The following is a 72,089-nucleotide window of genomic DNA, read 5'->3' on the forward strand; positions in this document are numbered from 1 at the left end:
AGGAGGAGCGCCTCCAAGGGCCGAGCTAGGTTGACGCGGCTCGGATGAGGGGCCAATGAGCCCCAAGCTTGTCCGAGCCGGTACCTGCTCTCGCTAAGTCAATCTGGGACTTAGGAGACTTACTCAACCAAGGAGGAGTGCCTCCAAGGGCCGAGCTAGGTGGACGCGGCTCGGATGAGGGGCAATGAGCCCAAGCTTGTCCGGTGCCTGCTCTCGCTAAGTCAATCTGGGACTTAGGAGACTTACTCAACCAAGGAGGAGTGCCTCCAAGGGCCGAGCTAGGTGGACGCGGCTCGGATGAGGGGCCAATGAGCCCCAAGCTTGTCCGAGCCGGTGCCTGCTCTCGCTAAGTCAATCTGGGACTTAGGAGACTTACTCAACCAAGGAGGAGTGCCTCCAAGGGCCGAGCTAGGTGGACGCGGCTCGGATGAGGGGCCAATGAGCCCAATGCTTGTCCGAGCCGGTGCCTGCTCTCGCTAAGTCAATCTGGGACTTAGGAGACTTACTCAACCAAGGAGGAGTGCCTCCAAGGGCCGAGCTAGGTGGACGCGGCTCGGATGAGGGCCAATGAGCCCCAAGCTTGTCCGAGCCGGTGCCTGCTCTCGCTAAGTCAATCTGGGACTTAGGAGACTTACTCAACCAAGGAGGAGTGCCTCCAAGGGCCGAGCTAGGTGGACGCGGCTCGGATGAGGGGCCAATGAGCCCCAAGCTTGTCCGAGCCGGTGCCTGCTCTCGCTAAGTCAATCTGGGACTTAGGAGACTTACTCAACCAAGGAGGAGTGCCTCCAAGGGCCGAGCTAGGTGGACGCGGCTCGGATGAGGGGCCAATGAGCCCCAAGCTTGTCCGAGCCGGTGCCTGCTCTCGCTAAGTCAATCTGGGACTTAGGAGACTTACTCAACCAAGGAGGAGTGCCTCCAAGGGCCGAGCTAGGTGGACGCGGCTCGGATGAGGGGCCAATGAGCCCCAAGCTTGTCCGAGCCGGTGCCTGCTCTCGCTAAGTCAATCTGGGACTTAGGAGACTTACTCAACCAAGGAGGAGTGCCTCCAAGGGCCGAGCTAGGTGGACGCGGCTCGGATGAGGGGCCAATGAGCCCCAAGCTTGTCCGAGCCGGTGCCTGCTCTCGCTAAGTCAATCTGGGACTTAGGAGATTTACTCAACCAAGGAGGAGTGCCTCCAAGGGCCGAGCCGGGGCCTAAGGTTTTGGACCACTGGCTGAGGTGACCGAGTGGGTAACCTTGAGCTGATGAACTGGCAATATTGAGCTGGTGAACTTAATAGTTTCTTGGGAACCCAAATGCCACGTGGCAACGGTGGATTATTGGGGTGCTTGAAAACATGGTGGCGATTCAACTTCTGGTTATTCATGGCTCTTGTGACGATTGATATTCCGAGGGGTCGTGCCTTTTGAACAGTTTTGGGCAGTTGGGAGGCCCATTAAGGTGCTATAGACACAAGGCCCGGTCCAAGATGTGACGTGGCGCGCGGAGATCGAGGATCCTGCCTATAAGTAGGAGAGAGGGGAGAGATTTTTGTCACTTTTACAATCCTCTCTCTCTCTCTAAATTTGAGTTTTCTGCTCTCTCTCTCTCTACTTTAGAGCATTTTCTTCTCTAAGTCCGAGCCCCATCTTCTTCGTCCGACCAGGTACGCCTTTGTTTTGCTTTTTCACTAAGTTTTTCTTCTCTTTCTTTTAATAAAATCGGCCGACCCCCTTCTGTTGATAAATAATGGGGAGCTCGTCCGAGTCAGTGACACCCCCTCCCTCACCTCCTTATAATTTAGCCGAGGAAGTGAGGGGTATGGGAATGGTTTTGGTGTCAACTTTAATAAGTTGCCCGGATCCCTCGGCGTGCCTGAGGCGCTTTCCCTCCCAAGTACTCCTTCGCAAGCCGAGGAGGAGGAGGCCGAGGGTACCATCCCCCTACCCTGGGAGGTGTCCCTGGCCTATCCTTCTTCGAGGAGTTACTTAGACAAATATTTGTCTGATGGTGTAGTTAGGATAGCTATGCCAGGAGAGGAAGGCGAAGCTTCTACATCGGGTCGGCTGCGTATCCGAGATCGACCCCAAAGGCGGTCCGGGCGCCAAATTTCCCCTTCCATCTTTAATAAAGGCCCTGTTGGAGGATGCCCGAGGCCAAGCAGCGAAGTTCCAAATAAAGGACCCCTACATACTGGTCCGACCCGATGCTAGTCATACTATTCTGAGCCCACCCCCTGGATGTACCGCCTTTTATTACAAGGCCATGGAGATGGGTTTAAGATTCCCGCTGACCCCGTTTGAGAAGGAGATCTTGAACGCCTATAACCTATGCCTGGGTCAGCTTTCTCCAAATTCATGGGGGGAATCTTGGCGGTTCAGGTAATATGTGACATCATCGGCGTTGGCCGACCCTTACGCTCTGGCGCCATTTGTACAAGCTTTTGAAATGCCAGCGGGGGATCACGGACCTGGGTGGTGGTGTTTCCAAGCTCGGCGAGGCTACCGAACCGTTCTTGACTTACCCACTTCTCAAAAGGGGTTTCGCCGGTGCTTTGCCTTTGTCTACTATGGGGGAGAATGGGGCATCCCGATCGTACCCCCATCTGACGACCCAAATCACTGCCTCAATTTCAAAGTGCCCGAGTTGTCAGAGGATGAAGCCGTGGCCGCTATTTACTTTCAGTTGGAGGCTAAGATAGTGGATGGCGGTGAAGTTTTTGTGGCGGGGAACTGGCTCCCGAGCTGCAAATCTTTAAAAGATGACACTTCCTGCGCGTTCGGTCTGAGCCCGGCTTTTCCCAAGGGTAATTCGGCAAAAGGGGGTCCGGTTGACTTGTTTTTGCTTTTATTGTTATATTTTGCTAACTGTTTTTGTCTTTTTGCAGAGCTTCCTTAGCTTACATAAAGGAAACGGACCAAGAGATGGCCGAACGACTGACCTCCGCTGCACTGAAGGCGGCTCGGATTAGGGCCGAGATGAAGGCGAATAAAATTAACAAGCCTTCTAAGCCAAAGGTAAGATACTTCTCTATCCGACCCGGTTTAATCCTTCTTTCCTTGTTATTACCAACTTTTCATACGTTTTACAGGATCCCTCCAATCCCAAGCCGAGAAAGCGCAAGGAGCGCACGAAGAGAGGGTGGAAATGACAGAGAAGGCTTTGGCGAAGGCCCGAGCCGAGAAGGAGGCCTCGGCCAAGAAGGCAAGGCAAGAGCCTTCGTTGAGGTGAACAGCCCCCGTCCGGCTTCTGGGGACGAGGGGACACACATTTCCCTTCACCCAGAGGATTTCGAGCCGGTGCGAAGTCCAAGCCACGTACAGGGGACCTCGCACACCGAGCAGACCTTATCCGAGGCGCCGGTCCCCTTTACCAAATGTCCAAGACGGACAAGAAAGAACGGATTGCCAGTGCCCTGGAAATACTGTTACCCAAACCGACCGAGATCATATCAACTGAGGTAATGAGGATGAGTCGAGGACTCTTTCGCTCCTGGATGGAGTAAGTACCTTAGCCTTACTCCTCTTTTACTTTTTCATTTTTATTTTCTAACTTGTCTTTGTTTTGCAGTTTTCCATCCGGATGACCAAGGTAGCCGAGGACCGGCTCACACTGGTGCAGGAGGTTCAGAGCCTGAAGGAGGCGGCTCGGAAGCACTTCGATGAGGTCTACCAGGCCAAGGAAGCTAAGCGCTGGCCGAGCTCCGCTTGGAGGAGGCCAACAAAAATTGATGATAGGCGATGGAAGCAAGAGAGGGAGGACTGGCAGGTTAAAGGACCAACCTTTCCTTGCCAAGGACAACGCTGAGTCCGCAAAAGCCACGGCCGAGGCCAAGCAAGCTCAGGCCGAGAAGGACTTGGAAGAGGTTCGGCTCAAACTTTCTTCGACCGAGGCTCAACTGAAGGAAGCCCAAGCGGCCGTTTCTCGTTTCAGGAGGAATGGTTCAACGCCTGGAAAAGTCGGACGACTGTACCGATTTCTGCGCCGACGTGGGCCAATCTTCCCATAAGATGGGCGAGGACGAGGCGCTTGCTAGGCTTAAGGTAGCCTTTGCTGATTCCTGTCCCGAGGCCGACTGGAATTCAGTCTGGTCTCGCTACCAGGAGTTGGCCGAAGCCGAGCAGCGAGATTAAGGCCAAGATGGCTGAAGAGATGAGCTCGGACAGCGACTCTGATTGATGATGAAGAGGAAGATGCTGGTAGCACCGAGCCACCTCCACCAGAGCAACCTGCCGCGAGCAACCTGCCTGGTCCTTCTACTTAGCTTCTTAGGATTTTATTTTCTTAGCTTTGGCCTTGTCGGCCCTTTTAGCTTTTCTGCTTTCGACCCCTGTTTTGTAAACTTTTGGTTGTATTTTACAACTTTTGATCAATTGGAATACAACTACTATTTTGCAACTCGTCATTTGTCGCATATTTTTCGTTATTTGCAATATTACAACATTCATTAATAGACAATAAACTGGTTAAGTTTTGCTTGCCTTTTTGTTCAAAATAATAGACTGGTTAAGTCTCTTTCATTTCTGGGGTATAAAACCGACTTGATACATGGACTGGTTAAGTCCGAGTTACAATTTGATTTGCTTGCTAACCCGACCAGGTACTGCTGGCCTTACATCATGCCCCTAGTGCAAGTAACGAAAAAAAGTTACACATAGAATCTTTTGAGATTGTCTAGGTTCCAAGGCCGAGCCAGGGGGACCCCTTCGGGAGATTCGAGTCGGAATGTCCCTGGCTTGATGATTTCTGTAACCTTGTAAGGGCCGTCCCAATTTGCCCCCAACTTCCCTTTGAGATGGGAAAGTCCAGTGGCTTCGACCTTTCGGACGACCCAGTCGCCTAGACTGATTGGCCGAGGCTTTACTCGCCGTTAAATGCCTTGTGATTCTTTGCTTGTACCGGATGGCTTGTAGCAAAGCATTGCCTCGGGTTTCTGGCAATAGGTCTAAGTTGATGGGCTTTTCTTCTTCATTTTGGTCGAACTCATAGAATGTCATCCGAGGGGAAGGAATTCCCACCTCGACCGGAAGGACAGCCTCGCTTCCATAGACCAAGCCGAAAGGGGATGCCCCGTGGCTTCTTTACCGTTGTTCGAGCCGACCAGAGTACTCCAGGTAGGTCGTCTACCCATGCCCCTTTAGCTGCATCAAGGGATTTTTGATACCTTTAGGACAATTTTATTAGCCGACTCGGCTTGCCCGTTGGTCTGAGGGCGGGAGACTGCCGAGAACCTTGTTTGAATGCCGAACCGGGCAATACTTCGAGTCGGCCCGCTGTTGAACTGTCGGCCATTGTCTGATACCAAGGCTCTTGGAATTCCGAACCGGGTAATGATTTCCTCCATATGAACAACTGAACCTGCTTGTCAGTAATTGACGCCAGTGGCTCGGCTTCGGTCCACTTGGTGAAATAATCAATGCCACAATTAGGAACTTCCTTTGCCCAGAAGCCGGGGGAAAAGGTCCGAGCAGGTCCATGCCCCACTTGTCGAAGGCAGGACTGCTTGAATGGTGGTGAGGGGAGTGGCGGCGCCCTTGGTAGTCCGAGTGAATCTGGCAGGAGGGACACCGTCGGACTAAGTCCGAGGCATCAGCTTTAAGTAGGCCAATAGTACCCTGCTCTTAGCGCCTTTCCGGCTATAGTTCGCCCCCTTGATGGCTTCCGCAGGCTCCTTGGTGTATTTCCGGAGGACATAATTTCCTTCCTCGGGAGTTATACATTTGAGGAGGGGATGAGTGAAAGACTTTTTATAGAGCTGCCTTTCATGCCAAAGGAACCAACCGACTTATGCTTAATCCGGTCGGCTTCTTTAGGATCACTGGGTAAGGTCCCGTCTCGCAAGTACTCCACAATTTCACCCATCCAGTTTGAGGATCGATTGAGTACGAGCTGCTCTTTCATTTATGCTAGGTCCTTCAACACTTCCCAAGTTATGGTTCTGGGGGCCGACCCTCAGCAGAACTAGCCATCCGAGCCAGTGCATCAGCTGCTGATTTTCCGAGCGAGGAATGTGGGTAATCCGGAATCCGGACAACCTTGCAATGACAGCTCGGGCTTTGGCCAAGTACATCCTCATGTTTCCTCCTTGGCCTCATAGTCTCCGGAAATCTGACCCACTATGAGTTGTGAGTCGGACTTGGCTATGATTGAGTTGCCCCAGCTAGGATGCATAGCTGATTCCGAGGATGAGAGCCTCATACTCGGCTTCATTGTTAGATCCGAGAAACTCGAACTTAACAGCATACTCAATTTTTTCTCCGACCGGAGGTTTGATGACCAACCGGCTCCACAACCACTCTTTGTGGATGACCATCAACAAGCAATTCCCACTCCTCTTGCGAACCGACCGGGGGTCGAGTTGCGCATTCAGTGATGAAGTCAGCGAGTGCTTGGGCCTTGATGGCTCTTCGGGGCTCGAACTCGAGCCCAAAATCTGCTAACTGGTCTGCCCAATCACTCATCCGACTCGAGTGATTTCTATTCTCAATAAGCTTCCGGAGCGGTTGTCCGGTTAGGACTTTGATGGGGTGTGCTTGAAAATAGGGCTTGAGCTTCCGGCTCGCCATCACCAAGGCAAAGACCATTTTCTCAACATCGCTGATTCGCCTCGGCCCCCTATAGGCGTGGCTGATGAAGTACACGGATGTTGCTTTCCTTCTCGCTCGGCTATTAGGACGGCGCTTAGAGCATAGTCCGAGACAGCCAAGTAGATAAACAGGGGTTCCCCGGCAAGGGGGAGATCAGTTTGGGCAAAGATGCCAAGTGATTCTTGAGGTCAGCGAAGGCTTGCTCGGCTTCGTCATCCCATGCGAACTCTTTTCGCTTCAGGGCCTTGAAGAACAACAAGCTTTTATCGGCCGACCGGGAGAGGAACCGACCGAGTGCCGCTAAGCAGCCGGTTAGGCGCTGTACTTCCCGAACATTCCGAGGCGATTTCATTTCTAAGACCGCTTTGATTTTGTCCGGGTTGGCCTCTATACCTCTCTCATCTACTAGAAATCCGAGGCACTTTCCCCCTTTAACTCCGAAGACGCATTTTTTAGGGTTGAGCATCATTCGGTATTTCCTTAGGGTGCTCAGCGTTTCTTTCAGATCTGCAGGGTGATCCGACTGGGCCTTGCTTTTGACTATCATATCGTCAACGTATACCTCAATGTTCCGACCCAATTGGTCGCTGAAGATTTTGTTAAGGTACGCTGATATGTCGCCCCGGCATTTTTGAGGCCGAATGGCATCATTTTGTAGCAGTAGACACCCTGAGGAGTGATGAACGCGTATGAACCCTATCCTTCTCGGCCATGGGAATTTGATGATAGCCGGCATTTGCATCCATGAAGCTGAGAAGGGCGTGCCCTGCCGTTGAATCGACCAGCCTATCGATCTTTGGCAAGGGTGATTGTCTTTTGGGCAGGCTTTGTTTAAGTCGGTGAAGTCGACACACATTCGCCATGCCCCACTCGGCTTTTTGACCAAACCACATTGGCCAGCCATTCCGAGTATTGACATCTTCTATGAAACCCGCTTCGAGCAGCTTCTTGACTTCTGCTGCTGCCGCGGCATTTCTTTCGGGACCTTGGTGCCTGAGCTTCTGCTTGATAGGTCTGAACCCCTCTTTGATGTTAAGCTCATGGCACATGATTTTCGGGTCGAGCCCCGGCATTTCTGTGGCCTCATAGGCAAAGACATCTTGGTACTCCGTGAGCACTTGGATGATATCTTGCCTTGTTTGCGGTCCATGGCCTTGCCTACCCTGACAGTCCGACCGGGGTCCTGGCCGATCGCGACTTCTTCGTCCTCTCGGCTGGTGAGGACGTTCATATTGCTTGGGGTTTTCAGTTATGTACACCCCGAGGCTCGTTGAGGGCTGACCCCCTTCATATTTCTTTTTTTCGAGTCCTTTTGGACGTCGTTGTCCGAGTCCTTTTGGACGTCGGTATTTTTAGGCTATTCACATAGCACTCTCTTGCGGCCTGTTGGTCGCCTTGAATTTTTCCTACCTTCCCGTCATCAGTCTCAAACTGCAAGAGGAGCTGGTAGGTGGAGATGGCGGCCTTGGCCTTGTTTAGCATGGGCCTCCCCATTATTATGTTGTAAGGCAAAGGGATGTCTACCACCAAGAAGTCGATCGGTAGGCTTCTCCCCTTACCCTTTTCACCCATCCGAGTGGGTAATTTTATTGATCCGACCGGGTGGACAGAGTTGCCCCCGAAGCCTATGAGCGGCTGAGCCATGGGGTAACATCCCGTTCGGTGTACTTCAGCTTTTTGAGGCAGTCAAGGGTGATTATATCAGCGGATGAGCCTATCCACCAATACCCTCTTCACCTTTGTATTGCTACCTTGAGCTCGATGACAAGGGGGTCGTCGTGCGGAACGCGCAACGTCCGACTAGGTTCCCCAAATGTCATGACGGGGCAGCTGCTCGGGGAGCTGAACATCAAGCACCTGATGTTTAAGGTTCTGGAGGTGAGCCTTGCGGCTCGGCCGGTTAGGCCTCCCGACGCAAATCCTCCTGCGATGACACCAATGAAGCCTTCGGTGTCCCCGCTGTTCGACTGACCCACCTTTTGCTTTCCCTTTTCCTCGCTCGAAGCTTGAGGTAGTGGTTGAGCTTGCCCTGGTCGGCCAGACCGTTCAAGGATTTCTTGAGCTCCCGACAGTCATTGGTGGTGTGACCACATTCCTTGTGGTAGTCACACCCAAATTTTGTCCCTCCGAGACGATGACGTCCGGATGGGCGTTGGCCTGGGAAGCCAATTTTTGTCCCGGATGCCAAAGTAGATTTCCTTCCGGTTTTTATTGAATCGGGGGTCGTTGCCATTATCAGTGAGCCGATCCCCTCGGCCCCCTGTTCTTTGATGCTTAGGCTGACCCGCGTGATCCCTTCATCCTTCCTTTTCTTGCCAACCTCGTCCGAGTAACGGCAGATATCCGTTGCTTGGATGAATCTTTGAGCCCGAGCCATGGCTTCCGAGTAAGTTTTGACTTCATTCTCGGTAATGACCATCTGAGCCGACCCGGTTGGAGGCCGGACATGAGGGCAGCGAAGGCTACAGCGTCCTGTAGGTCGGTTATTTTGAGAGACTCTTCGTTGAACCTCTTGATGTAGTCCGACAAGGATTCATTCTTGTCTTGCTTCACCCCCATGAGGTGAAGGCTGGTTTTTCTTTGCCTCTTTCCCGCTACGAACTGATGGATGAAGAGGTGCTCCAATATGGCGAAGTCAGTGATGACCCCGCCGGCAGTTCTTGGAACCAATTCAGAGCCAACCCTCTAGAGGTGGTAGGGAAGAAGCGGCACCAAGTGGCCTCGCAGCTTGTCTGACGCTCATTTGAGCCTTGTAACTAGCCATATGATCTCTGGGTCGGTTAGGCCCGCAAATGGCTCGATCAGGGGGGTTTTAATTTTACCCGGAGGTTGTTCCTAGGATTTCCTGACTGAAGGGGATCAGGAACTTGAGCCCTCCTCCAGCTAGCCTAGGGGGCTGAGAATGAGCCGAGTCCCCTTGGCCCTCTCGGTCATTTGCTTTCTTCCTGAGGAACTCCCGAGCGTCATAGCCTTGGCTGAGGCGCTTCTTGTTGTTAAGGAATCTCGGGCATCTTGGGGTTTCCGACCCGCACCCCCCTTGGGGATTTAGATACATGGGTCTCCATGCTGACGGGCCGACCCTGTCGCGCTGACTTTTCTCTTTCCCGGTGGCTGGGTCTCTCGCATCGGACCGTGGCCGGTAGGCTGCGGGTCCGATTAGAACGAGAGTTGTCCCTCTGAGAGCGGACGACCGTGCGCTCCCTGGGCTCATGCTGATTGAGCGGGACGACTTGTTGGGCTGCCTCTGCTGAAGCATGGCCATCATGTCCATCATCTCCTTTTGGAATGTCTCCTGGAGCTGAGCCGTGATAAGGGCCAGGTCAGACGCGAAGAGCGGCTGAGGCTCCACATGCTGGATATGCTGGGATACTGACCGAGGGTCCAAAGTTTGGACGGTAGGTGACCTCCGAGCCGGTGAGGGAGTCCGCTCGGCCTCTCGGTTATGCGCAGGCGAATGGCCTCGCTCCGGTCGAGGGATTGGGGGATCCCGATTATGCGCGGGCGAGTGGCCTCTCTCTGGCCGAGAGACCTGCTCGGAGGCTGGCTTGCCGCGTATGTTTTTGGTTGGTGCCATGGTCAATTGGCGTTCTGAGCTGAGTAGCTGAAAATCTGAGTGAGTGGTGGCGAAGTAACTTTTTGTACTTCCCCACAGACGGCGCCAAACTGTTTCTGTCTAGAAATTAAGGGTTCTGATTCCTTTGCTTAGGGAGTACCGGGTCAGATTCGAATGTCCTGAGTCCAAAGTCCGTACGCCGGAATCCTGCAAAAGTAACGGTTAGACTGCCCCGGGGGTTGTTCCGGGATCGCCTCTCCGACGCTCAAGTCAGTGATCAAGCTTAGAGAGATAAAGTCTAGAGAGAGATGCTCTGGTTTGTTAGGTAAGAATTCAATACCTTCTCATTGATGAGGGGGTTGAGTATTTATAGTGCTTGGGATATCCCAACTGTAGGCCAGCTGGGGGGCACTGACAGCTGGAATGCACCATCGCAGGTGGGGCCCACTGGAGGCTCTAAGGCATTTAATGGGCTGGATTATCCTTGGTAAGCTTGTACCAGGAAATAAGCCCAAACATAATTTAATTAAGATTAAATCCCTGAAGAGACGTCTCACGTTAAGGCACGCACATTTGATTATGGTCTAGCAATGCAATTTAACTAAACTATAAGAAATATTTACTAACTGCAAAAAATGTGGAACTAGATTTACAGAATAACGATGTTATTATTATGTTAAATAAATCAAAACTCATAATATTAACCATTAAACCATAATTATTAACCCAAAAACCATACATCAACCAAGCAACCATAATCGTTTCCTTTAGTACTACGTACATTCAATAGTTTTATTCAGCCAAGACCATATTCGATCTCAAAAACTGTAACTGATAACATGAAAATTATAACTAATTAATAACGTGTGAACAATTACTAATAGCTAAAAATCATAACTATTAATCTTAAAAATATAACTATTTATTACCTAGAACCATGAATATAACTAATTAATAACATGACCTCTATAACCAATAATGTGTAAACAATTACAAATAATTAGAAACCATAACTATTAATCTTATAAATATCACTATTTACCTAGAATCATAACTAGTTACCTGAAAGCAATAATTAATTACTAAAAAACCATAACTACTTACCTAAAACATATATTATGACGAAAACTGTAACTAACTACCTGAAAACCATAACTTATAATCACATATACATTACAATTTGGACCCATTAATAGAGGGAAATAACAAGCTTTGGTAATTAAGAATTTACTTGCTTAACTTTGATGCAACAATGTCGTTGTTTAAGCGGGATAAACTAAACTAAATATCATCAAATTCTCATCATCAAGATTGAATAAGACGCGAAAAGGACTTTAAAAGCTTCAAATGTTCGAAAAAGACTGCATTGAAAATCTGATTTGTCCTACTTTAGCACAATTTCGCACAAAATTAGCAACCATTGAGCTAAAACTCTAACAAATATATAGGATAATTTTGGTGTTTTAGCTCAAAGAAAAAGTGAAAAAAAAAGAGAAGTAGGCTTTAGCTTATGTGTCTGATTATATACAACAACAAGATAGAGGTATGGAAGTTGGTGGAGAAAAGAAGGAAATGGCAGTGTGGAGGAGAGAAAAACGAGATGCACTAACAGAATAATTGTATATTATTGCAGTTCTCAAATTGCCTATTATGACGAATTTCGCACCGTCGTCGCAAATCAAGGCGCAACGATAGATAAAATTGCAGCAATAGGTTTGACTTATTATTGTGGTTGTGGCCTAAAATTGCAGCAATAGGTACGTACTGATACAAGTAAAAGATTTTATTTTTTGCACTTTTTCATCAAATTTCAAAGAAAATAATGTAAATTGAAAGTAATGACAATTGACAAAGAATGCTTATACAAAATTCTAAAAGAAAAAAATTCACATAAATAATCCCAACTTTAATTTCACCCATCTTCTCAGTTTAATCCCAACTTTTGATTATTCCAAAATAATTCCAACATTTGAGGGGGCCTTCTCAAAGTAAGCTAAACTATCTTTTTCCTTGTGTGTACTAATCCATTAGGTTTATAATATGTTGAAAATTAATAGTTCGGATTATTTTGAGAAGGTACCCCCTAAAGTTGAATTATTCTAAAATAATTCAAAGTTGAGATTATTTTGAGAAGAGTAGTGAAAGTTGGGATTATTCATGTCAATTACATAAAATATACAAAAAAATCCAACAGATATAAGAAAAGAGATTCAAAAGAAAAATATAAAAAATAACCAAAAACCGGAATCCCTAACTTCATACTGAATCTTAAAAAATAAAATGAAGAAAAAAAAAAATGAGAACAAGAACAATCAGGGCCATGTGTTCGTGTTGGCGTTGAATTTAGGAGTCCGATTTCCCTTCTTACTTTGCCAACAAATACTGGAGATTTGCGACGATGATAAGGCTGACCTTCTGTGTTTGAATAACGAGCGACGAGCGCGGAGCTTCTTGCGGTCGAGGCTGGACGACAAATGCTTGGCTACGAACCGAGATTTTTGCGGTCGAGGCTGGGCCGATAAGCGACGGGTTGCTTGCATTCAAGGCTAATTAATGGATCTTGATTAATATATAGTTCCAGGATCCAATGACACATAACCACAACATACCATATGGGCGATGGGCTTCTCCTTTATGTGTTGGAGGATATGGATTAGAAGGAACCAATGAGGCTTTAATGGTAAGGATCTTAAACTGGAACATTTTTTAAAACAATCCATTTTCCTTACAGTTGAATTCTCTTGCTTAAGACCTGACTCCACCATAAACCACAAACAAACATCTTTGAACCATCCCAGGAACATTGTTCTACTATAGTGGTGGATGCCTCTTTCAACTCTTCCTCTCTCTCAGCAGGTGTGGAGGCAGTTTGTAGAACAAAATCAGGTCTATGGATTGAAGGAGTATGTGGCAAGGTTGCAACCAATGACTTAAATATTATAGAACTCACTGCCATCAAAATGGCCTTGGACTGGGCGAAGGAGAGGAAGTGTGTGGCCTGACTGTATAATGCTATCTAACTCCGCTATTGCTTGGATAATGTTATGGGGGTCACCAAAATTCGTGATAGATATATACTAACATTACAAGTTTATGCAGGGAGTCGTTGAAGAAAGGATGGGTGCTGTGGGTTCAAAAAGTGGAGAGGGATCAAGTCGGCGAGGCTGATGCACTTGCCAAGGCAGTAATAACAAAGGAGGATTCTCAACATCATGACTTCCTCCAATTTTCTACATCTCCTTGAAAGGACCTAAATCTAACAAACCTAAATATTTCTTTTGAACAATTGTCAGTAGTTTGTAATATTAGGGCCCAAAGGCTGCTAATCTTTGGTACTTAGCTTGTAAACTCTTTATTTTTATGGGTCATGCATGCTATATGCAACAAATGATCAATTAATACAACTTATTTTCATTTTTAATTTCTTACATGCAATCCTAAAAACTACATGTAGCTTTTTCACTTAACTAAAAAAAAGTATTTGGCCAGTTGGCAAGCAAATACTGGACAAAGAAACCAAAATGATCTAATCAAGGTGTGAAAAGTCTTAACACAAAATTTATTCACCTTTATCTGAAATAACCCTCCTGGCCTCCTCACATTATGTGGACTGTGTGAGTCACATAGTTTATAAACATAAGACGCAGTTCAATTCAAGGCCCCATACATGTCTCTAATAATAGCTCCACATCTTCCATCTCTCTTTTTTGAAAGATAAATCTAGTTCTCTCTCTTCTAATAGGCTGCCTTTCTTGTCTAGTAAGTGAAGTAGTAAGGTTGTGTTTTTGATGATGATGATGATAAGTTTCTTCAGATAACTTCCATAAACACACACAAAAAAAAGCAGTTTCTTCAGGTTACCGTAGCTTCTGCCCAGCTAATATTAATTCAGATGACTAAAGTCTGCTCTCTATTTCTCTGATCTGCAAAGGGTAAGTCATATAATAACTGATATAGTGATGATAAAAGGAAACCAAATCTCGAGAAAAATAAAACTTACTGTTTATAGTTAATTTTCTCTTCTCTCTTACCTAACATGTTCATGAACTATGATTGGTTGATGCTTTTTTTCTTGGATTTTGATCTAGGGTTTCCATTTATTTTTTACTAATTATAGTATTCTTTACTTCTTTCCATGAATAGTAGTATAGATTATGTACTATCCCTGCTTTTCTCTCTCTTCACCCTCATGTGTTATTCTTTGATTTTAACTAATTTTAATTTTTATTCCCCTCAAAAAAAAAAAAAAACTAATTTTAATTTGAAGAAAATTATAACAGACACATAATTTTGTCATAAAGTTATATAGATTGATATCATTTCAATAAAAAAATATAACCACTTATTATTAATTTCTCATGTTTTTAACCCATTTGGGGTGATATATCTAGATCTACAATATTTTATTATAAAGCGAAGTATTTTCTCATGAATGTAGAAACATTTTTTTTTATCCATATGAGTTATGAAGGCAGTACAAAGTACAAAGAAGGGAAGGGGGGATTCGAACCTATTGTTCACAGTACTTCAATCTTAACCACTAGGTCAAGACATCGTTGATTGTGAATGTAGAAGCATTAGTTTCATAACAAATAGTATATTGGAAGAAGTTCCAAGTTGTTTTTTGTTTTATTTTCTCTCTCCTAAGTCCTAGCTAGCTAATTGTTGAGAGGGGTAAAAATGTCAGGAAGAGGAAGTTTAACATCAAAAATGGCAAGAGAGAAGATAAAGATAAGGAAGATAGACAACATAACAGCAAGACAAGTGACTTTCTCAAAGAGAAGAAGAGGGATCTTCAAGAAAGCTGAAGAACTCTCAGTTCTTTGTGATGCCGATATTGCCCTTATCATCTTTTCTGCTACTGGCAAACTCTTTGACTTCTCCAACTGCAGGTATTTTCTTATGTAAATTTATTTTTGTTGCAAACTATCCATTTTTATTTAGGAAATCCATCCTTTTTTTTAATAGGAAATCCATCTTTTTATTCTTTGATATAGAAGTAGTTTATATTATCAAAATAAAATCAATGATCCGTAAGGATGTTCTAGACTGGTCGTATACTAGGGACAAGGACTAGGTGTTTTTCCGTACCAAAAAAAAGTATTATCAAAATAAAGATAAGATATTATCATTGTTATTAATCTTGTTCTTTCTTACAAGCAATGAGAATTTTTTTCTCTTCTTTTCTTGTGGTCTAAATTATTTACAATAGAGTTTTATTTATGATATTGTATATACTATAGGGTTAATTATACTCCCCTCAAAAGGGAAAAAATTATCTTCTCTATGATTTTTGCGCAAAAAATGAAAACGGAAAAATTGCTATTTGTTTGATTTTGTATTTTTGTTTTAGAAATTTTTTTTTTTACTGATGTTGAAGATCTTAATTTTAGTGGACTGTGATCAAGTATTCTTTTTACGGTCCTTTTTTTTGTCTAATAGTAATTCTTATGACAAAGTTTTGTGTTTACCATGCTTGTTTGAAAGATTTTTGGGGATTAAGCGAAAGATTACATACATAGTGAGACTACTGTTGGCAAGTACATAATCACAGCTCCCTAGGATTATATATATTTTATATCTAATTAGTTATTACCGTTTTACAAGATTAACTCGAACCAAGAGTGGGATAATGAGTTGACTAGAATTAGATTAGAAGATTGTTCTTCCCTTGTGTAATTGATAAGAGTATTTATAGTTGTTTTACCATTATTAGAATTCCGATCCGAATCTTATGATCCTACAATTCTACAATTTGGAAGTACCTCACCGATTCCAATTATAAGTAGGATTTTAATTTTGTAGAATCTTTCGATCCTACCCAACCACAAAAAATCACATGGTAAGATCTTATACTAATACGATTCCACGATCCACGACTCTACGATCCGATCCTATTGTAAAATAATCATAAAATAATTTCACAAATTATATTTCTCGTATTAGATTTTGTCTTATAGTATTGAAAAAGACTATTATCATTTGCCAATAAAATAAATCATTATTAATATGCTTAAATTTTTAACATGATGTTTTTACCATATTCTAGCATAATTATCTCTATTTTACCGAATTGTAGGATTTTACCTATCGAATTGTACGATCCTACGATCCGATCCCACCAATTCGATATCCTTCCTACCTACCCGTGCTATTCAAAGTAGAATCCCGATCCTAATGACATTGTTTATTACAATAATTACCTTCATTTTAATAACTTATACTTCCTCTGATTGTTTTTATTTGCAATAATTTGACTTTCATATGTTTGCCGATGCATAGCCTCAACTATTACTATCTTTAATTAACGAATAATTAAATATTATAATATATATATATATATATATATATATATATATATATATATATATATAGAATTGCGTTCATATGAGAATGCATACTTATACTTCCTCCGTTTTTTATTAGTTGTTACACTTTTCAAATCACGGGCTCCTAGGTAATTTTTGGAGAGGAGAGAGATAGAGAGAATGAAAAACAAAAAGGTCCCATGTGAACATGTGATATGAGAGAGATAGAGAGAAGTTATTACCCAAAATAAAAGTGTAACATCTAATTTAAAACTTTCTAAAATAGAAAGTGTAACATCTAAAAAAAATGGAGGAAGTATGAGAAATGAGAATGAATTTTACACACTATAACTCTTGTGAATAAGTGATATAATCCTAATGAAAAAGTGATGTACTCCAAAAACAAAATATTTGAAAAAAAAATTCAAAAAAAACAATTTTGAATTCAAAATTTTTTTTAGAGGGATATAACTCTAATGAATTAAGTGTTGTAACTCTAAACCAATCGTGTGGTTGAGATTCATTCTCATTTCTCATATAAGGAGCATTCTCATGTGATCTTTCCTATATATATATATATATATATATATATATATATATATATATATATATATATATATATATATATATATATATATAGACAAATCCAATAAAATCATTTTCCTTCACTATAAATCATTAAAAATATGCTAAGTAAAATTAGTGAGTAATGTAAAAGTCAAACTGTTGCAAGTAAAAAGAATAAGAGAAAGCATTTGGTGAATGTATGTTATGGTGTGTTGTATTCAACTTATTTTGAATCATTCAAATCTCTATTATATGAACCAAGGGCAAAGTAATGGTGTCCCCCTATGAATTTATTACATATTCACTCCTCCACAACATAAATATTATATACAACGAACTACACCCTCCAACTGTAAATCAAAAACATTTACAAGCATAAACTTGCCAAAAGATATCAATCAAATCTCTATCAAACTCAATCAACACATATAATAATGGTCAATCACATAAACTTGTCAATAAATAAAAAATTCAATCAATTTCAATTCACTTCAAATCAATTGAAAAAAATTCATAATCCAGAACTTACCAAAAATTAATATAACAGACAATAATAAAAAAAATATATGACATTTTCATTAAAGAAACAACTCATATTTAAAATCAAATAAATATTTTCATAATATGAATTACGATAAGCTATGAGTTTAATCTCATATATGAGTTGCATGATCATTTGTTAGTTTCAAGTAAAGTGACCATGGTTGAGAAGACATATCTAATTTCTTAAAAAGAAAGTAAGCATTGATAAGAAGTCATACCTCCAAAATTTACAATTGCACACTCGGAAGGATATGAATTATGATAAGCTATGAGTTTTATCTCAGACATGAGTTTGCATGATCATTTGTTAGGGTTTAAGTAAAATGAGCATGGTTGAGAAGGAATAAGATCTCTAAAATATAATTATTGATAAGAAGTCAAATGACAATGATTCTAAGGTATAGTAAACCAAAAGTATATATAAAAATGATCAAGCAAGATAGAATTTGATTTACATTAACACATAAGATTATTGAAATAACATGAATAGGAGGATTAAGTATATGTATGCACTATGACAAAGTAACTTTCGAATTTAAGGAATAGTAATTAGTAAACATTATGGTAAAGGTGCTCTGATTCTAAATGTAAATACCAATAATACTTCCTGTTACGTTATCCCCAAAATAACCTTTGGCAGAGTGATATGTGAGTTCTAACAATTGGTTGATTGCGATTCGTGGAGAAATCTGGTCCTTAATTGCGTAAGTTGGAGCCAAAAGATCGACAATATGTTAATTATAATGTGGCCACATGCACATTATTTCAATCGTTTAGACATTTTAAATTTGTTGTCCCACTTTTTTCTACTCCAATCTCTCCTTCTCTTATTCATGTTTTTGTTGAAATTTATACTATTTGGTAAAATATGACTAGTAAAAAACTCTAAAAAAGGTGTTCGGTAAAATAGAGTAGAGTTTTTGGAATAAAAACTCTCAAAATAAAAAAGCTCCTAATAGGAGCTTGTTCTTTGGAGGATTATGTAAAAATATATTTAATGACTTTTTTGCCTTTCATAATAATACTATATATATGTATTAAAATATCTATAAATGCCATTTTACATAAACAAATATCAATAAATTTTTAACAATCAGTTAGTTATTACCAAACACATTTACAAAAGAAAGTTGTCAAATCAACAGTCAAATTTGCTGAACAAAAAATTAAAACTCTAACAACAAACTTTAAACTCTAACAGCTAAACTCTAAACTTTATATGCCAAACAGGGCCAAGTGTTGGGTGTAATATGCGTAATGACATACAATTCAACAATAATGAAATGGACTAATAATGGCATAAATATCATGTCATTTGTCCTTTATATATATCATGTCATTTGTTATTTATCATTTATGTAAGCAATGAAAATTTTCATGATTTTTTCATTTGAAAAGTTCTTTGGTTGACAGGAAGTTGAGAAAATGGGTGCAATGGAAATTTATTGGAAAATTCAAATTCCCACAAAATATGGGAATTTAATTACCCACCCACCCTTGGTCAATTAGAATTCATGAAAATTGCAAATTTCTTAATGTCAATCAAACAAATTTAGGTCATTTCCTAATCTCTATTATATAAGCCAAGAGGGGAGCAATGATGGTCCTCTTAAAATTTACTTAAATGCCCCCCTGTGACCACAAAATCACCCCCAATTCAATACATAAATTTGCCAAAATAAAAATATCAATCAAATTAAATTTAAACCCAATCAATACATATAAGATTCAATTATATAAACTTGTCAATAAAAAAGATTGAATCATATAAACTTGCGAATGAAAAAGATTCAATAAAAAAGATTCATAATCAAGAACTTAACAAACATTAATACTACAGACAAAAAAAAAAATTTAAACGGCATAACATTTTCTCAAATCAATTTTTCATAACACAAACTCAATTACCAACACAAACTCCAAACAAAAAAAAAATCAGTTCTATTCATAGCTTGGAGTTTCACGACATTCTCTAATACGAAATTCTGAAATTTGCCGATTCTTTACCATTAATCAGGTACGCAGTTCGTATTAGGTTAAGGAAATCTTAAAAATATGTGTTATGTTCGAATAAAATGAAACTCAAATTACAGTCACTCTTACGAATATGTGCTGTATTATATTTTCTGCAAAAAAAAAAAAAATTAATTACGATTTATTTAAAATTTAATTCGAAGATAGTTAAAATTCAAATTAAAATTACATCATAAATGGTCAAAAAAATGAAATTTCGCCGAAAATGACTTTAGTATTCGTGTCCTAGATATAAAAAAAATTTAGACAAAATATGGGAACTCGAATTGTTTTTGTGCCCATATATTAAAAAGAATTTGAGTAAAAAATACTTAAATTCATATATTAAAATAAAAAAAATCAAATTTCGTTAATATAAATTTAATATTCGTGTCTAAAAAAAATTGAGACATAATACGAGAACTCGAATTTGGGGGAAGCAGGAGGAGGCCTTCTATACTGCCATATATACCCATCGAGTTATGTCACACAAAGTCAATCTTTGTGTGACTTAGGCTATGTTTAGTTCACCTGAAATTTTCTGATCTGAACTTATCTGATCTGAACTTATTTTTTCTGATCTGATCTGATCTGAACTTATTTTTTTTGAACTGATCTGATTACAAGATCTTATCTTTTAGATTTTTCTCAATATATAAGAAAAAATATAGTCATGTGGGGTCTTGTTTGATTCGTCTCAATGAGTATTTTATTAATATTCAGTTATTATAATTTTTACTAATATGTAATGAAAGATATTTAATAGTAAAAATGAGTTTTTAAAACTGACTGATCTAATCTGATCTGAACTTATTTTTTCTGATCTGATTTGATCTGATTAGATCTGAAATAAGCAAAAATAAGGTGAACTGAACATAGTCTTATATTCACGTGACTTTGCACACACAAAGTCACGCAATTATTCGTACTTTAATTGTAGATATTTTTTTAGTAGTTTATTTTATTTGTAATTTATTCTAATTAGTAATTTTTAGTATTTAGCAATATTTTAAAAATTATTCCTTTATGTAATGAAAGTAACCAATACTCGAAACTATGATGTCCTATCATTAACAGAAGGCTGAAAATTCGATTGTTATTTCATACTTTTGTCTTTCTAAGAAAAGATAAAAAAAAATGAAAGAATAAGAAAGAGGATATTTCTGTGGGCTTGCGATAGACTAATCAAATGTCATTTCATAGTTGCTCACTTGCTTGCCCATATTTCATAGTTGTTAGAGTGACGAAATAAATGATGATGATAGGACAAGAAACATCCACATACCGTACTGTCAAAAAAAAAAAAACATCCACATACCGTCATACCGACAACAATAATCTTGCATGTAATTGTATTGGCGAAAATGAAATAAATCCTCAATCGTCTAATTATTTTCATAGCAGATTCTTCTCTATTGTTAAATGTGGTCCATATTCTACTTTTTTGATACATCGCATATTTCTTTTTTCGGTGTTCTCTTGGCATATATGGATTAGTTGATGTAGGTCTTATTCATCTCCTAGTCTAAAATTTTATTGCGCAATGCTAAAACCGTGTGCTTGACGTGCTTTCTCTTGCCATGTGCAAGAAAAGCACAGGTAAATGCAAGTAAATTTGCTCACGCATCTATGTATTATACTATGATCTCACGTGTGTTTTTGAGATGTCGATTGTCGAGATATAATTATCCGTATATGACATCTAAAAAGCAAATAGCGCCTAACAAATAGGGGAAGCACCGTGCTAGATGCTCTCATGTCCATGGAATGATTAGCAATTTGGCATGCCTTTGAGGAGTTACTTTAGTTAGATTGACTCATTTATCATAATACTCCTTTTTGTTGTTCTCACTTACGATCTTAACACTACTAGAATTTTTTTGCACGCGATGCGTGCTTGAATTTTTTTCGAAACAGAAACTTGATTTTCTTCGGCATAAGAGTCAAAATTTGGACATTAGACATACGAAGTATAATTGTTTTTAGTTGCAAAGTTTGATTGGTTTAGTTTCTGTTACTTAAGTCTCTCACCAATCTTTTTGTTTTTTTTTTTACTTTTCAAAGTTAAATTTTATTGAATTTATTTATGATTTCTAGTATTATAATTTTTTAGTTGATTTTTGAATTAAGTATAGTACTTCATAAATTGTAAAGAAAGTGGACACTTTGATTTCAAGTCAATTTTTTCATAAGTTGTAGTTTGTAAGTGAATTTTTAAGTTTTTGTAAAGTTTTCTCATTTTTAGTGATTTGCATAACGTAAATTATGCAATTTTTTTAGTTGACTTGTGAGTATCGCGATTGTTATAATTATATTTTTTGTATTTTTGTTTGAAGCCCCCTTTGATTTGTAAGTAAATTTGTAATTTAGAATGGGAAGGGGGTAACATAGTCTCTTCATTCGGGGACACCATAGCTCCCCCTTCCCTTATATAATAGAGATATGTTGTACTTTAATTCTTGAATGATATTTTACATAAATCTTTTTACCTTGATAATTAATCACTATTATATAATAGAAAAAGATAGGTCCAAATTTATGTAAAAGTTTCATTATATATATGCAACACTATAAAAAAGTAAATATTTTTTTTCCTTGTCTAACTACTAAATTTCAATTTCACTACAAATATACCTCTATTTTTTTATCATGACCCACCATTAATTGTGAATGGTTCTTGAGAGTAGTGATTTGTAAGTAAATTTTTGTAAATGTTTTTGTATGTATTGACGTTCTAGGTTATTAGTTTTAGTTTGTATGCTAATTTTAAGTTTTAATATAGTTTTCTGATTAGTTGAGTGATTTGCGTGATTTTTGTAACGTGATTCTCTCAATTGTGTGAGTGATTTGTAATCTTTTTTCTTTTAAGTGATTTGTGAGTGAGTGTTGTAAATTACTTTTCGGTAGTTTTTTTTTAGTGTAGATTATGATTTTGACACTCTTTTTGTAATTTAGAAAGAGAAGGGGGGCAAAATATGCATTTCAAAAGAGGACACCATTGCTCCTCCCTTCCCTTATATAATAAAGATTTATAGTTAGAAAAAATACTCTTAATTTTTTTTTAATTTATAAGAAAAATATAGTCATGTGTAGTCTTAATTTTTTTTTTTAAAAGTATGTAGTCTTAATTAATTCATCTCAATTAATACTTTATTAATATTTAATCATTATAATTTTTATCACTATATATAATGGAAGATATTTAAAAATACACACAGTATAGTGGAAAAGATAAAAAAAAATAGAGTAAATATTTGTAAACAAAAGTAGTGGACTTTATTCTATAATGATATATTAAAGACCTATTCATACAAGTAATGACTAAAGATTCTTTTTAGACATCGAAAAAAATTACATTGAATAGTAAAGGATTTTTTTAATCAAATAGAACCTCATAAAATACCTTATAAAAGTTTCCCGTTGTGAAATGACACCTTTTACCGAATTTTGGGATTTGACCAAAGTCTGCGGCATTAATTTAGTCACATGACTTACTTATGATCATTAAACCCATCCCAAATCCCTAATTTTGATATTCATTTTCAAATTTTCCCAAATCCTCCACTCCCAAAAAAAAATCCACATTATCTCTCTTCTCCCTCTACTGCTCCTTAAATTTCTATTTTCCTTTCTTCACATGGACAACAACGACCTCAAGAATATGATTTACTGCAACCATCTGGGAATCATCAATTCTTGGGAGCTCCACGACCCATGTTCATGCATACACAATATTATCATGATAGTTCCCCAAATTTAGTGAACCAACAATATATACATGCAATACAAATGACAACGACTCCTCTTTCTTGTTGAGCATGAATCCTAATTAATATCACCACTATTAATACAACCGTCAAAGAAGATGGTTGTGGTTCTCGGTGATCCTAGCTATAGGCTATAGCAATGTAAACCAAATTGGAGATAAAAAGAAGGAGCAGAGGGTGAAGAAGAGAAGGGTGACAATGAAAAGTGGGGAGTTATGAAGTAGAAGAGGAAGAAGAAAGAGAAGCGGGCCAATGGGGGAGTAATTGGCGAAAATTCGGGGACCTGTTTCAAATTAGGCTATGTTTGGCAACACTGGCTGAAATGGAGCTGAAACTGATAAGGTGACTGAAACTGATTAGGTAGCAGCTGAAACTGTTAAGGTGCTGAAACTGATAAGCTAGCTGATTGCATAGCCTGTTTGGTAAAATTATTTATGACTGTAGCTGAAATTTTAAATCAACATATCATTATATTTTGCAGAAATAAAATTATTATTAATATAAAACATATATTGTACTTTATTTTAAAATACAATCATTGTGCTTTCCAAATCAAAGAAGCAATGTCATCACGAACTTTTTCCATTTCTTTAGAAGTCTCTCTTGACGTTTCATTGTTTCTAGCATGGATAACGTCGGGAAGTTCTTCACAAGGCATGTAATCAGGATTCTCATCAGCCAGTTTCTCCTGTTTTCAAGAACTTCCAAAGCCGCCAATCTCTCTTCATTGAATCATACTTATTCTTTAAAGATTTTACTGGGCATTTTCGACTTAGTTCATTCTCCAACTGTTTCTGAACTAAGGACCACTTAACTCCTTGTCCTCGCCCATTTTTCACAAAAGATGCGATTAAAATTTCACAGAAGAGTACCATCTCATCATCTGACCATATATAGTTTCCTTCTTTTGCATCATTTGTTGTTGCCATCTACCACACATTTTCATAAACCGAGAATATATTTCTTAATGACACTTACATAAAATATTATACACACAAATACAAAGTAGATTGAACTAGTACACAATGATTTGCAAGAAGAGAATTATCATTATATAAATGACTAAAATAATTTACCCCCATATATGCTATATGGACCAATATATATGCAAGCTGACTACCGACATGATAGAGTAACATAACATGCATGCATATGATGATTTACCTTAAATCTGATTTTATTTTATTTTTCCTTTTCGGCAATTGTGATGTATCGAAGATTATCCATTATGTTAGCTTCCTCAGTTTTCCAACTCAAATTATTGCTCAAAGATGAACCGTTGACTAGTAATATCTCATACCTCCCAGTACATGATGGACCATAAGTCCATACTTATTAGACATGCATGCCATAGAAACACAAAACAAAGAAAAAGCCATTGTTCAGCGGCACGCTTTGAAGCAAGCATCCCAACAATAATCTGGTTATCACTTTCCTGAATTTTTGTTATCTATATTTCCTAGGTTATTGGAAATTATGCGGCAACACTACTCAATAAAAACCAAAACATTAAACATCTATGTGATATATATGTAGGCTGCAGCAACACAGATTAAAATCATTCAACTGATGAGAAGCATCAAAATTACAAGCTTTCACCATATAAGCAAAAATGACGGCATAATTGAGAAGAAAGGGAAAAAAAATAATTTTATCAATAATAACAAATATCACAACTCTATTCATAATAAATCAATGATACATACCTGCAAAACTGAAAGTTTGAATTTTTTTTAGATCTCTAACCTCTGTAGAATGACGGTAGAATTGAGGAGAAAAGCAAAAAATAATATTTAAGCATGTATTAGGGTTATTAAATATTTAAGAAAATATCTTTTAGATTTAAAAAGATAAAAAGAAAATAAAAAAAATTTCAGCACCTGATCTCAGACGCTATATTTTACTCCAACTCAATTTCAGTCCATTTTTGGACTTAAATTTTATTTAAGTTCCTCCACCAAACACCACTAATCATATAAGAGGACTTAACATTGTAGCACCTTATCATTTAAGTCACCTGAAATGCGTCCCCAAACAGAGCCTTAGTGATTTTGGAAGGTTTAATGATCAAGTGCAAGGCACGTGACCCAGTCAACGAAGCTCTAACTCTCAAAATTCGGCAAAAGGTGTCATTTCCTAACCAAAAAATAATTTATAAGGTATTTTTTCACAACATTTTTTTTTTTTTATAAGATACTTTTTTAGAGATAACATATTCTATAAAGTACTTTCTAGCAAAAAAAAAAACTCACTCGTATCACACTCTAGAGAACAAACTAACATTATACAACTAAATTATTGGGAAGGGTTTATTAGCACCGAGGGGGTTAGGGTTTGGGAGAGAGGAAGAGTTTTACTAGAGAGAGAATCTAAGAGTATTGCCTGATTTGGACTATTTGCACTAAAGATTTACAGCTAACTTAATGCATGTGATTTGATGTTATAAATTTTGTTCAAAAATTTAGATACGATTGCTTAGATTGATTGATAGGTCATATGTTTGCTTTTGTGAACATGGTATATATCTTGGTAGTTCATCAATATTTGAGGTAGTGAGTGGCCTGGTGACTTAATTAGAGTATCATCTTTGGCTTTACATTGTAAAATTATAACTGTTGGTAGCTTGTAAAATTCATATGCCTATTCTAAGAAAAAAAAAATCCAAGTTTATCTCAGGAAGATCATTAAGAGTCTCAAATCAAATTGGGACTATGGCCAAGCCAAATGCGGCTCAACTATATAGACAAGACGACTCTTAAGAAAGTGAATTTTAAGGAGCAATCCCCCTCCCAAAATTCCACTCATAGGATTTGATGTCACGACTTCATAATCATTTCATTAGCTAATAAGTAGGCATACAACTTGTAGTCTTAAAATACCACCAAAATTTTGGTATCTTTTTGTTTTATTCAGATTACTTCTAACATACTTCCTCCGTTTCTTAATAGATGCATCATATTGACTTATGACACTATTTGAATATCAATTTTGACCATCTTTAACTAAATTTATAAAAATAAGTGTCATAAATTAATTGTTGATGGGTTAATCTCAATGTATATTTTCAAAATATTATTTTCTTATAATTTTTTTGATATAAAATTGAACATGTTGATGGTCAAAAATATGCATGACAGGTGTGCTAACTCAATATGATACATCTACTAGAAATAAAAGAAGTATATAGAAATAATAATTATAATTTGAAGTCAATATGTTAGAAACCTACCCTTATGGTGGAAATTTTCCATTCTTACCCCCCTCCCCCCAACCCCAACACTTTTAAAGGTGTTGCTTACAGATTTGGGCTTAATTGATTTGAAAACTGAAGTATTATATTGAATGTGGTCATTAATCTGAACCATTGAGAAATTTTTTGCATTTTTGTTATATTGATTATTATTGCTGTTCTGACTAGTAACCTAAATTTCAGATGATAAGTTCAGCTAGTTAGCTTTATCATTAGAACTCATAATTCCTTTTTTCTCTTTGTGAAGAATGAAGGATATCTTGTCACGATATACTAGGCAGACAAAGGAGGAGAAGCAAGAAGAACCATTCCTTGAACTGCAGGCATAAATCTTACATCTATTACTATATAATGTGATTTTTTTTTTTTTTTAAGGATATAATGTGAATTTTTTCTTTAACTATATTTTGGTACGTTCAGATAATGACTCAATGAGGGTTTAATAGATGAGTCAAGTTGCTAACTTTGATTCTTGCATGTGTGAGATCAGGGCCGTCTTGAAGATTTTGGATCTCCGGTTCTAACATGAAAATTAGGTCCCTAAATTCATAGAAAATAAAGATGGAAGGTTAGAGTTCTAAAGATGGAAAGTTGAAAAACCTAAAGATAAATCATAGACAAATTTATTAAGGGTGGGAAATAAGGGTGATTTCTTCAAATATGAAATAAAATTTTTAAAATAATATATTTTGGGGCCTTTATAATTTTGGGGGCCGTGTGCTGTTGGGCTCTTTGCACACCCTTAGCTACCCCTCTCTGTGAGATGGCAGTGAATTTGGAGAGCTAATTAAGAGCAAGATAAGAGGGAGATGCAAGGGGAGGGTCTGCTAGAAAAGAGAAATTGCCCTCTCAATTTCCTTATACTTGCTAAATTCACTTTACAGAATATATAAACTAATTTAACTATTACTCCCTCCATCTCAAAATATAATTCCTGTTTCTTTTTTGGGAGTCACACTTTAAAATTATTGATACAAATATTTTCATTAATGTATACAAGAAAACATATTCATTTGGGTTTTTGTTAGATTCGTCTCAACCTATACATTCATAATATCAATTTTTTATATTTTTTTATTAATTCAAAATAGAAGATATGATAGGTCAAAGGTACCTTTTGGAGAATGTACAAAAAGAAACATAAATTATATTTTGGTACGAAAGGAGTAATATCTTACTACAAAAAGTCAATATTGTGATAAAAAAAACATCGAAATGGATCTAATTAATAGATGACACATCATAACATTTCCTCTTACATACTTGTGAAAAAGGGTAAAAGTTTATGAGATTTAACCTTCCAAGATAAATTTTATTAAGTAAAAAATTGGAGGGAATAATTTTTTTTTTTGAATTAGTTGCCATATCATCAGTTTGTTTCTTTTTGTAGTTTTGGATCAGATGTGAGGTTATTAAAAACTTGTACAGCCATCTTAGAGCATATACAACAAAACAAGCCTTAAATCTTATTAAACCTTAACACATGCAAATCTTCAATTAAAAGATTATGACTTTCGGAGAGATTAAAGTGCAAGTCACTACTCACTCGTTCACGGAACCAATCGTTCATCTGCATCCATAACATTAGCAAGAACAATAATATATATGGAACTAATGCATCTTTATTTTGTGATTGCAGCTAGAGAACAGCAACCTTGCTAAACTCAGTAAAGAGGTTGCAGATAAAAGTCAGGAGCTAAGGTGATTATTGATTGTCATTTTATAGACTCTCTTTGTCTAAAATAACCATGAGCCGCTACGATATTAATGGTCACAAAACTTTAACCATTCTTAACTATATACCCTCCAATCCTTTTCTTTCTGTTTTCCCTATTTGTAATCTTTTTGTTAGAAAATAGGAATAACTTTTTAAAACAAAAAGTGTAATTTTCCTATATTCCCTTTATTGATTTTTGTTAGAGACTCCATGCACGGCAAGATATAAGATTGGACACGTGATTTGTATTTTATAAGTAAAAAATATGTTTTTAAAATTAAAAAAAGATTGCATTATGAATCGACCGAATAAAAGATGAACAAAACACAACCAATAGGTCCAATAATATTCAAATAAAAGAGTCCTACTATAAACAATGAAGAATACATAGTCTACTATAGAAAAAGTAATAACCGGGAATCCCAAAAACTACAAATAATGAGAGAAAAAGTTGATAAGAGAAAGAGATATATAACATGTTTTTTGGACATGAGCGACCATGCTTTTATAATTGTTGTGTTCACTCCGTCACTCCATTTACATGGAAGTATTGTTTAGAAAATGTGTCAAGTTTAGCAAACTTTATAAAATTATGCTGAGAACTGTTTATCTATAATTATGGTTCCTTTTGTACTCATGCAGAAAGTTGAAAGGAGAGGATCTTCAAGGTGTGGACTTGGAAGAATTACTAAAGCTTGAAAGATTGATTGGGGATAGTTTATCTCGCGTTATTGACACTAAGGTTTGTATTATGAACCATTTTTCACTCGAGTCACATACATACCCGTCTGTTAATTGTGAAATTATGTTACTTCCTCTATACAAATTAAAAATGATTGTCGGATCAAATATCCGACATTCTCATAAATTTGTTTACTAGCTAATTGACCTTTCACCTTTTAATTAAGCTGAACTATTTCCACATAACTTGGGCAATTCCTTATTAGTGAAAAAAAAAGTTTCTCATGAACCATTATGTTTGAAAAATGTGACAATATTTTCCATAGAACAAAATTGAATAATTTATACAATACATTAATAATGTAGGAGTCTTTTATCCAAATTTAGTGCATTTGTATGAATTGTCTTTTTTTACCATCTTTTTAGGGAAAGCGTATTAAGCATGAGATTGAAACTCTCCAAAAACAGGTAAGAGCTTAATTCTATTACCTTCTTTCCTATAATGCAATAGTTGATCTTATTGTATAACAATTGTACATAGCTTTGTCCACATGACATGATTTTTATGCTCTTATTGACCTGTTGTGATCTACTCTGCTTTTAATAATTTATACAATACATTAATATAAACCAAATCTAATCATGGAAGATTCATGATATAATTCACTTTAGTTTGTGACAAATCAATGGCTAAACTTAAGTAACTTTAACGTAATGCAACTCCATTAATCAAACGTAAACATAATTGACATGATTTTTTTTTTTTTAACTATTGAAAACGGAAACTAGATATCATTTTCATTATACATTGCTTGGTGTGAGAGTTAGAAAATAATTTGCATATCTTAAAGGATAACAAATTACATTATCCTAGTCAATCTCACATGTTGTGGCTTACAATATAAGTTTTTCCTTTTCATAGTGAAACCAAATACCTCATAAAAGTAAAGACTATAAATAAAGTGAAAGTATTGGGTCAGACCGTCTGACCAATACTTACTGTCAGACGGGCTGAGCCCAAAAACTCAAACTCTGTACACACCACTCTCTCTTTTCTCTTCTTCTTCTCCCCACTTTGTACTATTGTTGCCATTACCACTACAAGGCACCATAAATTGCTTCTTAAAACTAGCACACCTCCTTTCTCTCTCCTCTTCTTCTTCTCCCCACTCTTATTCATATGGCAGAGCCACTAAGATGTCATATAAACAAGATGATAGATCGTAATCTACCAAAATGTCAGATATAAGGTCGTTTCCATATACCACCCACCAAACGTATATGGTTATAAGGAACTCAGTATAGCAAATGGAGAATATAGCATTGAAGAAGCTGCTTGGAAAATGCTACTATGAAGCTGTAAATTGGCAAGACAGGCCACCATTCTTAAAGAAAAACATCCTTCCAAACAGAGTACAAGCAGTCCAGCACACAGCAGCCAGAATACTTTTTTTTTTCTTCTTTTTGCGGATAGATATTTTTGATATTCAAAATCTGTAGACTCAGCAATTAAATCATTTCAGTTAGTTTTTGTATTCTTTCAGTTCGTTTTTTATTTCTTTCAGTTGGTCTTTTTATTCTTTAAGTTAGTTCTTTATTTCTGTCAGTTAGTTCTTTATTTCTTTTAGTTGGTGTTTTATATGTTTCAGTTGGTGTTTAAAAATATTTGAAACCAACTGGAAAAAAAAAAGACTAATTGAAAAAAAAACGAAGACTACCTGAAAAAAAATGACCTAAGTTACTTTCATTTAGACCTAAGTTACTTTCATTTAGACCTAAGTTACTTTCATTTAGAGGTAACTTACTTTTATTTAGACTAACTGAAAAAAATGAAGACTAACTGAAAACAAATTAAGACTAACTGGAAAAAAAAACGAAGACTAACTGAAAAAAAAATGAAGACTAACTGAAAAAAAATGAAGACTAACTGAAAAAAATTAAGACTAACTGAAAAAAATTAAGACTAACTGAAAAAAAATTGAAACCACTTAAAAGTCGTCCGACCAAAAATTATGGTCGGACGAGTCCGACACAATACTAACTCATAAATTAAACTCTCGTACCCTTTATTTGATTATTTTTGCTCTCCATTTTTATGACTTAAATTAAACGTGGTCAAAGATAGTTAGAAAGATAAATCTGTATATGTATAAGAGTTAAATATATTTAGGATGTTTGGTTGGACATAAAACATTTTTCATGGAAAGTGGTTTTTCATGAGAAAACGCTTTAGGAAAACTCAATACTATATTGATCTTCCTTTGTTTGATTGTAAGGAAAGTAACTTTTCTTTGAACCCATTTTACATTGTTTGTGTTGTGTTATTGTTTAATAAAGTGGAGAAAAATGTGGTTTCACTTGCCTCCTAGGAAAAGTAATTTTGCACCTTTAGAAAATGAAGTTCAACCCATATTTTTCCTTCTTTGATCCGATTCAAACTAAACAGAGAAAAGTAAGAAAAATAATTTTGTCAAAAATACTTTCCTCCCAATGAAACACGATTAACAGAGCCAATGCTTACTGTCCTGTCAACAAATTCTAGGAATTTTTCCTAAAGATTTTATTGGTTCAGTACGTTTAAAATGTCAACTGTCATAAGTCATTTCTTAACAAGTCAATTAAACGACAAGTGCAGGGGGATATATTAATGGAAGAAAATCAGAAACTAAGAAGAAAGGTAAGTCACCCTCTAATTTGACATTTTATGAGTCAGTAGTACTTTAGCTCATTATTTGTAGTTGGAATGGAATGTCATTCTTTGTTGCAGATGATTGCATTATCACAGGGAAGAAAGCCTGCTATTCTTCTAGATCACTCTGATACTTCCACCATCCATGAACAAGGTCAATCTTCGGAGTCCATCACAAATAATGGTGGTCCTCCTCTCGCTGAAGACGATAGCTCCGACACTTCTCTTAAATTAGGGTGAGTAACATGATGAAAGTTAGGACACCCTTCTCTCAACTCTCAAGAGAGTATTATTTTGGACATATACTAACCTAATTGTCACGTTATTAGGTCAAAATTATTTTTTTATCAACGTAAGTGCTAATTTTGCAAGGAGTTTTTTAATTCTATTTCAACTTTCGAAACATAAACCACGTATGCTTTTTGAAAATTTTCTTTAAGCATAAATTCTCTATAATATGACAAACTGAAAATTAAACAAGCTCAAGACTCATTATAGAGAGAGAAGAATGAGAGTGTTTATTTCAGTAGAGAGAAGGAAATGAACTCATCAACTATTACAAAGCTAAGAGTAGCTATTTATAGTAGAGTTTGTTATAACTACTATAACAGAAAGTAACAACCTACTTTATTACTATATACAATAGAATGAATAGTCTTCATATCCCCCCTTCAAGCTGGACTTGTGAGCAATCAACAAGACCAAGCTTGGAAGCTAACAGAAGATGCTGAGGTCCAGAAAGAGGCTTTGTAAGCAAATCTGCCAACTGAGAAGAGCTGGACACATGAGCTGTTTGAATGAAGCCAGATTCAACTTGTTCTCTTACATAGTGACAATCTCTCTTGAGATGCTTAGTCCTTTCATGGAAGAAGGGTTCTGCGCAATATGTTGGGCAGCTGTATTATCACAATGCATAAATATAGGAAGTGGAACATGAACATGTAAATCCTGAAGTAAACCTTCCACCCAAACAAGTTCAGAAGCAGTGCTAGACATGCTTCTGTATTCTGCCTCAGCAGAGGACTTGCTTACAGTTTTCTGCTTTTTTGTTTTCCATGAAACCAAATGAGAGCCAAGAAAAATACAATATGCACTCAAGGACCTACTGCTGAACATACATGAACTCCAATCTGCATCACTATATGCAGTTAACTTCAGATCACAATCAGCAGAGTAAAACAAACCCATGTTCACAGTACTCTTCAAATATCTAACAACATATAAGGCAGCTTGAAGATGAGGCTTCCTTGGGCAACTCAAGAATTGACTGAGATGTTGTGTAGCATAGGACAAATCAGGCCTTGTTATATTTAAATATAACAATCTGCCTATAAGTTTTCTGTAAACTTCTGGTTCTTCTAATACTTCACCAATATCAGTAGACAAACCAAGACCTTTAGGAAGTGGAGAAGACACAGCTCTAGTGTGTGTGAGATTTAAATCCTTGATAATATCTGTGATATACTTCCTTTGGCTTAACAAAATACCAGATTCATTTCTGATGATTTCTATACCCAAGAAATATTTCAAGTTACCAAGGTCTTTGATAGTAAATGCTTTGTCCAAGGCAAGTTTAATATCACTGATTTGAGAAGAACTAGTTCCAGTCAAGACCATGTCATCTACATAGACAAGAATCACTACAAATTCTCCATCAAGATCTCTAGTGAACAAAGAATAATCTTGCTTAGATTGAACAAAGCCAAGATTGAACAAGAATTTACTTAACTCTTTGTTCCACTGCCTTGAGGCTTGCTTTAGCCCATATAGAGACCTTTTTAATCTACAAACTTCACCATGCTTGGCCTTGGAATATCCAAGAGGTGGCTTCATAAACACTTCCTCATCAAGGTATCCATGTAAGAATGCATTATTTATGTCTAATTGACATAAGGGCCATTTTCTAGCAATGGCAAGAGAGATAATGATTCTCACAGTAGCCAACTTGGCCACAGGAGAAAAAGTGTGAGTGAAATCCTCACCAGCAACCTGTTGATAACCAGTAGCTACTAGCCTTGCTTTGTGTCTCCACAGACCCATCAGGGTTATATTTCACCTTAAAGACCCACTTTGACCCAATAGCTCTCTTACCTTTAGGTAAGGGTTGCAAGTCCCATGTGTCATTAGCTTCAAGTGCATCAAGTTCTCTTTGCATAGCTTGTTGCCATTCAGGAAAGTTACTAGCTTGATGATAAGTGGTAGGTTCAACAACATGAGAATGATTTTGGGCATTAAAGGACATAGATGAAGAAGAGACAGGAATGGTGGGACAAATGAAATCCTGAAGTTTTGTGGGAGGTTTAACAATTCTAGTAGAATGTCTAATAGAATTTTGATTTTGAGAATGAAGAACTGGTGAGGCAGAGGAGGAATTAATATTCATGGGAACATCAGCTACAGAGGTATCAGTAGCAGCTACAGAAGTATTAGTAGCATCAGCTACATAAGTGTCAGTAGGTAATAGAACATTGTCATTAGCCTGATTTACATGTGAATGAGAAGTAGGAGAGACATCATGATTGGTAATAGGATGATTAGCAGAAGAGTGGTCTTCATAAGGCTCAGAATGCTGATGTATTATAGAATTATGAGGTGTGGAAGATTGAGTTGAAGCTGAATTATGTGTATTAAAATGAATAGGAGAATCATCATTTAAAGAATTGAAAGAGACAGTAGGCATGTCTATGTGTGTATTGTGGTTAGGAAGACATTGAGATGTATTAAAAGGAAACACATCTTCCCTAAATATTACATCTCTAGAAACAAAAACTTTGTGAGTATCAAGATTATATAATTTGTACCCTTTTTGACCAAATGAGTAGCCAATAAACACACATTTAACAGCCCTAGGTTGGAATTTATCTTTGGTGTTAGTATGTGCATAGCATAGACATCCAAAGACTTTGAGTAAGGAATAGTTAGGAGGTTTATGATGTAATATTTCAAAAGGAGTTTTCCAAGACAAAACAGATGAAGGAAGGTGATTAATGAGATAAGTAGAGGTTAAGATACACTCTCCCCAGAATTTATTAGGCATAGATGCATGAAATTTAAGAGCTCTAGCAACTTCTAAAAGATGTTTATGTTTGCGTTCAACCCTACCATTTTGTTGTGGAACACCTGCTATACTCCTTTGGTGAATAACACCTTGAGAAAGGAAGAAGTTAGCACATTGTTCTTGAATGATTTCTGTGCCATTATCAGATCTAATGGATTTAATTTTGGTATTGAACTAAGTGAGAGTCTGAGAGAAAAATGATTCAATAGTCTTAAACACTTGCATTTTATTTTGCAAGAGAAATGTCCAAGTACATCTACTGTGATCATCTAGAATAGTAAGAAAGTATGATGCTCCAAGAATAGTTTTAACTTTATAGGGTCCCCAAAGATCAAGATGAATAAGATCAAAACATTGGGAAGCTCTACTTAGACTTCTAGGAAAAGAAGATTTATGATGCTTAGCATATACACACACTTCACAAAAATATTCATTGAGATGTGAACATTGACATTCTGGAATGTGTTTCATTTTAGAGAGTGAGACATGACCAAGTCGAGCATGCATAATATGAAGATTGGAGGTAGAAGTATGAGAAGCAAATGAGTTTTTAAAGAAAGGTTTCATAGAAGAGCCAAGAACATTAGAGTTCAAAAAATATAAACCTCTAAGTTTCTGACCTTTAGCTAGAATTTGATGAGGAGAGTTTGAATGAGAAAAAATACATTCTGTAGAAGTGAATTCTACATGAACTTTACCATCAACAAGTAACTGTCCTATGGAAAGCAAGTTGTATGTAAAGGTAGGAACAAGCAATACATTTGTAAGCATAATGCCACATTCAAGTATCACATCCCCAACTTCATGAACATAACTACAATTTCCATCAGGCAAACCAACCTCAAGGACTTTATTAAGTCTTCTTTTTCGACAAAATAAACTAGCATCATGTGTCATATGATCAGTAGCCCCTGAATCTATAATCCAATTACTAGAATCAGGCATATGAACAGAGAGTTTACCTGCATTATGAGCATAAGCAGATGTATCTCCAATAACTCTGGCAGAATGAGCATAAGCAGGAGTATCTCCAGGGTTCTGCTGCTTGTTTTTCAGACTTCTCATAACCTCTTGCACAATAGTATTCACCATTCCAGAATCCATGACAGCAGCACCAGAATTATCAACATGAGAAGAACTAGGACCAGCAGACATAAAATCTAATGGAGTATCTTCATATTCACCATCTGTAACATTGACATTTGCAGCCATTTTCCCACCAACTTTGTTTTTCTTAGGATTATACCAATCAGGATATCCTATTATCTTGAAACATTGTTCTTTTGTGTGACCTTTTCCTTTACAGAAGTCACACTTTCGATCATATTTATCCTTTTTCCAATCCTTCTTGACATAAGTCTGTGATCTTTGAACAGCAAGAGCACTAACCTCATGATTTACATGATTAAATCCACTTATCTCTTTTTGTTTTTCATTCTGCTGGACAATATAATAGGCTCTATTGATCGAAGGTAAAGGATCTGTAGCCAGAATGTTACTAATAACATTCTCAAAACTACTATTCAAACCTAACAAAAACTGCATTAACTTCTCTTCAGCATCAAAATCATTCAATTTCTTCATAAAACTACAGCTACATTTAGCAATTACTCCACAAGAACAGGTAGGAAAATTGCGTAAATTCTGTAATTCATCCCAACATTTCTTCAGTTTACTAAAATACACAACAACAGACAAATTCTCTTGTCGCAAATTATCAAGTTCCTTTTTCAATTGATATATCTGTGGTCCGTTTGTTTGACCAAATCTTTCACACACTTCAGACCACAATTGCTCAGAATTATCAACATATGTGAAGTTATCAGCTATATCAGTATCCATGGAATTCATCAACCAACAGGTAACTAGATAATCACTCCTCATCCATCGTGAAAAATCTTTATCATTAACATCAGGTTTCTTGATTGTACCATCAAGAAAACCTAATTTATTTTTCGCCATCAAAGCTCTTCTAACATTTCGTTTCCAACTCAAGAAATTATTTCCACTCAAATTTATAGGAACAATCTTGCTAACAGTATTATCTGAGCTAGAAATGAAATAAGGATCATTATAGAACAAACTCACATTGTTATTAGATTGAGAAATATTGTTGCTGGAAGATTCTTCATTTGCTGCCATTATCAATTCTTCGATTTCGGACAAAAATTGCGGAAATTAGTCAAGAAACAAGAAGAATTTTGACAGAACTCAAATGATTTTTATAGAATCTTGAAGAATTTCTCTTCAAACTAGCAACATTGAAGAAACAGATTCGAAATGGAACGAAATCTGCTCTGATACCATGAAAATTAAACAAGCTCAAGACTCATTATAGAGAGAGAAGAATGAGAGTGTTTATTTCAGTAGAGAGAAGGAAATGAACTCATCAACTATTACAAAGCTAAGAGTAGCTATTTATAGTAGAGTTTGTTATAACTACTATAACAGAAAGTAACAACCTACTTTATTACTATATACAATAGAATGAATAGTCTTCATACAAACAGTTATATATGATCATACTCATTACGTACATTTGTCTTGAAAAATTCTATAATAATTTTATGTTCTTGAAATGTTTATTAACATAAATTGAGAATAATAACGATTACCATGCGTGCCAACTTATTTTGAAAGGCAGCCGCTTAAGTCTTGACATGTACAATATACTATTGCTCTAGTCAATTTTACAATCAGTAGTAGTTCCATTGTTTTTTGAATAAATGGAATACTATAACTTTTTATATATATTCTCCCTCCGTTCTTTTGTTGTATGAATAAATTTGTTGTAAGAATATGACTTTTATGCTTGTCAATATATATAGTCATTAATCATCTTAAGTAAAAATGTTAAAAAAAAAATCATATCATAAAAGATATTGTTAGATTTGTTCAACGTTGATTTTTAAACAAAATGAAAATTATCAGTTGTCAAAGCTACAAATTACATACTCTTAAAATCAAAGTGTTGTAAATATCAAAGAACGAAGCGAATATATAATTTTGAAGAGCATAGACTGAAACATTATTGTTTGAGCTCCCTAAACGATTTTTGATGGTAATAACATGCGCAGGTTATGCCTATTTTGAAGAACTGATGAAATGCTGATGAGAAGTGAGATTCAGATTCATATATATCTATCAACACTAGTTATATTATTATACACCCAAATAAAGACTATTGGGGGTTTGGCGTAGCTTATAGTTTGTGTAATTTGCCTAATGTTGAAGAGGAAGACGTCGATCTAGTGTGTAATTGCCGTATGATATCTTATGAATATTATTCCTTGATTGTTGGTTGCATTGTAATGGAGACCATAAAACTAACTACTCTTCCTTGTTTTGTGCTTTGTGATAAGGAAACCACTATAAGTCATAAGGAAATACTCTTTCGACAAAACCACTTAAATTTTCTCTAAAAGGAACTTTAGTAAAGTTTGTTAGTACTATACGTGCAGTGTTTGGTTTTGAAAAGTATGAAATATTGGAGGTTTCGATGTTTTTAGGAACAATTTTTTGAGTAGGTTTTTAAGTAATAGGAGTTTGGCTGCTTGATTTTAGGTTAATGGAGGAAAATCTTGGCAAGGGTTTGGAGAATTTTGAATGGATATTGTTCGTCCATGATGGAAAATATGAGTCATTGTATAATCTTAAGGCTGTTGAAGCCCTTTATCTTTGGACTTCAAAGATCATTCCGATCATGTGATAGAATTTGAAAAACTGTTAGATTTGCCTTGTAGGAATTCTCTTGTAAAAAAAAAAATATGGTAATGAATTTTTCTCTCTTTTTATATACTCAATTTCAAAATCAAACACAGATAGAATTGCTTGTCATCGAGCAAAATTTTGTTTTGAACATCCTTTTTTAACTTCTTTTGCTGCTTTGCAAAATTCTTAACAAAAACTTTTTATTATAAAGATCATCTTGAAATTTTGAAATGCATAAAACAATTGACAATATTTCTTTCTTTATAGTTGAATAATTCTTGTAAGGACCAATCCAGACACCAAAAAAATCGACGAACAAACCTATTGTAATCCAGAGAGATGGTATAACGATTAAGTTGTCCCTCACTCTCTACATTATACTAGTTGCCTATTAGTTTTTTACATATACATGATGCATATGATAGATGAATTGGCAAGGTGCAACAAATATTCAAGGTAAAATGTCAATTTTACGTGGAATAACCCATTCCCTGACAATTATGGGACAACCAACCTTCTATTATTACTAAGCAATTGAGAATGATGAGGTGGAAGAATGGTAAACCCCTTCATCGTCCACCCACGAGTTGTGGTTTTGATTTTCATCAAGGAAATCAGGCGGTTGTGACTAGTGGTGTCAGAATCAAATCTGACCGCTGGGTCAACCTGATTTTGACCTGACTTGAACCTGGTTCGACCTGTGAGGGTCAGTCCTTAGACCTGACCGAAACCTGACCTGGGATTACCCAGACCTGACCGGCACCGGCAAGATTATATCCTGACCTGTTCAGACAGACCTGCTCTCAAACCCGAACCCGACCGCAATCAACAAGATATTATTAAAATTCAATTTTTTTATATCTACAAAATAATTTAAATATGTTAATTTATAAAATTGCTTACATTTAATAATTAATTAAATAAAAAATTAAAAATTAAATTACATTTAATTTGACTATTTGAAGGTTACACTTTCAATATCATGTATTTGTTTATATTTTTATTTTCATTTATTTTTGAATTATTTGTGTACATTATTCTCTTGTTTTAATTTTACATCTATTGATGTATATTATTAAAGTCACAATGTCAACATGTAAATTATTTTTACTAAAATTAAATTGAACAAAAATTGGCTGTCAAAAAAAAAAATTGAACAAAAATTGAGTTGAAACTTGACAAATTTTAATCAAAAATTGAACTTGACTAACCAAAGCTGTTTAGTAACCAAATTAATTTATTGTTATCTACATCAAATTGTACTTGAATTCACAAGTCAATTATTTTTACTTTGATTTTTTTATTAAACTTATTAAACCTAAGATAACATCAACTTACAAAACTATTTCTATATCCCAAACCAGCAATTTTAAATCGCTTAATCAAGTACTTGTTAACTACTGGTTTTATGCAAATCTTGTTCAATTAACAAACACCACCAACAATCTTTATCATTTCTGAAAACGCAAGAGATTCTACATGCAATATCATAATACAGCTAAATTAATAAGAATATAAAAATAAGAAAAAGACAGTAAATAAACAAATAAATTAACAAAAACAAGAAGAAAAATACAGTATACGAAAAAATAAATTAATAAAAACAAGAAAAATGAATTACAAAATTCTGAATTATTCAGCGCAAAAAATAATATTATACGAATTAAAAATCTAAAACCTAATATTTAAACAAGCTAAATTAATAAACGAATTGCGAAAATAATGTATATTGACAAGCTAAATCAAAAATCTAAAACAATATTCAGCCTTGTTGAAGATTTCGACAATTAAAAATCTAAAAAAAATATATTAACAAGCTAAATTAAGAAATAATTTACAACGATGAACAAACTAAATTAAAAATAGACAAAATTTCCCCTCAAAGAAAAAATAGACAAAATTTAGTTAGAGTTTATTAAAATTACAATTAAACGCTGAATAATTCAGAATTTTAATAAACTAAATTAAAAATAAACGCTAAAAATCTTTCGACATTCTCATCTCATCAACTCCACATCTCCTTCCTCTGAAATCAACTCTTCGTTTCCGATTCCTTCCGTCGATTCGTCCTCCTACCATATTCCATTTTCACGTCCTCCTGATCCTTGTCAACCAAGACAACACGGACACCTTCAGTGAAATCTTCTCTAAGTGAAGATCTTAAAGCAATTCTATACTCTAGTTTTATCACTCCGCTCAGCTATATCAAGCAGCAAAAGAGAAATTAAAGGAGGACAAAATTGTTACCAAAAATGCATGAAATGTGGTAGGAGGACGTGAAAATAGAATGGTTATGACTTACTTTTGACAGATCAGCATCATTACTTCTTAGGCCTGATCCTAATGTGATAGAGATAGAGGAAGGAGAGGTTGGCGTGCGGTTGTTGACGACGGTTGTTGATGAGCTATAACCGGTCTTGGAGGACTGAACCCACGTATGTGGCAAAATACATAAAAATGGTGGCTGTGAGAGAGGATCTGAGAAAGTAGATAGAGGAAGGAGAGGACGGTTGTGCCGTCGAGGGAGATGGCCAGATGGGAGATCGATGAAAAATGTGGGTGCTTCTTTTATACCTAAGAATGTTAGGGTTTTTTAAATTCAATCTCATTCGTTTGATCGAAATCATCAACGGATGAGATTAGATCCCTTTTTTCCCCTCTTTTATATTTCAATACACAATTAATGGTTAGATTTTAATCCTTCTCATATCAATGGTTCTAATTCATGATCCATGATATCATTTTTTAGCCAATAGAAAAATAGAATAACCTAGCACATGGATTGATGACCTAGCACATGGATTGATAATCTTATATTCTTATCATCTTAATAGTTCTTATGTTGGTTTAGTCTTACGGTCTTTAGTAATTAGTTAATTATTACTATTTCATTATAATTTTAAATTTTAATTATCTTTATTGAAGTTGTTATTAGTATTATTTAAGTATGTATGTATGTATATCGATCTTAATACTTTATTGATTACCGTGATTTTTATTGATTTTTCATTGTCATCCTTATATTTATCGCACACACACATATGTATGTATGTATATATATATATATATATATCGATCTTAATACTTTTATTAATATGATTCATTTACAAATACATAACAAAATCAAGATGACCCGACAAAGAGTTACCCGAAGTTGAATTGGCGTTCAATAGCGAATGGACCCGATGTTTCACAATGATCGAACTAAGGTCATTACTAATTCAACCCGAGTACATTTCACTTAACTCAACCGTACATGAAACCTAAATACGACCTTCGTAAACCCGGCTAAAAAATGTCAAAGGGCGCTTATACCCGGGAATGGATCGACTTGTAAATGGAACGTTCAGACCTGTCCGGCACTCGGGAATCCAATGATTCAAATGTGTTCGACCCAGTTGAACAAAACCTGACCAGTCATGACCCGGGGGACTGACAATCAGAATTCTGACCTGTCCGGGTATGACCTGGTTCGCCGTGGGTATACCCAGAACCTGTTTACTAACCTGTTTTGACACCACTAGTTGTGACCTGTGGAGTAAGTTGTACTTAGGTGCCTCATAAAAGGGTGTTAATGTAATTTACCTTACCATTTTCTTTTTTGAAAAAGTTACTACTAAACAACTAACATGTTTTAGCAATCACCCAATCACTTTATTTGCACACAATGTCCCTTACTAGATCATGTAATATAAATATCCTCTTAGAAAAGGTTAATCTGATCCTTAAGGATCATTCTAATTTTCTCACTTGTGTACATAAAAAAATGACTTATGCCCCCCTTTTAACAAATGAAATTCTACCTTTTTTCTAAAATATATTTTACTCTTCTTATATTTAGATATCAAATATATAATATAGTATAGTTTTTTCTTTGACAAGAAAGGAGAGATTCCAGTTAAAGTAAAACAATAAGATCTATATTTATTATTCTCCGTAAACAAAAAAAGATTGAAATATCAAAACAAATTTCCTAATATGTAAATATACGTAAATGCAAACTCGATTTCGGCTTTCAAAACTCGTTCTATATTTGAAATTGAGTTTGAAAGACAAGCATGGAACACCCATGTTAGAAATGAGTACAAAATTTCCAACATTAAATACATTGAGCAAATTGCTATCAGGAGAAGCTAAAAACAACACTAGATTCACCTTATTAATTTTAGTATTATTTAGGAGAAACAAAATATAACATTGACTACATTGTTTCTTTTTAATCTTCGTGATCTGAATACCACACTTGCCAACTCGTAATTGTGACCATTAATATCTTAATTAGTAATGAACAAGTTAAAATTACAAAAAAAAAAAATGTTTTGAAAATATATGTTGCTAGAATTTAACAACATCCCTTATGTCTATGTTTTTCCTTATATATAAATTACCGATGATAATTAAAGTGGAGTATGTTTTTTTTTTAAGAAGGAAATAAATAAACTAGGGAGGTATCCATCTAGTGGGCCACCCTAAAGCATCCTTGCGGATGATTATAGAGAAAGGGTAATTAGAAATATCAACCAATAGGTGAGGTTTTCAGTGGAGTGACCCTTCGAAGCCAACCAATCTGCAGCTGCATTACCTTCCCTGTAAACATGAGAAATCCGAAACTCCTCAAACTGCTTAAGATCCTCAAGACTATCCGAAATGATAGCATGAATGGACCAGGGGATCTTCCAACTCTTACGAAGAGCTTGAATGACAGAGAGATTATCCCCTTCAATGCTAATTTTCCGAACACCCAAGGAAAGAGCGCCTCGAATGCCTTCATAGAGACCCCTAGCTTCCGCCACAATAATGGTCGCAGAAGAGGCAAGCGCACCTGCACCACAAAGCTTAACACTCCCACCATGATCCCTAATAATGAAGCCAAAAGCAGCTTGACCATTATCAAGCTTTGAACCATCAAAATAGAGTTTAACAAAACCTTCCGGAGGTTTAATCCAGGAAGTCACATCCCTTTGCCTGGAACTACTCCTACTAGGCACGACATGCCGACCTGCCTCACTACCCACCCCCACTACTTCCGTCACCCTCTTTAGACTACGCAGAGTATCCATATAAGCACATATCATGTGACTCACCTTACTTGCCGTGCAAGCTTCTTCCCTAAAGACAACACCATTACTATTATACCACACGAACCACCACGCGACAATAATGAGCTCCAGCTCCTCCTTCGTGGACCTGGCTCTGACGATATCCAGAAACTCCAGAAAAGAAGTATTATCTTGGATAACCTCTTAGGATGGAAGGTTAGTCAAACACTCTAGATCCTGAAAAACCTCTTTCATAAGCGGGCACCTAGAAAAAATATGGGCCGTGTCCTCAGCCTGAGCAGAACAGAAAACACACTGCAGGGGAACAAAAACATGGCACAGCTCCAAACGCTTTTTCGTTGGGAGCCCATTATGACAAATGCGCCACAGGAAAAATTTAATTTTAGGAGGGACACTAAGCTTCCAAATCCAAGAAAACACCGAATGACTTGGCTCCGGCGACCCTAGCCCTTGAAGAAGAGAAACACCCGACTTCACTGAGTAGACTCCATCTGGAGACAGACCCCAGAATAGAGTATCCTGCAGAGGATGGCGGGGAAGAAAAACACTCTTAATATCCTGAACAAAAGAAGGCGGCAAAACCTCTAATAAAGCTTCAACATTCCACTGGCGATCCTGGGAAATGAAACGACAAACAGCATCCCCTTCTGTCCCCTCTTTCACAGAGCACAAGTCCGCTAAAGGAACATCATAAACCCATTGATCAAACCAGAAGGACACTGCTTGACCCTGTAATCCCCCACATTTTTAAAGGATTTTCATAAATATATTAAAATATTTATGTAGTTATATTTAAATCCAAATGAGTTTGGAAAATGATTTAACTTTTAAAAAGGGTTGACTATTATTAAAAAGTCAACTAAAAATATTTTCATAGCTTAATAAAATTGAAAATGTTTTAATTAAGCATGTCTTAATAAAAGCTTTAAGTATTAAAAGTATTTATTGAAAAAGAAGTTTAATGGAATCGAAACTCCTAAAAGGATAAAAAGGAAAAGAGTCATGTTGATGATTAAAGTCCTAAGTTGTTCATCTTATTAATCATCAAATCTTATTAAATCTTATCTCTTTTCCTAAGCCTAAAAGGATTAGCCTTTATGTAAATATCCTAAAACCCAACTATTTCACCCTACACACTTATTTTCTCAGAATCACGCCACTTTCTATTCTCTCTCTCCTCATGGTTTTCTTTTTCCTCTCTTCACTCGTTTTTTCTTTCACCCGAATCTGATTGGCCAGATTTCTCATAGTTCCATTAATTTTTAGCCAAAACTTCCTTCTTGAAAGTTGTAGATCTCGAAAAGTTATTGAAGTTAGGCTCAAGAATCACTCAATTCCGATTCTTATTCTATTAGTTATGGCCTCTGCAAGTTTCGCAATTCTGCTGCCATATTTCACTCGCGAATTCGGTATATCTCTTTTTTTTCCTTTTCCTTTTGATTCTTTTCCTCCTTATTGTTTTGGTTGTTTTCTTTTCTTCTTCTCTAAGATTCCATTAAGTATTAATTTTTACATTATTTTATTGTTATTAGCATTTTTATGATTTTAATTATGATTTTATATGGAAAATATATTTCGGTTTTCATATGTGTAAAAATAATAATTTAGATTTATTATTTTCAGTTTTTATTATGAAAGATATGTTTTTAGGGTTTTAAATCATAGAAACTATATATTTAAAGTATAAATATGAGTTTTGAGAGAATATGATTTTTTATGCATTAATATATTTTCAGAAGGTTTATAAATTTTTATAAATGCTGGAATTTCAGAAAGTTTGTATTTTAAAGGTTTTTAATGATTTTTAATCACTAGAATAGTTGTACTATACTAGGGATTAAAAATATGAAAGTTTAATACATAAAAACGATTTTAAAGACGTTTAAAAGGGTTTGGGACGTTTTTAAAGTTGCTGTAAATTTTTAGTTTAAGTATTTACTTGTTATTTTATTTTTCTAGGCGGAGAATTCATAGTAGGGGACTTTTAGATCGAAAAAGTGGCCTACCGTTTCGTTTACACAAGGTACGTACATAGTCTACGTGCTATATGATTTAGAAACATGCCTTAGGGATGTTTTATTTATTAGTATCATGTATAGGACTATGTTGTTCGTATATATGATTACCGGAATTGTTTTACATGTTATTTTGCCTATGTGCTACATGTAAACTAGAAGTACTTAAACTAAAAATTTACAGCAACTTTAAAAACGTCCCAAACCCTTTTAAACGTCTTTAGAATCGTTTTTATGTATTAAACTTTTGTTATTTTTAATCCCTAGTTTAGTACAACTATTCAAGTGATTTAAAATCATTAAAAACCTTTAAAATACAAACTTTCTGAAATTCCAGCATTTATAAAAATTTATAAACCTTCTGAAAATATATTCAATGCATATAAAAATCATATTCTCCTCAAAACTCATATTTATACTTTAAATATATAGTTTCTAATGATTTAAAACCCTAAAAATCATATCTTTCATAATAAAAACTGAAAATAATAAATCTAAAATTATTATTTTTACACATATGAAAACCGGAATATATTTTCCATATAAAATAATAATTTAAATCATAAACATGCTAATAAATAATAAAATAATGTAAAAACTAATACTTTAATGGAATCTTAGAGAAGAAGAAAAGAAAACAACCAAAACAATAAGGAGGAAAAGAATCAAAAGGAAAAAGGAAGAAAAAGAGCAATATACCGAATTCGCGAGTGAAATATGGCAGCAGAAATGCGAAACTTGCAGAGGCCATAACTAATAGAATAAAAATCGGAATTGAGTGATTCTTGAGCCTAACTTCAATAACTTTTCGAGATCTACAACTTTCAAGAAGGAAGTTTTGGCTAAAAATTAACGGAACTATGAGAAATCTGGCCAATCAGATTCGGGTGAAAGAAAAAACGAGTGAAGAGAGGAAAAAGAAAACCATGAGGAGAGAGAATAGAAAGTGGCGTGATTCTGAGAAAATAAGTGTGTAGGGTGAAATAGTTGGGTTTTAGGATATTTACATAAAGGCTAATCCTTTTAGGCTTAAGAAAAGAGATAAGATTTAATAAGATTTGATGATTAATAAGATGAACAACTTAGGACTTTAATCATCAACAGACTCTTTTCCTTTTTATCCTTTTAGGAGTTTCGATTCCATTAAACTTCTTTTTCAATAAATACTTTTAATACTTAAAGCTTTTATTAAGACATGCTTAATTAAAACATTTTCAATTTTATTAAGCTATGAAAATATTTTTAGTTGACTTTTTAAATAGTCAACCCTTTTTAAAAGTCAAATCATTTTCCAAACTCATTTGGATTTAAATATAACTACATAAATATTTTAATATATTTATGAAAATCCTTTAAAAATGTGGGGGATTACAGTCTACCCCCTTAAAAGAAGTTTCGTCCCGAAACTTAACACAAAACCCTCGTACTTTCAAAAGTTTGAACTAACATTTCGAAAACTTTTGGAGAAAAGGTAGTGCCTCTCGTGCACTTTCCCATTTTTAAAACACTTGTGTTACTTATGAACACTTTTCTTATGCGGAGACTCTACTTCTTTTGCACTTAACATGTGCAAATTGCCCAACATAGGCATACATATGCATGAAAATCTCATAAAAATACACAAAAGCGCGAATTTATCGCATTCTACCCCCTTAAAGAAAACGAGTTACGCCCTCGTAACTCACCTCAAGGAATAGGTCTGGATACTTTTTCTTCATATCCTCTTCGACTTCCCACGTTGCCTCTTCTGACTCGTGGTTAGACCAAAGAACCTTGACAATATGAACATCCTTGTATTTTCCTGTTGAGAATCTTGACAGGTCTTTCCTCATATGTGAGGCTACTATCTATCTGAACTCTTTCAGGCTCTAACACATGGTGCTCATCAGGGATATAGCGCTTCAGTTGGGATATATGAAACACATCATGCATCTTTTCAAACTCCATTGGCAACGCCAATCTATAAGCTACTTTCCCAATGCGCTCTAAAATCTCATATGGGCCTACATATTTAGCACTCAGCTTGCCCTTTTTCCCAAATCTCATAACGCCTTTAGTGGGTGATACTTTCAGGAATACTTTATCACCTACAGCGAACTCATCTTCACGACGTTTTAAATCCGCATAACTTTTCTGCCTATCTTGCGCAGCTTGAATTCGAGCCTGAATCAATTTGACATTCTTGACGGTCTCTTCAATAAATTCAGTCCCCAAGACTATGTGTTGTGCATGTACATGTTATGTTTTATGCACATGTTATGTTTTGATGATGAAAATTAATATAATATGTTGTAGCATGAAAGTATGTAACAGTTGCAACAGATGCATGAAGAAAGAAATTGATAAACGAAGACTTTGAAGAAAAGAAGAATCAAAGAAGAATCAAGAATGAAGTTTTAGTTTATAATTTCTTAGAATAGTAACTTTAGATTAAAATGTAATATGCTCAAACTTGGTGATATGCTATGTGTCGAAATATAGATTATATGATATTAGTATAATATTATTATTTTCTTAGAGTTAAGGAAATAAATAATTATGTTAATATTATATGTCTATATAAAAAGGAAATTAGTTTTCAAAATAAGGGAAATAGATTTTCGAAATCAGAAATAAAAAGGGATTAAGGAAAATGAGTTTTTAGAAAAAGATTTTGTAAAACCGAGTTTCTAAAAGATTTTAATAAAAACGAGTTTTTGAAAATATTTTAACAAAAATCAGATTTTGATAAAAACGAGTTTTAAAGAATTTTAGAAAAAAAAGAAATTTTCGGAAAAAACGTGTTTTAGTAAAACGTGTTTTGGAAAAAAGATTTTGATAAAATTGTGTTTTGATAAAACGTTAGTTTAGAAAAAGATTTTACAAAAAATTGTATTTCCTTAAAATGTGTTTTACAAAATAAAGAATTTTAGAAAAAAGATTTTTACAGAAATCAAGTTTCCTTAAAACGTGTTAAAAAGATTTTTTATAAAATAATTTTATTTAAAACGTGTTTTTCTAAAAAACGTGTTTTTCAAAGAGATTTTATAAAACTGGAATTTCCTAAAAACAAGTTATATAAAATCAGTTTTTATTTTGGAAAATAATTTTTGAGTTGAAAAGAAAATCTATTATGGAAAACATATCTTTTTAAGAATAAAGATAAAGATGAAAAAGATAAAGATTGATTTTCTAAAAGAGAATTAAATCCCTTGAATTAAGGAATTGAAAGATATCCTTTGGAAGGATATTCGTCCAACCCATGTTCTATAAAAGGGATTCATAATTCACTTTTAGATCTTAAGTTTTCAGAGAGAAAATCGAGTCTAAGTAAAAAGCTGAAAACTATTTCCTTGGCACTGAGCATAGCACTGAGCTGTTAGGTTTAAGTTACTATTTCATAATTGTAATTGTCCTCTATTTGCTTGACTAAGAAGCACATCTTTGAGGATCGTTCTTTCTTGTAACTTTTACATTATTGAGAGTGCCAACACTTAGAGTTAAGTGTTGGGGGAGTCATTACTAGGGTTAGTAGTGAGGGGAATCGTATTGTATCAAGAGTTTGATATTATAGGATTCAAAGAAATAAAAGAGTTTTTGTTTCTTGTGGACGTAGATCTCAGAGGTGAGATTGAACCACGTTATATATTGTGTCAAATCTAATATCTTTTAAGTTTATTATTCGCAAAAACGCAAAATAACAATTTTCGAGTGTTCAGCTCAGAGCCTGGCACTGAGCTGTGAAAGGATTTTTGTGAAAATCGATTAGATTTCGTCACTCAATTCAACCCCACCCTTCTTGAGTGTTCCCTTAGGTTACAACAAGTGGTATCAGAGCAGGCTATTCTCGTAAGACTCACATCTAGAGAATAGAAATCATGAACACACAAGACGACTTTCGCGACAAGTATTCCAAGTGTCCAATTTTCAACGGGAAAGATTATGGATGGTGGAAGACCAGGATGAGGATATACATTCAAGGTTCTGACTTTCAATGCTGGAGAATCATCAAGACTGGACCTCTTCCTATCCAAAACAAAGACGACAAAGGTAACCTGTTCGACAAAAAGGAAGAGGAGTACAATTCTGTTGACTACGGAAAGGCAGAAAAGAATTTCAAAGCTATGAGTATTCTCCAATCTGGAATTGGACCTGATGAATATTCAAGAATCTCTGCGTGCACCACTGCTAAGGAAATTTGGGACACATTGGAATTGGCACATGAAGGTACAAACGAGGTAAAACAGTCTAGGATAGATTTACTAGTCCAACAATATGAACTGTTCACAATGACTAAGGATGAATCTATTAAAGATATGTTTACTAGATTTACACTAATAACTAATGAACTAAGATCTTTAGGAAAAATCTATTCTTCTGAAGATTTAGTTAGAAAAGTGTTAAGAAGTTTGACTAATAAATGGCTTCCTAAAATAACTGCTATTCAAGAGGCTAAGGATTTATCAAAACTCTCACTAGAACAACTCATTGGTTCCTTAATGACTCACGAACTTGTTTTAGACTCTAAATCAAGTGAACCAAAGAATAAAGGGTTGGCCTTAAAAACTGAAGTAGAAACGGATGTTAGTGAAAGTGATGAAGAAGTAGCGTCTCTAACTAGAAAGTTTCAAAATTTTTAAAAGAGAACAGGAGCAACAACTTCAGGAGAAGTAGAAACTTCAAAGGTAAAGGCACTTCTTCTAACCCTAAGAAAAGTGCTACTAACTCTGGTTGTTTCAAGTGTGGTGAGTATGATCACAGGATTAAAGAATGCCCTCTGTGGGATGAAGAAAAGCCTAGAGAAAAACGAGAGCAGTCTAAGAAGGAGTACAAGAAAGCCATGATCGCAGCAGTCTGGGGAGACTCGGATTCTGACGAAGATCAGTGCCACGCTCAGAGCCACGAAGCAAAATTATGTCTGAATGCTGTACAGACCACTCTGAAGACGGCACTGAGCCATGACGACTCGCATCTATGCTTGATGGTTAAAAGTTCGAACCCTCTTGAAGAGGAAGAAGACAGTGAGGTAAGTCTAACTTCTTTAAAACCTTCAATTCATCTTCTTTCCAAAAGTAAGCTTGTCATATTGCTTGAAAACGTAATTGATGATTGTCAGAACATGAATGATAATTTTGATAACATGAAAAGGGAAATAAAAAATTTGACTAGGCTAAAAATTGGATTAGAAACAGAATATAAGGAATTACTTAAGGAAAATAAAACTCTGATGAAAAGGATTGACGAGAAAGACTTAGAGATAAACACACTAAAACAAGAAAAAACTCTAGTTGATAATCTCGTAAATAGCTCAGTGCCAGTCACTGAGTTCGAAGCTGAAAAATCTAGTCTTGAGGAACAAATTGAAAAATTAAATCACGAGTTGAATGATCTTAAGAACTCAAGACAACAATCTAGAATTGTTCCACTAATGCTGCCTAGTGATGCAAAGATAAGAGAAGAGTTGGATAAAGTTAAAAGAGACTTAGAGACTTCCCGAAAAAGAAGTAGTGATTTAAATACCTCAGTTGAATATTTAGAATCACAACTTTCTATTGCTCGAAAGATGCACGAAAAATGGACCAATGGGAAGAATGCTCTAAATTACCTAACTTGCACCACAAACAACACGAACAAAACAGGATTAGGATATTCTGACCAGCGACTCAGTGCCAGGCTCAGTGCCAGACCCTTCGAAAGAGACTTTCGAAAAAGAAAATATGTTGGACTTCCTGAATATCTTATTTGCAACTTCTGTGGAAATAATGGACACCTAATTGACGACTGCAACAAAAAGAAAAATCGAATTGCAAAGAATGTCAAACACGTTACTCAAATCTGGGTTAGAAAAGACATACTAGATGCTCAACGTAAGAAAAAGGGACCCAAGCAAATATGGGTTCCTAAAACAAACAAGTAATCATGTAGGAAAAGGAAGCCCTTGAATTTATTTGTACTGAAGACCAAATAGCTGATATTTTCACTAAACCACTTGCTCGTGAAAGATTTGAAAAACTTAGATTAGCTTTGGGATTGATTTCTAGTACTTAGTTGATTTGTGTGCTTATTTGCCCCCTTTACATGCTTAAGAGTTCGAAAGATTCTATCTACACTAAGTCAGATTTTTGATTTAATCCAAGACTCCTGAAAAGGCTATTGATGCTGTCCTGATAACTGACACCTAAGTTGCTCTAGAAAAATTCTATGAAAAATTCCAAAAGTATCATGTTTTCTAAAATATCCATTGATGTTGCTTTGTCAAAATTATAAAACTTTTTCAAAAAATAGTTTTCAAAATTCATTTTAAAAATTATATGCAAGGCATTAAAAGGCATAATGGACTTAAACCTAAACACATTAACCGGCCCTTCCCCTAAATCTCTCAAAACCCGTCAAACGCATCAAAACCTTTGCTTCGAAATTCTCAGCCAAAAAAAAAAAAAAAAAAAGAGGCCCAGAACACTCCCACAAAAAGATACCGGCCACGAAAAAACCGTCCAAGAAAACCCCTCCGACAAACATTCCGGCCCAGTACAAACCCACCACAAGATTGTCCCTGAACACAGCGCCAACGACTTCTTCTTGTCGCCCACCGCCTTCTCCGACTACTTCCGCTGCTACGACTTCTGATGCCTCCTCCTCTCGCATACGAAAAGGTGCGAATTCCGGTAAGCCCCAATCTCCTTCTAAGAGACCGAAAACTTCTCCGGTCAAGATTCTGACTGGACGTGTTCTTCCGACTACTCGGTTAAAATGACCGGCCTTTAAGTTTTTGTTGGATGAATTGAGAACTCAAGGATGGATTAAATTGCTGGGTTATAACGATGGAATTTATGAATCTGAGGTTAAACAATTTTATGAGAATTTGGTGGTAAGTGATGATTTGGTTTTATCCACTGTTGTTAATGATGTTGTGATTACTTTAACTGTCACTGAATTGGCTCAAGTTTTGGAGGTCCCTTCTAGTGGATTTTTGGAATTACCATACCAAACATGGCCTTTTTGTTAGGGATTGACAACGCCACTATTAGTGTGGGGTGCTTAATGGTGGTGGAAGAAGTTCATGACATGAAGAAACAACTGCAGCATCTACACCATAAACACCTTTCCTTTTATCCTAGTCCTACTATGTAATTTTGTCTATGCCTTGTAGTTTTTCGAAAAACATGTCGGTTTTTGTTAAACTGTTTTGATGCTTTTTGGATGTTTTTTTGGATTATTTTGGAGATTGTGAATTGGTGTTGGTTGTAGCACCAGCATCACTAGCTTAATTAGTTGAGCTATTGGATTATTTTAAACTCTTCTGATTGTGTGAATGATTTTTTTTGTCTTTATGTACTTTTTGAGAATGACAAAAGGGGGAAAAGAAGGTATATAATATTGACTTTGTGTCTTGATGATATCCTAGGTTGAGCTAATGTGAATTGAATATAAATGAGCATGTAGGGACAAGTGAATAATTGAAAGCTATTAATCTGATGTACGGCTAGGTTCTAAAAGGGTAAATAATCAATCCATGCATTGTTTGAGGGGGAACAAAAGTCAATATGCATACTTTGAGGGGGAACAATTGTTTATTTAACAATATTATATTTATGGTTTGTCATCATCAAAAAGGGGGAATTTGTTGTGCATGTACATGTTATGTTTTATGCACATGTTATGTTTTGATGATGAAAATTAATATAATATGTTGTAGCATGAAAGTATGTAACAGTTGCAACAGATGCATGAAGAAAGAAATTGATAAACGAAGACTTTGAAGAAAAGAAGAATCAAAGAAGAATCAAGAATGAAGTTTTAGTTTATAATTTCTTAGAATAGTAACTTTAGATTAAAATGTAATATGCTCAAACTTGGTGATATGCTATGTGTCGAAATATAGATTATATGATATTAGTATAATTATTATTTTCTTAGAGTTAAGGAAATAAATAATTATGTTAAATTATATGTCTATATAAAAAGGAAATTAGTTTTCAAAATAAGGGAAATAGATTTTCGAAATCAGAAATAAAAAGGGATTAAGGAAAATGAGTTTTTAGAAAAAGATTTTGTAAAACCGAGTTTCTAAAAGATTTTAATAAAAACGAGTTTTTGAAAATATTTTAAACAAAAATCAGATTTTGATAAAAACGAGTTTTAAAGAATTTTAGAAAAAAAAAGAAATTTTCGGAAAAAACGTGTTTTAGGTAAAACGTGTTTTGGAAAAAAGATTTTGATAAAATTGTGTTTTGATAAAACGTTAGTTTAGAAAAAGATTTTACAAAAAATTGTATTTCCTTAAAATGTGTTTTACAAAATAAAAGAATTTTAGAAAAAAGATTTTTACAGAAATCAAGTTTCCTTAAAACGTGTTAAAAAGATTTTTATATAAAATAATTTTATTTAAAACGTGTTTTTCTAAAAAACGTGTTTTTCAAAGAGATTTTATAAAACTGGAATTTCCTAAAAACAAGTTATAAAAATCAGTTTTTATTTTGGAAAATAATTTTTGAGTTGAAAAGAAAATCTATTATGGAAAACATATCTTTTTAAGAATAAAGATAAAGATGAAAAAGATAAAGATTGATTTTCTAAAAGAGAATTAAATCCCTTGAATTAAGGAATTGAAAGATATCCTTTGGAAGGATATTCGTCCAACCCATGTTCTATAAAAGGGATTCATAATTCACTTTTAGATCTTAAGTTTTCGAGAGAAAATCGAGTCTAAGTAAAAAGCTGAAAACTATTTCCTTGGCACTGAGCATAGCACTGAGCTGTTAGGTTTAAGTTACTATTTCATAATTGTAATGTCCTCTATTTGCTTGACTAAGAAGCACATCTTTGAGGATCGTTCTTTCTTGTAACTTTTACATTATTGAGAGTGCCAACACTTAGAGTTAAGTGTTGGGGGAGTCATTACTAGGGTTAGTAGTGAGGGGAATCGTATTGTATCAAGAGTTTGATATTATAGGATTCAAAGAAATAAAAGAGTTTTTGTTTCTTGTGGACGTAGATCTCAGAGGTGAGATTGAACCACGTTATATATTGTGTCAAATCTAATATCTTTTAAGTTTATTATTCGCAAAAACGCAAAATAACAATTTTCGAGTGTTCAGCTCAGAGCCTGGCACTGAGCTGTGAAAGGATTTTTGTGAAAATCGATTAGATTTCGTCACTCAATTCAACCCCACCCTTCTTGAGTGTTCCCTTAGGTTACAACACTATGTTTTCACTAAAGTCATTCCAGCAAATGGGACTTCTACATTTCCGTCCATATAACGCCTCAAAAGGTGCCATCTTTATACTCACATGGTAACTATTGTTGTAAGAGAACTCAATCAAATCTAATTGGTCCTCCCAACTCCCTTGAAAATCTATAGCACAAGCTCGCAACATATCCTCCATAGTTTGATTAGTCCTCTCAGTCTGACCATCGGTCGCAGGGTGAAATGCGGTACTCATCTTTAATGTTGTCCCAAGGTTTAATTGGACCTTTTTCCAAAACTTAGATAGAAATCTAGAGTCACGATCCGAGATAATGTCCTTTGGAACTCCATGCAATCTCACTACATGCTTGATATAGGTCTTAGCGAGTTGTTCTTTTCCATGTCTCCTTAATAGGTATGAACACGCGGACTTGGTCAGTCTATCCACTATAACCCAAATGGTATCATTTCTACTCCTCGTTTTGGGTAAGGCAGTCACAAAGTCCATTGAAATAGAATCCCACTTCCATCCAGGAACCTCTAGCGATTGAACTTTTCCCATGGGTCTTTTATGGTCTATCTTCATTTCTGACAGGTTAGACACTTAGACACATACTCAGCTACCTCTCGCTTCATGTTCGGCCACCAATAGATCACCTTAAGGTCTTTATACAGCTTGTCACCCCCAGGGTGCACAGAATATGGAGTGTTATGCCCCTCGTCCATAAGACGTCTCTTAAGGTCATTGCACTTCTGGTGGTACACACCACCTCCCTTTAACCTTAGCTCCCATCATCATGAATCTTGAAGTCTACTTCCTTACCTTGCTTCATTTTCTCCTTAATCTTGTCTAGATGCTCATCCCCGACTTGACCCTCAATAATCTCATCGAAAACTGACACTCCCAAAGAAAGATTACTAGTCTAGCCTCACTTTCCCCAGGATTTAAGATTTCTAGGCTCAACCTTTGCATATCTCTACACAACTCCTCAGGGACTATCAAAGCACTCAAGCTATGACTCGATTTTCGACTCAAGGCATCAGCAACCACATTTGCTTTCCCCTCATGATACTGGATATCTAGATTATAATCCTTAATCAACTCTAGCCATCTTCTTTGCCTCATATTCAAGTCTTTTTGGGTAAATATGTACTTCAAACTCTTATGATTCGTAAATATCTTACAAGTTGCTCCATAAAGATAATGTCTCCAAATTTTCAAGGCAAAACTATGGCAGCTAACTCTAGATCATGGGTAGGGTAATTAGCCTCATAAGGTTTCAATTGACGCGACGCATAAGCTATTACCTTACCATTCTGTTGCAACACACAACCCAAACCATTTTTCGAAGCATCACTATAGACCTCAAATCCCTCATTCCATCAGGTAGGGTTAAACAGGTGCAGTGGTTAAACGATCCTTCAAGATCTGAAAAGCTTCCTCACACTTCTCATTCCACTCAAACTTGACTCCTTTTTCATCAAATTAGTCATAGGTCTTGCTATCTTCGAGAAATTCTCACAAATCTCCTATAATAGCCAGCTAAACCCAAGAAACTCCTAATGTCAGACACACTCTTTGGAGTTGGCCACTCACTCACAGCTTGAATTTAGCAGGATCTACTGAGACTCCTTCCTTAGACACAAAATGACCCAAGAATGCTACTTTCTCCAAACGAAACTCACACTTAGAGAACTTGGCATATAATTGGTTCTTTCTCAAGGTCTCCAAAATAATCCTCAAATGTTCATCATGCTCAGTTTCATTCCTCGAATATATCAAAATGTCATCAATGAAAACCACTACGAACTTATCCAAAAACTCATGAAAGATTCTATTCATCAAGTCCATAAATATAGCAGGAGCATTTGTTAACCCAAATGGCATTACAGTGAACTCGTAGTGACCATAACGCGTTCTAAAGGCAGTCTTAGGTACATCCTTATCGGCTACCCTCAATTGATGATATCCTGAACGTAAGTCAATCTTCGAGAACACACTCGCTCCATTCAGTTGATCGAATAGGTCATCTATTCTAGGCAAAGGGTACTTGTTTTTGATGGTAACATTGTTCAACTCCCTATAGTCTATACATAATCTCATACTCCCATCCTTTTTCTTCACGAACAAAACAGGAGCTCCCCAAGGCGATGCACTAGGTCTGATATAACCCTTATCCAAAAGTTCTTGCAATTGTGTCTTAACTCACTCATCTCAGGAGGTGCCATTCTATAAGGTGCCTTAGATATAGGTGCAGTTCCAGGAACTAAGTCTATGGTAAACTCAACAGCTCTTGCAGGCGGCATACCTGAAATTTCACTCGGAAATACGTCCATAAACTCATTCACTATGGAACATCCTCAAGTTTCAACTCAGCTTCCTTACTCACATCTTGCACGCTACAGAAAAAAGCTCACACCCCTTTCTCATCAATTCTATTGCATGAGCAGAGATCACTCAAATTCTTAGGTTTCCCAAATCGTCTATAGAGGTACATTTTTCCCAAAGGATTTCTCAACACTACCTTTTTGAACTTCACAATCAATGTTAGCCTTGTAAAGACTTAACTAGTTCATCCCAAGAATCACATCTAAATCTCCTAAGTTAAACTCGATTAAATCGGATGGAAAGACACTCCTCCTATCTTAAAGGAAGTTTCTTGAACAACTTAGTACATCTTATGATTTCTCCAATAGGTATGCTAATAGGCAAATCAAACACTTCGAAATCTACTAAACTCAATTGAATTTCCTCAATCAAACCTTGCTCAAATCACTGAGCCTCTAACTCCTCAGTGGCTACTACTTCAAGTGCAAATCTAGACAATGCTATGAACTTGCTATAATACTTAGAGATAGTCATACTTCTCATCCTAAGGTTTATGAACTCTTGAGCTTTTAGTTTTCTCATAAAAGCAGGGTAAAACTTTTCTCTTAAAGCAGCAATAAAGGATTCCCAAATAAACTCTTTCATAATACGAGTCTAGTCTCATTCTCTTTCTACTATAAGTCAGTCTCATCTTTCAGATACAGTATAACTTGACCTACTTTCACACTCTCAGGACATTCACAGCCCAAAAATCTTTTCAAACCCCTAATCCAACTTATAAGAGGATAAGGTCAGCTTACCCCTTAAGGTACGACGGTTTAATCTTAGCTAGTCTCTCAAACATGTCCCAGCAGAATCGGGACGCTCAACTCTCTCGAGTCAAATTCTCTGCCAATAGGCGAATAGTAGAAGCGAAGGCATCATTATTGTTTGACACTCTACTTCGCAACTGAAACTTAACGTAACTCTACTTTAGGTTCCAGCACACTTACATGTCCATCTAATAAGGTAACATTTGATTTGATCATTAAAGATCGCATCAACAAACAATTCCACTAAGTTCCAACATGAAGTGTTCTCTAATAAGTCACGTATCATCCATGTAAAATTATTCGCATCAACGTGCAAGTAGAAACAAGCAAGCAAGAATATGATCACATAATGAAAAATAATTAAATAATAAAAAATTTTACATCACGTGCCCAGAATAAATTCTTACTCACTCATATAAATAAATAATAGCTTTTATTCCTCAATCGATAGTAAGAATATTCTCCCAATCCAAAATAACCAACTTATTCCTCAACAATATCAGAATAAGGAAATTTAACCCATTATAGCTTGACTACTTTCCAACAACTAATCTCAAACCATAAATAAATACTCTATGGAATTACACCATCATTCTCATCCTTGTTTCCTTTATATGGAGTAAACATTTCATCTTCAAAGTCTCCATAGTCTTCACTATAATAATACTAGTCTTTTGTGCACGCGATGCGTGCGATGATATTTATAGACTTAATACTAAGTAGTAACCAAACTGAAAATGCAAGTTAGTATTTAAGTTCACCTCCATTTTGTGAATAAGATTCTTTCATGTTCTTTTTATGTTGTTATTCATTTTTGTGATTTTGAATAGTTTTTTGTTTTTCAAGTCTTATATGCGCATGTTCTTTTATAATTAATATGATGCTCTTTACTAAATATCGTCATGTTCTTTTTTTTGGTTTTATTTATTTTTGTAATTTATAGTAGTTTTTGATATGGATTTCAGTGATTTCTCTATGATCCCAAAATTGTAACCGAAAAGTATAAGACAATTTCAAATTTTTTTCCTTGTCTAACCTCTAAATTCTGATTTTACAAATTAACATTTAAAAATTTTCATCATTTTATTTTTTCTCCTTTTCTAAATGTTCACACTTTGATTTTCAATTATATTTGAAATGAAATTTTAAATTTTTCATACACAATTTGATTTTGCATGAAAGGGTCATTTTAATTTTTCTCCTTTTCTAAATTTTAATAACACTTTGTTTCAATTATATTTAAAATGAAATTTTAAGTTTTTCATACACAATTTGATATTGCATGAAATGGTCATTTTTTATTTTTCTCCTTTTCTAAATTTTAACACTTTGAGTTTCTATTATAAGTGAAAAGAAATTTAAATTTTTTCATACACAATCTGATTTCGCAAATTAATGTAATTTTTTTTTTCTGAAAATGAATTTTTGCAAAAGTTGTTCGCAAAAAGGTTTGATATTGTTTTGTTTTTTAAAATTTATTTCTGAACTTGGATATTTTGCAAAAGTTTCGAGCAAAAATTTACATTGGAATTTTTAAAAAAGAACTAAATTTTGTAACTTTTTCATTAGTGTCATAAATGAATCAAATTTTATACACATCTTATTTTCAGATTTTATATGAAAATGAATTAAACTTAAGTCTAATTATATAAAAGCCCTTTTCAACTAATTCCTATTATCTCCATTTTTTCAACTACATAACAGTTGACTAATGTGAAATAACTTTGAAGATTAAAAAGATTATGTACCTGTTTGAAAGTTCGCAAATCGCCGATGGACGATGTGTTATATCACTGTAAAAATCTTATGTTTTTCTTAGATTTGTGTTTATAGGTAGTTTTTGTGAATATGTAATTGTGAATGATTATTGAGAACAATGATTTGTAAGTGAATTTTGTGAATGTTTTTGTATGTATTGACGTCCTAATATATTAGTTTTAGTTTGTAAGTTTTTTGTTTTTGTAAAGTTTCCTGATCATTTGAGTGATTTGCGTGATTTTTACAATGTGATTTTCTCAATTCTATGAGTGATTTGTAAAGTTTCCTCATATAAATGATTTTTGAGTGATTGTTGAAATTAATTTCCAGTGGCTTTATTCGACCTCCATTTTGGTATTGAGATTCCTTTTGTAATTGAGAAAGGGAAGGGGGGCAAAATAGTCAGTTCAAAAGAGGACACCGTTGCTCCCCCCTTCCCTTATGTAATAGAGATTATTAACAATAATAATCTGAATTCCTAGATCTAGTAGATCTTCAAATCCTTTTGGGTTGATGTCCACTTTCACCCACATTTAAATCACTCACATCGCTCAGATAAGGTCTCCAAATAATATTGTAGATGTCCTTTCAGGTTTGCACTCTAGTACAATCAAACTCTTGAATTACTTCATATATCACTAACAGAGATGCCTACTTTTAACACATAATGCATAATGCTCTCTAAGCTAGTGTAACTATAACTTCCAGGCTCATAACATCGAACATTCTCATCATCACTCAATATAATTGGGTTATGATAGCTTCCTACTCTATTAATTTTGCCTGACAATTCTATTAACTTGTCTGGCAGACATGGTTAGGGATCTACAACAAATAAATCTATAATGGTTTAGCACTCTCTCTAACGTATTCCCACAAATAACAAGGGTAAACAAAGGCATGTAAATATAACACCTTAGCAGGCAAGAAGGATATAACAGTTAGCAGGGAAGAAAAACATTCATGCATCATCAGCAGGGAAGAAAAATAATAATGCACTTATTTGCAGGGAAGAAAATAATAATGATGCTGAACTAACTTTTTAATGCAGGCATATAATATTTCTATCCTATGTGCCCTTCTTATACTACCCATTCTCACAATGCCATTCTATAAACCTTAAAGGCTTAAAAATAATGCAGACACTTTTTACAAATAACATTACTTTTGTGCCTAAAATAATTTTTTGAAATAAAAAAAAATTCGGACCACCTGGTCACTCGAAAAAAAAAATTCGCTCGGAATTTTTTTTTTCGGACTTAAAAAAAAAAATTTGAACTCTTCCAATTTCCGGAAAAATTCCGAACCTCAGATTTCCGAAAGAAAAAAAAATTCGGTTTATAAAGAAAATTTTGGTTCTAAAAAAAAAAATTTATGTCTAACTTTTCGAAATGAAACGTAGGAGCAATACTAAGGTTTCCTTCAAATAACCCATAAGCTAGGTAACTTAAGAAGCTAAAGTCACTTAATAAGCTAGTTAGTTAGTTAGTTAGTTAGTTAGGCGCCTATAAGTCTTAAACTAACCTAAAGCTCTGATACCACTTTGTAACACCCCGATAATTCTCTCTTTTTAGAAAATACTTTTATAACAAATCTAGAGAATTACCCAGGCATTATCGCCCGTGTGATAACGTTTCGGCTTACTCATAATGTTGCAGCGGAAAACTTACTAAAATAAAATCAACTTTATTAAACTTATGAAACCAAATGACAATGTCAAAGGTAAACACACCAACTTAGACTATTGTCTGAAAAATATAAACTCCTAGAAAACAACTTAAATAAAACTAATGTCACAAGAGTCTCTCCATTCCAAATTCCCCAATGATATGCATCTTCGAACCTGTAATGTCAATGCTGTCTTGACTCTGCTCCCCCGAAGGATCACCACAGGATCAATATGCAAAGCCATGATCACAAACACAGACAAGCACGTAATCAGCAAAGCTGAGTACTACATATCAGACATACACAACCCTAAACATGATACTACAAAAACATAACTTGCAGGAATAAATAATAATAAACATATAACAAACTGCATACGACTCTTACTGAACTAGACTCTAAACTTTTATTTCTTCTTTAAATGGAATAGTTATGGGACGAGTTGTCTATACTGAAGTAGGAGATATGGGAGCTACCACATATTCCAATTGACCTGCGATATCGAGGAACCTTTGAGCTAAAAAGGAAAGGTGATCAATCCAATCCTAGGAAAATACATATCACGGCGGACTATGTATCCCTTATGAGTATGTATGTTTGTATGGAAGTTTGATGCAAGCAGATAAGTTCAGTTCATGTATTAATTCGTGAGTGAATTAATGTAAGTAAGTTGAATCATGTGTTACATAGATTCATGAGTATTATTTATTTATCTTATAAGGACCGTGAATCTTATTTGATAAGTATGAGTTATATCTATATAAAGATACAGTTTACTGTTGGCTAGGTTCAACAGGCAAGTTAGTAAAGAATAAAAGAATAAAAGAAGATACACCTCAATGCATAACCCTCACATTTCCTTTCATTTCTTTTCGACTTTCTCTTTCCCCCTTTCCCACTTCTAACATTCAACAAATGAAGGAGAATATAAGACCATCAACTTTGCGTTACATGATCTCATACCCCAGATATTTAACCTTTAATCGAAAAAGCCAATAATGAAGCTAAATTATAATGAAATTTTATGTTCACAATTAATTTTAAAATTCAGAAGGACTGATGGTAGACTGTTGCGATGTTTATTATTGTTGCGGTGGCGACTTTGGTGGTGGTGGTGGTAGGAAAAAACCTTTTTTTTGGGAGAGAGTATATCAAATCAAAATTGTTACCACAAATCCTGAGTTTAGTGGTATATAAGTGTTACATATTAATCTCAAATTTGATTTCTCTATTAATACTCCCGAAGTGACACTTTTTCCATATTATATATATCTCTTAGTGACGTTCTCTTCTCCCGGGTCCATATTCATACTCTTCCTCGTTTTACGTCTAATAAGAATACTATGACTAATTAGGACATGCTACATGAATTTCATCTATTTAAATTTGAATTAGGATCAATATAGAAAAATTGTACACAAATTCGTAGAATAGGCGGTCTACGAATCCAATATTGAATTTTTTTAACAAGCCCATTCCAGTTTACTCTAACCCAACACTATCTTATTCATCCCTTCTCTTTTACTTCTGTGTTTTCTTGATTCTCGAATTACAAAAGACAATTTCAAAAAATAACTCGATAATCTTACCGAACGGATTAAACTAGTCAATAAATGAATTAAACTAATCAATAAATGGATTAAAATAATCAATAAAATGGATTAAACTAGTCACTGAATGAGTTAGAGAATGTCATTACTGAATAGATTAAACTGGTCAAAACAATAGATTAAACTAAAATAGAGTGAACTAGTCCCTAATTAGATTAAACTAGTCACTATATTTAAAAAGGTGGCATGTTCTCTTCTTAATATTGGGGTTGGACGTGCCTAATTTCAAACTAAAAGTAGGCGGTCTCTTACAAGATCAAATGAAAATTATATTACAAAAACTTCATGCAATTCATAAATAAATTAGCGAAAAAACTCCAAATTTGATATTTAACTTTAAGAAATGCCTAAATTCTCTCAAGGAGGAACAAATAATGTTTACCCTAAGAAGTTTTTGTAAACAAATGATGGCAAATGAAATTAGTTTTTTTTTTGAAAACTATATAGAAATAAATAAAATTTTATATTATTTTATTAATTGTTATTTGTATGATAAATTTTAAATGTTATAAACAAAACTATGTATGACGAATAATATATGATATATGTTATATAAAAGTTACAAATATTCTATAAAAAATAATTGTGTTGGCTACAATATGAACAATTGTGAAGGAGAGGAGGTAGCTCAGTGGAGTACCACCCCGAATTTCAGGGCATTGCACAGGGTTCGAATCCTCATCCCAACAATATATTGGGCATTTAATTCTGGACTGTTTAACCTTGTACCTAGCCTCTGAGCTGGCATGCCCTGCAGGCTAGTAGCCTAACATAGATGGTTTTCGAACCACTTATCTTTCCTAATAATAATAAAAAAAACAGTATTTCTTCAACAAGAATAATACAAACTTTTGCCCGTTCTCTCGCAATAATACAAACTTTTGATTATCTTTTAACAATACAAACTTTTGATCAAAATTCCTCCAGTTGGACAATACCATTTATTAACTTGTTGTAGGAGGTAAAAAGTTCAGGTGGTTCAGGTGGGTGGGGGGTTGGGGGGGAGGGAGAAAAAAGAAAGATCATTTTGTAATTTTATTTTGACATGTTTTACAGGTCACAAGTCAACTTGATCTACGGAAGAAATTTTGATGTAAAGTTTGTATTATTAAAAAAAATCAAAAGTTAACGAACAAAAATTTGTATTATATTGTAGTTAAAAAATCCTTAAAAAAAAGATCAACATGAACAATTGTATGTTTCTTAATTCTTCCCATAGTTATTTTAATCGTTCCGTAATATTCCCTCTTCCAGTCTCAGCTATAAATAAGCAAACGAAACGTTTCGCCCAAATGATCGGCTTTTCGCAAATCCAGACACAAAGCTAGTCAACTTCTTCCTCGTTTTCTCTCTCCTCTCGAACACCTCACTTGCTTCAATTAGGGTTTCCGAAATTCTCGATTAAATATGAAACCAAGAGATATGAGCGTTTATGATTTCACGGAAGATGACGAATTGACCGAAACTCTTCAGCAATGGTCTAGTCTTTCAAACCCTAAGATCGATAATGATGTTGCGCTGACAAAGTACCAATTCCTCCAACACAGTATGTTCCTTGCTCTATTTTGATTTTATTTCACAATTTGCTACTTTAATTTCAAGATTTTTGAGTTAATTAGTTGAGATTTTTATTTTTTTGTTCTTAATTTGGAAATTAGGTGCTAATCTTATGCTTTTCATAAGCTTGTTGGTTAGTTGGAGAATGAATGCTTATTTATTGGCATTGTGTAAAATGTTCATCTGTGCTTGTTTCATGCCTTTATGGTGACTATTAGTTCAAATTTAGTAATAATGCTCTCAAAATTATGAGATGTGAGGTATATGATTTGGAGATGTTAATGTCATGTGATTGATCACATGGAGCAGCTAGTATCATCCCTAAAATGTGTTTATTCCTTCAGTATCGTAATTCGCTTTGAGCATGTAAGACTATTTATTGTTTGAGTAGATGGAAGGTAAGCAAAGTTGTTATTTTTGAAGCAATGGAGAAGGCTGTAATGGTGACTTGCTCCTATGAGATATGTTTGTGCTTCTAAGTGTAATGTGGGATGTTCCATGAAAGGAAAATAGGTTGTTTGTGTGTTCATTATAAGATGCTATATCTTGTTTTCCTTGTCCGTAAACTGTCTGGAGAATGGAATATGTTCTGTGAGCTTTTAGATAGGATTGCTAGAATGTTGGGATTAAAATTGGTTAATATTTTTATCTTTGGAAGGATTATCTGACTTATCGCGAGTGATTAATGATTAGATTTGGCAATGAGAACTGAGCAGATAAATGAAGATGTCACTGTTGTATGCGTGGTGATTGTAAATTGTAATGGAACCGATCACTTGGTGTCGTTTATATGACAAAAAGTAACTGTCATGTATTACAACATGGTTTGTAGGGCTACCTTACTTTGTGCTTTAGTCGTGCATGGTGTTTTCTAAGCAACATAGAAGTCCATAAGTTTAGGCCTTCGTGGTGCCCAAGATACCAAAGATAAGGTTTAGGTTTGTTGTACTGCATGTATGGCCAATTGGCCATGTTATGTAAAGTATATGATAATGATGGAGCTGTGGAGGCAAAGTAGGATAACTCCTATCAAAGCATTGAAGCGAGGGGCCATATGTGTTTTGCACATTTATAGGAGGCATTTTGTCAATGTTCAAAGGGATTATGCTAAGGAATTGGAGACAAATAGATAAAGCTAAGGCCACTTACGAGCTAAACCTTATTGTTTTGGCAGATGCAATTAACGAAACAAATAACGATGAACAATCGACACAAGAATTATCGTGGTTCACTAACAATGTGTTAGCTACGTCCACAGGCACACAAAAACTGTTTTATTAGGTTTAGGAGAGAGTACAGATCTTACAGAATAATAATACGGTGGCGGAGGTTAATAATAAGGTTTATATAGTACCCTACTAATTAACCTAAACAGATAGGTCTAAACTCAAAACTAAAACATACTCGACATATTAAATAACATATACCGAAAAGTTTGAGGCCGTTGCCCCCCTAACCCCCACCAGGGCGTTTCACCACTGGACCTGACTCGCTGACCCCTGTGCAAGGTCAATCCTAGCGCCACGTAAAGGCATAGTTCAACACTTATCAAGAGTTTGTGCCGTAATAGAAAACTTTGTCACCATAAACATGTGTGGAGGCCTGGAGGGAACTGAATTTCCAACCTTTCTCTATTGAGATTGATATAAAGAGTCCTAACTATGACTCATCTTCTTCAAACAGTCCGAACTATTGATTAACTCACCTTAGTGTCATCTTTGGGGATGTCTTCTCAAAGTAGTTACACAGTTATAACCTATCTTTAACCTGATAAAATAAGGGAGGTGTTGATACTTGATTGCGAAACAAAAGAGTAAAAGGAGAGAAAATTGTAAACCTTCAGATAGAATATTTTATTTTCATGTAAAATAAGTTTTTGGAAGACACTCTTAGAGTTCAGACTTCAGACTATTCCAGGTTACTCGAGGTCCTTTTTTGCCTTCTTTGTTCCCCTCCATTTTATTTTTCAAGGCGTCATTTTGTTCACTAAAGTGGAATGGAATGGTATAGAAGTCCATAATATGGAGGTATGCATTCAAACTCCATACCAATAAATTGTTTGGTCCTATATTCTTTATCCACCCTCATCATTTGGTTTAATCTTGGAATGTATTATGGTTGTTTTTTCTTTTTCTAACATAAGAAATAAATTCAAGCTTGCTCCAGTAGGTGTGTACCAAATAAAAAAAAAATATAAGCACTCAAATGAAAAGCAAAAAATGGATATTGCAGTTTGTCATTTATCATTTAAGCTCGCAAGAAAAAAAGCATTTGCAAATATGGAATGATCAGACGAATAATACTAAGTAGCTCCCAAGAAAGAGATATTATATAGTTAACCTTCTTTTTTATTTTATTTTAAATAAAATACAACACCACATCAGATACAATGTAAAGGAGAAAATGCTTCGAAGCATAAAAGCTACTCGAACAATGAAAGCACCAAATTAGATTTTTTTTTTCTTCTAAAAAACTTATATTCCGCAAGCAGTATATCGTCATATTAGATTATTAGTCCGCCATTATCATATTTAAACAAATTAAAGGCTCATTTTTTAGATGTAAAATTTAGGGCCAGTTTTAAAAATAACTAAGTTTTGGAGTGAGAAGATCTCTTTCGTACAAGAAGATAGTCGTGTTTGAGAAGAAGATGGAGATGGCACTTGGCTAACTTTGTTTTTTTCTTCGTACTCTCTGGATTTCTAGTTAGAATTTGTATCTAGGGTGGAATGGAGCTAGTTACTTAGGCAAAATGAGGGTATGATAGTTGTTTCCTTATATATTGGTGCAAAAATTTGCTCTAAGTTCAGCAGACTACCAGACGTGGCCAAAAAGATTTACACCAACAAATACTCACATCATATCTCCTTATTCCAATTTTCAGGTGAAGAGAATATAACCTTTGTTTCTTAAATTACTAAGTATACGTAAAAGGTAGAAACTATTATATGTGAACAGACTCCTAGCTTCATATTATTGTTATATTAGGGCCTATAAGTTATCATTTTTTTTTTTCTCGTTTTCAGTTTTCTGAAAACTAAAAACAAAAATATAAAAACTAGAATAAGTGGTTTAACTTTTTGTTGTCAGTTTTGAAAATAAACATGATTAGAATGAGTATGACTACTTTTGATATCATTATGTGACCTATACCATATGAATTTAATACCAAAAACTAGAAACTCACTACGGCACCAAAGGAGCCCTTAGTTTTGAGGATCTATTTTTTATTTTATGACCACATACAAGTATTACCTAGGTCTATCTTCTTTCGGAGACTAATTCTACGCCTAACGTATTATCCCCTACTCGTTCTTGCCAAGCGTAGAACCTTGATCTTCCATGAGGAAGGTGAGGGGATTTGAGAAATCTACTTCAGTTTCGATGTTTTGAACATGTTTCACCACAAATCTTTCTTTAACAAATTATACTTTTCTTACATCCTCTAAAATCAACACCTTTCTTTTAAACACCATACAATGTTTGGATGAGAGTCAATAAATAAATACTATTGTACAAACCTCTTAGCAAATATTGATCATTTAAATTAGATGGCAGAGATTGCGTGTGATACACTTAAGCTTTGGTCTTTTGGACTGGATTAATTGAGACAATTTCAGTTCAATTAGTTTCCTCTCACACTTTCATTTCAGTTGAGATAAACTAAGTTAAGTTAAGTTCAAAAGTGTAGGGCTTTATAGTGGTAATTACGAAGCTCAAGAACTTAGGAAGCGTGGATTTTTTCTTTACTTGAAAATTTGTATGGCGTGTACAGATTATATATGAAAAGACTGTTAGATGAAAATTCTGGACACATTTTAAACCTGAAGGAGTCTGAAGAAAGGTTACACATTTTATCCAAGTGTCTTTGTCATTCATGCACCTCACATATTGTACCTTCAATGTTTTTAAACCTTTTGAGTCTGTCGTTTTAATTTCCATAAACGTTTCATGAAATGGTGGAATCTTATTTACCATATTGTAGCTAGCTTTTGTTTACAAGAGAGAGGAGCTGGAAGGCCAAGGTTCCCATGGATTGTTGAGCTTTGATTTTACAAACATGACCTTGGAAGGTTTTAGGAACTGTTAAACCTTTTATTCTTTTCATACATTTGGCATATTTTGAATGTGCTCTTTCCTGTTATGGGTAGTGCTGGTCTCCTCCCTCCGGTCAATTTTGAGTTTTTCTACAGAGTTATTTTGGTGGTTTGGGAGGAAGAAGACTCTGCTCTTACCTTTTGTCAATATTGTGTCACACATCTCTGTTTCCTGACACAAATGTTGATAACTTGATACTCAAGTGTGAACCTTGAATTACAGAAGAAAAACTTGAATATAAGCTATTTGCATCTGGATAATTCTTACAAGTTTAGCACTCCCCAGCACATATTCTCGTAACACAGTTGGAAGTGGTCCTTGCAATTTGCTGTTGTTCATCTGCAAATACATTTCAATTATAAGAAATTTTGGCAAATCTGTGGTGGCATAGATCACTCGTCTTACAACAGGTGGGTCCACGAAAATGTGGTCCTTAAGGATGTCTGTCTTTCAGATTCTTGGGAAGGCCCTCCTTATGTTAGTTGTATATCTTTTGTCTTCATTGTGCTGCTCGTACATGGCTGTGTGTGGGTCTGTGCATGCTTACATCTTGTTTCTTTTTTAAGGACCAGGTACAAGTGTCTTTTTTCTTGTGTTTTTTTTCAACTTTTAACTAATCCTTACTCACCAGAGAGGAAAATTAGTGTATATCTTTCAATTCTTTATGTGTGGCGGAGTTGTTAGAGAGTATCAACTGGTATTTGGAAGGGTAAAAGCAGTTTATTCAAGAATTTTTCTTTTAGTTACCCGTTTCTCCTTTCCTCTATTATGTTCTAGCCTCATCTGTAGTGCCCTTCCCTCTTCAGTTAATTTCTTGAAACATAAAAGAATAGAGCACATCGTTGTGTAGGGTAAAGCTTTATGCTAGGATTGCTTAGCCTTTATTATTGAACAAAGCAAGTGATGGTGGCTTATAGAGTTCAGAACACAGCAGGGAGCTTGTCTTGTGATTTACTTTTTACTCAATTATTTTTTATTTATTAAGCCTGTCTCCAATCTCAATTCTGATTACAAATGTTTGCAGTCCTGGTATTCTTTCTGATCAAGTTCTTGCGAGGTTGAATATTGTAGTGATTAATGAATTGTTCAGGCCTCTCTTAAGCTTATTTCCTTCTAGGACGAGTGCTGAATATTGCTGCCTTTTCTCTTTTTTTTGCCATTAGCTTCTTCTGGACCAATTACTCAGATAAAAGAGATTGATACTCTGAAACAAATTCACGTTGTCTCTATTGATGATGATGATCGTGGTCTCGTCAATGATGTTTCGGATAGGCCTCAAGAGTCACCTGATAAGGTTGCTTCCAAACAACCAGCAGAGTTTGGTGCTACATCAGACACAATTTTGCAGCAGGCCTGTCATCACAGTGGAGATAGTGTAAATTCCAAAAGTTCTTCCGACATGGAGATCAGAATGCCTTATTCCTTAAGAGTACCACCTGAAAACGGTCATATGACTCATATCAGTCCCACCGTCTCAGAATCTCCATGCAGTGTATGCTGCTGTCTTTTGTGTAACAAGTACTAAATTTATTTATTTTTGGCTTGAGCTTGAGCCATGAGTTTATATTTTGGGGGAATTTTGCAGAATGGTTCAGTTGATACTGGAGATTCAGATGATTGTGATAGTGTTCACGAGAGCTCTCCATCCACTCCTGGTTCTGAGCAGGAAGAGATTATTGGTATACTTTTTACCTTCCTTTGATGGCTCCCCCACCTTCTTTAAAGCTCTTTGGAACCAGTAGAGCTGGCAAACTTGTATTTCCAATTTATAAATTCTTCATATTGCAGTTTCAATGGATGGACTCACTCAGGAGCAGTTAGTTAGTGGTTTGGATATGGTATGTGCTTTTCTGTCTTCTAGTATCTGGCATGTCCCTTTGAGACAAGCCTTTATGGTAATCATTGCATTTTTTGGGATGCTGTTAATATGTGTTCTTGTAAAGAAATCTCAGTTGCACAATCTTTGTACTGATTCTCTTATGCACATTGCAGGAGGAAATGGATACCTCTTTTGTTGTCGATTATGTCATATACGATGATAAATATTTTCCAGCGTGCATGATATCGTTTTTCGAAACTTCCTTTAAAATTGAGATGCCGGCTTTGGAAGAGGAGCATGGAGCATCTACTGTTGAATGGAACATCGATGATATTCATGGTATTGAGTCGCAGTGGATTAGCAGGGTGAGTTGGTGAACCCTCTGACCCCTAAGTTTCAAGTGTCTACTCGTGGTTGCAAGGTGAATGACTTAATAGTTACATGGATCTTTCAGGTTTACACAGCAAAAGTGAAAGTCCGTCTTTTGACAAATAATGCAGTGCAAGAAAATGAATGCGGCACAAAAGGTTTGTGTGAAACTCATTTGGATCATCTACGGGGAAAGGAAAGAATTCAAGAAACCGAAATATAATACAAGGAATCAAAAAATAGAAAATTACTGTTTTGTTTGGTATTGATAGGAAATAAATCCCATGCTTATGTTATGTTTCTCATTTCTTCTTGCTTTAAATCCTTACTAATTACCATTACCAATAGTCCAATACTGTGTCCATTGATGATTGTACCTCTTATTGTAAGTTGTGACAGCCATCCACTGCCCCAGCTTTCCTCCCTGTAGCCTTTGTGCATCGTGATCTCCCTTTTTTGCTGCATAGCTTTTTAGGTCCAGCTAATTTATACTTGAACTTCACCACCAGTTCTATGGCCATTGGCCACAACTTGGTTTCGTCTTGTCACCAAAGCAAAAGTTTTAGCATCTCCAATCTGTTTTCATTTTTTTGGTGGTTATCATGGTCGTTTAGGTTGCACTTGGTCTTCCATGAGGAAGGTGAGAGCATCTCCAGATCTACTGTTTTCTTTGTTTAATTTTGGGCTTAGCCACCTGCTCTGTCCTAATGACTGGTTCTTTTTTTGAGAAAAGATTCAGTCAACAGTCCTCCTCTACTTGAATTGCCACCGCCTACCATCTGTAGCTGTGGTGAGTGCAGCCAGGAATGGGTGGTGCTAGTTTTCTTTTTCTTTTTTTTTTTTTTTGGGGGGGGGGGGGGAGGGTTTGGTGGGTGTAGGCGAAGGTGACATTCGGCTGTACCCGAAATGAAGTGACTTTTTGTGAATATGGAGGCTTGTGGTATCTGAATTGAACTTGTGTTATGTATCGAAATTAATATGGTTGTACTTGTTGATGGTAATAAACAGAATTGAACTGAGACCTTCTATTTATAAGGAAAAAAGAACGTGTCTCAGCCTCCTTTTGCTGTTAAGTGTCATCCTGTAAAGGATGTGATTATATTTATCTTGGCTAGTGTAGAGCTTCCCTATTTTTTGATATAGCTTAACTTCATATCTGCATTTCTTAGGTTTACCATTGCTTTGTGTTTTAGTTCACTGATTCTTTTGTGCCATGTGCAGGCATTGAAGTGTTGGAGTTTTTGGTTCATGATCCTGATTGGCTAGCGAGGCAAGAGTGGATCATTGCACTAAATGTGAAGTATCAGGCTGTCTGGAGTATCGGGCTGGAGTGAGTTTCTGATTTCCAATGTGGAAGTATTTGTCTGAAATAAATTTACATGATCTTTTCCTACTTTATGGGA

General features: G+C 35.6%; 2 protein-coding genes and 1 long non-coding RNA gene across 3 annotated transcripts in view; 2 read left to right on the forward strand and 1 right to left on the reverse strand.

Annotated features, from left to right (window-relative positions):
- The first annotated feature begins 13,754 nt into the window (after positions 1 to 13,754).
- On the forward strand, positions 13,755 to 38,007 carry LOC104891182 (MADS-box protein JOINTLESS). The gene is made up of 9 exons (XM_010676841.4): positions 13,755 to 14,052; positions 14,808 to 15,012; positions 26,816 to 26,891; positions 28,208 to 28,269; positions 28,928 to 29,027; positions 29,393 to 29,434; positions 31,602 to 31,643; positions 31,734 to 31,891; positions 37,791 to 38,007. Exons 2-9 carry the CDS (start codon positions 14,831 to 14,833, stop codon positions 37,804 to 37,806), a joined length of 678 nt encoding a protein of 225 aa, XP_010675143.1. The 5' UTR covers positions 13,755 to 14,052; positions 14,808 to 14,830; the 3' UTR covers positions 37,807 to 38,007.
- Positions 38,008 to 40,211: 2,204 nt separating this feature from the next.
- LOC104891176 (uncharacterized) lies at positions 40,212 to 41,331 on the reverse strand. Its single transcript, XR_789753.4, has 2 exons — positions 40,727 to 41,331; positions 40,212 to 40,624 (listed from the first exon to the last, which is right to left on the reverse strand). It is a non-coding gene; the product is annotated as an uncharacterized LOC104891176 (long non-coding RNA).
- A 22,757-nt stretch (positions 41,332 to 64,088) lies between these two features.
- The window catches only part of LOC104891171 (probable ubiquitin-like-specific protease 2B), a 17,726-nt gene continuing 9,725 nt past the window's right edge, over positions 64,089 to 72,089 (forward strand). Inside the window, exons 1-7 of the mRNA XM_010676830.4 lie at positions 64,089 to 64,389; positions 69,662 to 69,990; positions 70,084 to 70,177; positions 70,287 to 70,336; positions 70,491 to 70,682; positions 70,772 to 70,844; positions 71,908 to 72,016. Coding sequence (XP_010675132.1) covers positions 64,251 to 64,389; positions 69,662 to 69,990; positions 70,084 to 70,177; positions 70,287 to 70,336; positions 70,491 to 70,682; positions 70,772 to 70,844; positions 71,908 to 72,016 — 986 coding nt within the window. The 5' untranslated portion in view covers positions 64,089 to 64,250. The remainder of the gene's footprint in view (positions 64,390 to 69,661; positions 69,991 to 70,083; positions 70,178 to 70,286; positions 70,337 to 70,490; positions 70,683 to 70,771; positions 70,845 to 71,907; positions 72,017 to 72,089) is intronic.

Source organism: Beta vulgaris, chromosome 1 (genome assembly GCF_026745355.1).
Source record: "Beta vulgaris subsp. vulgaris cultivar EL10 chromosome 1, EL10.2, whole genome shotgun sequence".
In the NCBI taxonomy this organism is placed as follows: domain Eukaryota; kingdom Viridiplantae; phylum Streptophyta; class Magnoliopsida; order Caryophyllales; family Amaranthaceae; genus Beta; species Beta vulgaris.

What these genes read in the sequence shown, in the direction of transcription:
- LOC104891182 (XM_010676841.4), top strand. Translation starts at nt 14,831, where the DNA reads ATGGCAAGAGAGAAGATAAAGATAAGGAAGATAGACAACATAACAGCA. An exon ending in TTTGACTTCTCCAACTGCAG is followed by an intron (nt 15,013 to 26,815) that starts GTATTTTCTTAT and finishes CTCTTTGTGAAG; the next exon opens with AATGAAGGATATCTTGTCAC. An exon ending in CTCGCGTTATTGACACTAAG is followed by an intron (nt 29,028 to 29,392) that starts GTTTGTATTATG and finishes CCATCTTTTTAG; the next exon opens with GGAAAGCGTATTAAGCATGA.